The following is a 70,454-nucleotide window of genomic DNA, read 5'->3' on the forward strand; positions in this document are numbered from 1 at the left end:
CTTGAGAACTGAATATGATAACCATGTTTAATTTCCCAATCCTTACTATATATTCAAAGCCATCCTAACCAAATTTCTGACATCATTTTTTTGGCTAAAATTTATATGGAAATGCAGAGCAAGAAGTAACTAAGATAGTTTCTCTTTTTTAAAGAATTTATTTTTTTTTGAGAGGGAGAACATGAGCAGGGGGAGGGGCAGAGGCAGACGGAGAGAGAGAATCTCAAGTAGACTCCACGTTGAGTGCAGAGCCTGACACAGGGCTTCATCTCATGACCCTGACATCATGACCTGAGCCAAAATCAAGAGTTGGGATGCTCAACCACCGGAGCCACCCAGGTGCCCCCAAGATATTCTTAAAGAAGAAAAACAAGGTGGAGGACTAGCTCTACTAGGTATTAAGACTTACACATCTAGGGCCGTTAAGACTGTGACATTGGTGTAAGAATGGACAAATAGGCCCGTGGTGCTTGATTAAAAGGATATCAATATGGAGGTGGAGAAAAGAGACACTTGGGCCCTAGTTCATACATAAAAATAATTTCCTAAGAGATGTATATCCAAATCTGTAAGACAATATAATGAAGTTTCTAAAAGATAATATGTGAGAATATCTTCATGAGCTAATAGCAGGAAAAAATGGTTTTTTTTTTTAAGATTTTATTTATTTGACAGAGAAAGACAGCGAGAGCGGGAACACAAGCAGGGGGAGAGGGAGAGGGAGAAGCAGGCTTCCCACTGAGCAGGGAGCCCGATGCGGGGCTTGATTCCAGGACCCCGGGATCATGACCTGAGCCGAAGGCAGACACTTAATGACTGACCCACCCAGGTGCCCCAGGAAAAAGTGTTCTTAAGTAGGACATAAAACACACTGATCATAAGGGTAAAGATTATTGCTTTTGTAATAAAATTTATACTAAAATTAAAATGTGGGTGATATCAGAGGAAATGGTGGAGTAAGAACCACCATGAAAATCTGCATAGAACCAACAAGAACACTGGCAAAATATTAGAATCAACTTTTTCTGAACTCTGGAAATCAAGGGAAAGCATGCAGCAACCCATGGCATGTTTATTCAAGAAAAATGGCCAAATCAGTAAGAACAGTGACCTCTGTGGCATTTTAACTTGTGCTGTTTCCATTATTCACTCTCCCTGCTCAGCACCACAGTAGCCTTGGAAACCTATAGCTTTCATCATGGTGAAAACTAGCAGCCCTGCAATTACTGGAAGGACATAAAGTGTTGGGGCTTCTACAAAGCACCATTCCCAGACATTATTTATTATTTGACCTGTCTGATGGTTCCCTGGAAGACTCCACTGTCAAAGTTAAACAAGCTTTTATTTGACAGTTGAGTGGCTATCTGTGTTTGCCAATTTCCTTTATCCAAAGGGAAAAGAAACTTCTCATATCTCTGACAAGCAAGTACTTAGAACTTGGAGCCAGGCATCTAGTTAAACTACCACAGAATGGGAGATGAGGGTTTGAAAAGGGAGAGAAGATGGGGGTATTTACATGTCAAAGAGATGGACTCCAGGGGCACCTGCGTGGCTCAGTCTGTTAAGCGGCTGCCTTCAGCTCAGGTCATGATCCCGGGGTCCTGGAATCAAGCCCCGCATCGTCGGGCTCCCTGCTCAGTGGGGAGCCTGCTTCTCCCTCTGCCCTTGCTGCTCCCCCTGCTTGTGCTCTCTCTCAAATAAATAAATAAAATCTTAAGAAAGAGAGAGGGAGAGATGGAGTCCAGAGCATTAAGAAAAAATATTACTGGGTCTTAAAATGGGAGAGTCTTATTTAGCTTTTAAAAATTGTACATAATCTCAAAGGGACAGAGAAAGATTTTATAATTATACAAGTTTTCAAAATGAAATGCTGTAAGATTTTCTTTTTTGTATTGGATTATATTAAATATTTTCTTTTTAGATTCATATTTCCTCTTACAACTAAAAACTACAAAACATTCCTTAAAGAAGTTGAGGAATACCTAAATAAATGGTAACATACCTTGTGTTCATGGATTGGAAGATTTAATATTGTTAAGACGGCAATAGTCTCAAACTGATACAAAAGTTTCAATACAATCTCTTTCAAAATCTCAACTGTTTGGGCACCTGGGTGGCTCAGTCCTTAAGCTAAGTCTGCCTTTGGCTCAGGTCATGATCCCAGGGTCCTGGGATTGAGCCCCACATTGGGCTCCCTGCTAGGCAGGAAGCCTGCTTCTCCCTCTCCCACTTCCCCTGCTTGTGTTCCCTCTCTCGCTGTGTCTCTCTCTGTCAAATAAATAAATAAAAACTTAAAAAAAAAAAAAACCTCAACTGCTTTTTTTTCTGCAAAAGTTAAAAAGCTTATCCTAAAATTTCATACGGAAATGTAAGAGACCCAGAATAACCAAAACAATCTTCTTAAAAAATAAGAAAAAAGTTGGAGTACCCACATTTGATTTCAAAACTTACTGCTAACAAAGATACTTTCCTTGATCAAACTTTAGTTAGGCTCCTAAACCTCCTAGGCCCTTCTGTGCATTTCCTTTAAAAATCTAGTTTTAACAAGAACCCTGCTAAGTCATTTTAACCAGAACCTCCTCACTCTGCATATATGATCATTCTTGACAGCTGATCAAGTTTCTCATCTTCCACCATATATCCCATGTAATGTCTGATCACCTTGACCTCTCTTCAGCATGAATTCTGGTAGGTCATTTTAGCCAGAACCCTCCTCACCCTTGATGATGTTTCCTTTTAGTAATTTTCCATCCACTGACCCCCACCTTACTCCTTGGCTATAATTTCCCACTTGCCTGTTTTGAGAGTTGAGCCCAATCTTTCTCCACCACAGTAAAATCCCATTGTAGTGTTCCCTGTACTTACTGCAGTGGTCCTGAAGAAAGTCTGCCTTACCATCTTGAACAAGGGTCACTGAATATTCTTTTTCTTTAACAATAACCAAGACTAAGAGGTAGTAGCATAAGGACATAAGGATAAACATGTAGATCAGTGGAATAGAAATTAGAGTGTAGAAATTCACCTATGCATTTATAGTAAATTGGTTTTTTTGACAAGGTGTAAAGATAATTCAGTTGGGTAAAATAGTCTTTCAAGAACTGGTGCTAGGACAACTGGATATCTACATACAAAATAATGAAATTAGATCCCTACCTAACAGTATATTAAAAAAATTAACTCAAAATGGATTAAACATCGAAAGATAAGAGCTAAAACTTTAAAACATTTAGAAGAAATCAGGTGTAAATACGACCTTGGGTTAAGGCAATGATTTCTTTAATAACACCAGAAACCCAAGAAACCAATTTAAAATAAAGAAATTGGATTTCATCAAATTAAAAACCTTTGTGCTTCAAAGAACACTATCAACAAAGTGAAAAGACATCCCATGGAATAGGAGAAAGTATCTGCAAGTCGTATATCTTATAGGGGTTTAGTACCTAGAATATATAAAGAACACTTACAACTCGGAAACAAAAAGACTGACAACCCAATTTAAAAATGGCCAAAGGATTTGAATAGACATTTCTCCCCAGAAGATATGCAACTGGACAATAAGTACATGAAAATCATCTATTCTACCTTAGGAAAATGCAGATCAAAACCATGCAATACCCCTTCACACCCACTAAAGTGACTATAATCAAAAAGACAGTAACAGTTGTTAACAAGGATGTGCAGAAATTAGAACCCTCCTACATTGCTGATGAAAGTATAAAATGGTGTAGCCACCTTGGAAAATCCTTTGGAAGTTCCTCAGAAAGTTAAACATAGAGTTACTATAACCCAGCAATTCCACTCCTGGTTATATATCAAAATAATTTGAAAACAGGTGTTCAAATAGAAACTTGTACATAAATGTTCATAGAACTACTCATAGTAGCCAAAATGTAGAAACAATCCAAATTTCTGTCAATGAATAAATGAATAAACAAAATATGACATAATCATACAATGGTATATGATTCAGCCATAAAAAGGAATGATACTCCCCCTGTTTGTGTTCCCTCTCTCACTGTGTCTCTCTGTCAAATAAATAAGTAAAATTCTTTAAAAAAATAAAAAAGAAGAAGAGGAGAATACAACTACATCTTAGTTCTCTTTAAGAAGTCCATAGGGAAACCCAGAAGCAAAAGGTAAGGCAAAAACATGGACACCAGACCAAACTTTAGCTTCTGATACCTACAGCTATAGCAAAAAATAAATACCCAATTTCTACCTACAAAAACATAAAACCCCACACTATTTACCTAAAGGCCTATTTACCTCAGTTCCTTTTATCTATTATGTCTGGTTTTCTTTCTTTCTTTCTTTTTTAAGATTTTATTTATTTATTTGAGAGAGAGCACGAGGGGGGGGGGCAGAGGGAGAGAGAAAAGCAGACTCCCCACCGAGCAGGGAGCCCAAAGCAGGGTTCAATCCCAGGACTCTAGGATCATGACTTGAGCAGAAGTCAGACACTCAACCAAAAGAGCCACTGAGGCGCCCCTTGTCTGGTTTTCAAAAACAACATACAACAACAAAATAAAACAAAACAAGGCATATTAAAAGACAAAAAACAGGGGTGCCTGGATGGCTCAGTCGGTAATGCAAGCAGCTCTTGATCTCAGGGTCATGAGTTTGAACCCCACATTTGGTGTAGATTACTAAAAAAAAATCAAAATAAAAAAAATGTTTAGAGACAGAGCCATAGTCAGAACCAAACTCAGATATAGCAAAGATGTTGGAATTATCAGACCAGGAATTTAAAACAACTGTGGTTAATATGCTAAAGGCTCTAATGGGAAAAGTAAAAAACATGAAAGAACAGATTTGTAATGTAAGCAGAGAGATGGAAACTTTAAGAAATAATGAAAAGGAAATAGCAAAAATAAAAAACACCATAACAAATGAAGAATACTTTGAAGGGCTCACCAATAGACTGTGCAATGCCAAAGAACCAGTGAGCCTGAAGAAATGTCATCAATAGAAACTTAGCAAACTGAAATGCAAGGAGAAAAAAAAGAATGAAAAGGAGAGAAAAGAATATCTAAGAACTGTGAGACAAAAAACAAAGTATAATTGATATGCTAAGGGAGGGGGATGAAATCAGATAAAATGCTCAATTAAAACCAGAGAAGGCAGAAAAAAAGTGGAAGACAAAAGTAGAAACAAACAAGAGCAATGAATAGGAAACAGTAACAAATATTGTAGCTATTACTGAACTATATCAATAATCACCTTATTTTTTTAAGTTTTATTTATTTAAGTAATCTCTACACCCAACATGGGGCTCAAACTCATGACCCTGAGATCAAGAGTTGCATGCTCCTCTGACTGAGCTGTTCAGATGCCCCTCAATAATCACTTTAAACATAAATGGTCTAAATATAACAATTAAAAGACAGAGACTGTTAGAGTGAATTAAAAACAAAGAAAACACCCAACACCCAACTTTAAGTTCTCTACAAGAAACCCTCTTTAAATGTAAAGACACAGATTAAAAGTAAAGGGATGAAGAAAGATATACCATGCTAACACTCATCTAGGATAGAAACTGATAGAACTGCGAAGAGAGAAGATCTAAATGAATGACATATTCCATGTACATGGACAGGATGACTCAATATTGTCATGATGTCAGTTCTTCCTAACTTAAATGATAGATTCAATGTAATCCCAATCAAATCTCAGTTATTTTGTAGACAACAACAAATTGATTCTAAAGTTTATGCCCCTCCATAGGGCACCTGGGTGGCTCAGTTGGTTGAACATCTGCCTTCGGCTCAGGTCATGATCCCAGGGTTGGGGATCGAGCCCCGCATTGGGCTCCCTCTTTGGTGGGCAGCTCCCCCTGCTTGTGCACTCTCACTCTGTGCCAAATCAATAAATAAAATCTTTTAAAAAATGAATAAATAAAGTTTATATGGAGAGGCAACAGACCCAGTATAGCTAACTCAATATTGGAGAAGAACAACAGAGGACTGACACTGCCTGACTTCTAGACTTACTGTAAATCTATAAAAAGCAAGACATGTGGTATTGGCCAAAGAATACATAAATAGATCAGTGGAACAGAATGGAGAGCCCAGAAATAGACACATATATAATCAACTGATTTTTAACAAAGGAAAAAAGCAATCAATGAAGGATGGATAGTCTTTTAAACAAATGGTGCTAAGCAACTGGACAACCACATGCCAAAAAAAAAAAAAAAAGAGAGAGAGAGAAAGAAAAAATCTAGACACATCTTACACATTTCACAAAAAAGAACCCCAATGGTTTGTAGATCTAAATATAAAATGAGACTATTAAACTTCTTTTTTTTAAAGATTTTATTTATTTATTTGACAGAGAGAGATAGCAAGAGAGGCAACACAAGCAGGGGGAGTGGGAGAGGGAGAAGCAGGCTTCCCGCCGAGCAGGAAGCCCGATGCGGGGCTCAATTCCAGGATCCTGGGATCATGACCTGAGCCGAAGGCAGACGCTTAAAGACTGAGCCATCCAGGTGCCCCTAAACTTTTTTTTTTCAAGTTTTATTTAATCTCTGCACCCAACGTCGGGCTCAAACTCATGACCCCAAGATCATGCTCTACTGACTGAGCCAGCCAAGTACCCTGAGACTATTAAACTTCTAAAAGATAATATAGGAGAAAATCTAAGCGACCTTGGATTTGGTGATGACTTTTTGGATAACAACAAGAGTATGATCCATAAAAGAAAATAAAAGTAATTCTACTGCATTACATTAAAAACTTTAAAAAAAAAAGATTTTATTTATTTATTTATTTGATAGAGCAAGAGAGCACAAGCAGGGGGAGCAATAGAAGGAGAGGGAGAGGCAGGCTCCCCACCAAGCAGGGAGCCCAATGTAGGGCTCGATCCCAGGATCCTGGGATCATGACCTGAGCCGAAGGTAGACGCTTAACCATCTGAGCCACCCAGGCACCCCTACATTAAAAACTTCTTTTTTGGTGGGGCACCTGGGTGGCTCAGTCAGTTAAGCCTCCAACTCTTGGTTTCAGCTCAGCAGCCCAGGTCGTGACCTTGGGTCTTGGAATCAAGCCCCATGTGGGGCTCTGCACTCAATGCAGAGTCTGTTTCAGATTCTCCCTCTCTCTCCCACTCTCTCTCTAATATATAAAATCTTTAAAAAATAAAAACTTCTTTTTGTGAAAGACACTGTTAAGAGATAAAAATCACAAACTTGGAGAAAATCTTTGGAAAACACATATCTGATAAAGGACTGGTATCTCCTAAAACTCAACAATAAGAAAACCTCAATTTTAAAATGGGACAAAAATCTAAATAGACACCTCACTGAAGAAGATATACAGATGGCAAATAACCATCTCAATAGATGCTTCACATCATATGTCATTAGGGAAATGCAAATTAAAACAATGAGATACCACTACATACCTATTAGAATAGCTAAATTGCTGAACAGTGACAACATCAATTGCTGGTGAGGATGTGAAACCCTGGGAACTCTTTTGTTTCTGGTGGGAATGCAAAATAGCACAACCACTTTGGAAAACAGTTTGGCAGTTTCTTACAAAACTAAACATTCTCTGACGCTATGATCCAGCAATTGCATTCCTTGGTGTTTACTCAGATGAACTGAAGACTTACGTCCACACAAAACCCTGCGTAAGGATGTTCATAGAAGCTTTATTCATAATTGACAAAACTTAGAAGCAAACAAGATTTCCATCAATAGGTCAATGGATAAACAAGCTGGTATATCCAGACAATAGAATATTATTAATCAATAATAAGATATAAAGTATCATGCCTTGAAAATCCATGGAGGAACACTAAATGCATTTTGCTAAGTGAGAGGGGCCAACCTAAACAGGCTTTAAACTCCATGATTTTAACTATAATTCATTCTGGAAAAGGCAAAACTTGTGGAGACAGTAAAAAGATCAGTGGTTGCTAGAGTTGTGGGGCACCGGCAGTGGGGATGATGAACAGATGTAGCACAGGGCATTTTTAGGGAGGCAAATTTTTAGTGTGATATTCTAATGGTTGGTCCATATATTTTCCAAAACCCACAGAATCTACAAGAGTAAACCTTCATGTATACTGTGGACTTTAGTTAAAAAACGCCGTGTCAGTATTGGCTCAGTAATTGTAACAGAGATACCATACTAACACAAAATATCAACAGCACCCGGAAACTTGGTGGAGGGAGTGGTTAGGAGGTGACTATGGGTAACTGCACTTCTTGATCCTTCTTTTCTGTAAACCTGAAAGTACTCTTAAAAAAATAAAGTTATTAATTTACAAAGAAAAAGCTACTATTCAGCAAAGGCATCATTAATTGGGTAAAGAGGGAAATGGGAGCCGAAGTTTGGTGTTCCCGCAGCAAAGAGCTCACACCCCAAATGCAGAGAGAGCGTCGACCCGTCCCTGCACGAGGGCTGAGCGGGAGGCTAGCATCCGGAGCGCGCGAGACTCAGCACCTGGCGGGTGATGTCCGTGACGTCAGCTGCAGCGGAGCTTCACACGCGCGGCCGGACGGGCGGAGGCCTGAGGCGCAGAAGCGCCCCCGCCCAGCCCGGCGACCATAGAGAGGACGGGCCTCCGGATGCCTAGACGGGCGCCGGAAGTAGCCTGGCGACGGGGCGGAGCGCCCTGAGCCGCGCGCCGCCTGCGCTCGGGGTTAGCTGCCGCGGTGGCCCCCAGGCTTTCCCTTCCCCGCGGCGGCCCCGGCCGCCCTCCGGTTGCTCGCACGCGCGCCGGCTGCAGCACCCCGGCCCTGGGGCGCAGCCGGCGGAGGGAGGGCGGGAGCGCGGGCCGCTGAGGCGGTGTCCCGGCTCCCCCGCACGTGAGCGCGAGGGCGGGTGACGCGCCTCCGTGGCGCTTTGTCCCTCGTTTCGTATTTCGACAGTGAGACACACCGGAGCGGGGTTCTTCCGTGTCACCCCGCGGGGACTGCGCGCACCGACAGGTGCCCAGTGCTCTGCTCCCCGGGCGAACCCTGCAGCCACTTCGGGGGGCTTTCGTGTCTCGCCCCCTGACGAGTGACAGGAGTCTCCTAAAGGTCCCAGAGCTTTTCCGGGGACACTGCGGACACTCCGCGCCCCGCTCCGCCGTGGGCGTACGAGAGTGGGACGACAGCCCTTCCCTCGCGCGGGGCCTGGGGCGGCCCGACACCCGTCCCGTGGGGCCCGGCAGCCCGGGAGCCAACGGGCGCCCTGGCGCGTGGCTCACGTGCTCTGCTCTCCGTTCTACGTTTGCGCCGTGTCTTTCTGAGGCGGTGGCCTTCTTCCCGCACGATAGCACTTCTAACACTGCGGTTTATGTCGCTTTTTGGTTTTTGTGTATCAGCAGTCAGGCCCACGTTCTCAGTGACTCACATCTCCGTGCCGGGCATGTTAGCAGGTGGTTCGTCCACTGCTCGGGAGTGTTCCCACCCTGCTGGCGAGTCGGCCCGAAGTCGTGCAGCTCCTGACTGCCCTGGTTACCTTGCGGTGTTAAGAGCGGGTGCTCCTCCCACAGGACTAGCCCGATCCTGAGTTTCTTCCTGACTCCTGGGATGTAAGACCAGTGACTCCGGTCCTGAGCGATTGTCGTGCAAGATGTCCACCGAGCTGAGAGAGGGCGCAGCCTCGAGTCCTGTGCTCCACGCTGCGGAGGAACAGGAGGGGCTGAGTGCGGTGAAGGTGCACGACGAGGAGGGCCATTCTTGGGAGCAGAAGCCTAGGCGGCTAGGCAAGGTGCACCTTCATCAGGAGCTTTTCCATCAACGCTTCAGACACTTCTGTTACCAGGAGGTCCCAGGACCAGAGAGGCCCCGAGCCGGCTCCGGGAGCTCCGCCGTCAGTGGCTGCGGCCCGAGACGCACAGCAAGGAGCAGATCGTGGAGCTGCTGGTGCTGGAGCAGTTCCTGACCATCCTGCCCGAGGAGCTGCAGGCCCGGGTGCGAGGATGTCGTCCGGGGAGCGGGGAGGAGGCGGTGACTGGGCTGGAGGACCTGGAGGCAGAACTCGGAGGTAAAAGACAACAGGTGGAAAAAGGTTAATCCATTGTTCATTTATTAGCGCACCAAGGGTCTACCAGCAAAGAGTGGGCATGTGTAAGCAAGGGGATTTTTTTTAAAGATTATATTTATTTGTGAGAGAGAGCACAAGACGGGGGAGGGTCAGAGGGAGAAGCCGACTCCCCCTGAGCGAGCAGCCCGATGTGGGGCTCAATCCCAGGACCCTGGGATCATGACCTTAACCGACTGAGCCACCCAGGCACCCTCTTTTTGTTTTTCTTTAAAGCTATGCTACTTATTTATTTTGTGAATCGATTAAGACACTGGTTTCTTTATTCTGTTCCCTGTATCCATAGAAATTTTTTTAAATCAAATTTTGAGGTTTTAGCTATTGCCTGATATCTCTGATCCTTTTATAAACCCAGCTCTACTTGTACATCCTTAGGTTCAAGCCAGTGCACGCTACGGACAAGAAGTGCTATGGAAGGGAGCAGGACTCGTAAGCCTTGCAGAGTGGCTGCTGACTCTCCAGCCAAAGTGCAATCCTTGGGAGTACAGTCCTGTGCAAGAGAATGGTAAGCCTTAAAATGTGAATCTTCTGATTTTTTTTTTTTTTAAAGCACTGCATATATAGCATCTGCTAGGAAGGAGTATTTCTGGTGAGAAAAATGATGTCTGGGGATTGAATAAATTTAACACCAAAAGGTTGTTTAGAAGTGAGCATATCCAGAGCAGATTTAATTTTTTTTTAAGATTCATTTATTTATTTTAGGGGCTCCTGGGTGGCTCAGTTGGTTGAGTGTCTGCCTTGGGCTCAGGTCATGATCCCAGGGTCCTGGGTTCGAACCCCACACCGGGCTCCCTGCTCTGTGGAGAGCCTGCTTTTCCCTCTCCCTCTGCGTGCCACTCCCCCAGCTTGTGTTCTCTCTCTCCCTCTTTCTCTCTGTCAAATAAATAAATAAAATCTTTAAAAAAAAAGGTTTATTTATTTTAGAGCAGGGGAGGGGGAAGGCGCGAAGGGAGAGGGAGAGAGAATCTCAAGCAGACTCTGCACTGAGCACAGAACCCCACTCGGGGCTCCATGTCTCGACCCTGAGGTATAAACCTGAACTGAAACCAAGAGTCAGAGGCTTAACCAACTGAGCCACCCAGGCACCCCAGAGCTGATTTAATTTTGAATTGGGATATGTGGTTGTTTTTTTATTGGTTTTTACTGGTTATGATAGTGGTCTTCAATTCTAACTGTGAATCCAAAATCACCAAGGAGCTGTTTAAAAATATAGATGCCCAGAGTGCCTGGGTGGCTCAGTTGGTTAAGCGACTGCCTTCGGCTCAGGTCATGATCCTGGAGTCTCGGGATCGAGTCCGCATCTGGCTCCCTGCTCTGTGGGGAGTCTGCTTCTCCCTCTGACCCTCTTCCCTCTCGTGCTCTCTATCTCTCATTCTCTCTCTCTCAAATAAATAAATAAAGTCTTTAAAATATAGATATAGATATAGATGCCCAGGGGCACCTGGGTGGCTCAGTCAATTAAGCATCTGACTTTGGCTGAAGTCATGATCCCAGAGTCCTGGGATTGAGCCTCATGTTGGTCTCCCTGCCCAGTGGGGAGCCTGCTTCTCCCTCTCCCTCTGCTACTCCCCCTGCTTGTGATCTGTCAAATAAAAAAATAAAATCTTAAAATATATATATATATATATATATATTCTCATTATTCTCATTCGCTCCTCCTGTGTATTTATATATATATAGATAGATAGATAGATGCCCAGATCTACCACAGATTTACTATAATGGGTCCTAGTATTATATTTTTTAATTAGTTTTTAAAAGTGCTATTATAGAACAATAGTAGTAGTTTATATGTTTAAAATTGTAGTAGGTAGAGAAGGACATAAAATGAAAATAAAAGTTCCATTCCCATGAGTTAACCACTGTTAACATTCTCTAATATATATTCTAAAATCATTCCATGTGTTTTTCAAGCCCCTGTCCCTCTTTTAGGTCAAGTAGTATTATACTGTATTGACTCTTCTTATTTTCTATATTCTTGATGCCCTGGCATTTGGGGCCTTGATCCTGGTGAGACTGCCCCTCCCAGGGCTAGCTGTTTCCTAGAGACAGCAGAGAACCCCTCCTGCAAGCACCCCTTTCATATACAAACCAAACAATCCAGAGCCCACTCCCTAGCCATCTCCTTTATCAAACGCTCACACGCCAAGCCCCTATTTCCCCTGCTGTAAATCACCCCAGGGCCAGGTATTGGACCATTAGAGAACATCCCTACAGCCCAGAGCCGGCCAAAATTATTCAAACTATCCAATCCTAAGCCATCTCAGCATACCTACCCTACCTTGCCTATTCCTTCTTGGGAAAACTCCAGTAAAGGCTCTAGACCATCTCCCCTCCCCATTCTCCCCTTCTGCCTCCTGACCGACCTTTGCGCTTTCCTGCATAGCCTGCATGACATGTCACAGCTGTTGCTAGCGATCTGTGAAACTAAAAAGCTTTCTTCAGGATAGTGTTTTCCATGCCTCCCTGATTAACACAAATGTGGGTACATCTTAACACACATACGCATCACTTTGTATTTTGCTTCTTTTTTATTAACCTAATGCGAGTATTCAGGACGTTATTCATTCATGCATCAGACATTCATTGAGCATTAACTGTGTGTCCAGCAATACGGCAAGCGCTGCCGCCACAGCGGTGCACAAGATGATCCTCTCTGCCGTCCTGCCTTTCCGCTGTAGTTAAATCTGTGGATGCCATGGTCTTAGTTCCTTCACTCAGTTGCAGTAAATGTGTGTGGCCTGGATACAGCCTGAAGAAACAATACTGCTCTTATCCATAGAACTACTTTATTCTTTAATACGTCTTTAGTTTTGTGTTGCATGCATACGTTATAATTAACTTACTAGTCTTCTCCTGATGTACATTTAAGCTGTTTCAAGTATTTTTGTTATTATGAATGATGCTTCAGTGGGTGTCTTTATGTAAAAATCGCTGGCACTTGTCTGAAAATACTGGGAGGAAAAAAGTTCCTATAAATGCAGTCGCAGATTGACAGCCGCTGAATGAAGAGTAGGAGATGCATTACACAGACTGCGAAGCTGCCATGGTTACTGCTGAAGAAAGTGGAAGGGAGGACATAGGGTGGTGGAGAAAGATAAATGAGGATTTGGACTTTTTACTTTCATACCTTTTGTACTGTTGACATTTTTACCAGAAGTATCTATTCCTTTGTAAACAAAGAGCACAGGCTTTGGATTCCCACAGACCTGTGTTCTAGGCCAGACCTGACCGCTTACCTGCCATGTGATCATAGGCCACTTATGTAAGTTTTCAGTTTCAGTTTCTATATCTATTACCTAGCTCATGGTGTTGTCCTATCACCAAAGGCTGGCTGATCAGCTGTTTATTTCCATGTACCAAACCACCCCCAAAACCTAGTGGCTGAAGGGAACATCCCTTATATTCTGTCCTGCAGCTCTGAGGGTGACTACAAGAAGCAGGGTGATGTCTCTGCTGCTTGTGATGCCGGTGGGAGCTGTAGTTAGCCAGGGGCTTCCTGGACCAGGATGCCCAAAATACTTTACTCCCTTGGCTCATACCTGAGCAGGAGACGGCCAGAAAATTGCACTTAGTGAGACTCTGGGGCGGCTAAGCCTCAGGTTCTCATTCGCTCCTCCTGTAGTCTCTCTAGCCGACTGTCCACCCTTCTCACACAGTCGCTCAGGGATCGCAGAGATGCAAATGCACCTGTGTAAAAAGTCTGTCTTTGAGCTGACACAGCTTTTCTTCCACCACATTCTGTTGAATGAAGTAGGTCACAGGCCAGCCTAGATCCTGCATAGGAAGACTACACGGGGGGTGAAAACTGGAAGGTATATAAACATTGCGGGACCTTTTGAAGATTCTTGGGAAATTTTCATTTCCTACCATTTTGAGTTTTTAGATCCCAGTGAGGGCTCAAAAGGCTTTTACTTATTTATTTTTATTCTCTATGACTCATAGGTGCAGTGAGTGTCAAAAACCATTAGGATGATGGTTCTTGATTATTTACCCTAATCTTCCATTAAACCCCTTATATGGGCATGTGGCATTTAAGTAATTGACTTGCTCTTCCAGCAGGAGATGAAACCAGGACTGTGACTGGTGAATTAGCTCCAAAGCAGATTTCTGCAGAAAGGAATTCATTGAGTGTTTTCCAGGATGCAAGGTATGGAGAAACTTTTCAATATGAAGGTAAATCAGAACAGCAAAAGGTCAACCCCACGGGAGTAAAATGACACAAATGTAAGGAGTGTGGAAAGGCCTTTGCTCAGAGCTCAGGGCTTGTTCATCACTGGAGAATCCACACTGGAGAGAAACCTTATCACTGTAATCAATGTGGGAAAGCTGTCAGTTATAAATCAGCCCTTCTTTCACACCAGGAAATTCACAATAAAATAAAATGCTATCAATGTAACGAATGTGGGAAAGCCTTCAGTCTAAACACAGGCCTGGTTCTTCATCAGAGAATTCATACTGGGAAGAGACCCTATGGGTGTAAAGAGTGCGGTAAATCCTTTAGTCAAAGCTCCCACCTTATTGGACATCTGAGGATCCACATTAGAGAGAAACCCTTCACATGTGATGAGTGTGGGAGGGCCTTCAGTCAGAGGTCAGGACTCATGGAACATCAGAGAAGCCACACTGGGGAGAAACCCTACACACGTAAGGAATGTGGGAAAGCTTTCCGAGGGAGCACCAGCCTTACTCAGCGTCTGAGGATCCATAATGGGGAGAAGCCCCATCAGTGTGAGGAGTGTGGACGAGCCTTCATTCAGAGTTCAAGCCTTCGTCATCAGAGAATCCACAGAGGGCAGAAGTCTGTGTGTGTATCCTAATTGTAAGAAAGCCTTTAATCATAAATCAGGACTTACTGAACACTTCAGAAAGCTATGATGAATATAGACCCTATCACTGTGTAGTAAATTCAAGAAATCAGGAATGTGGTATATCCATTTCATTATTATTCTAGGCAGTCAAATTGGAATGGATTGTAATGTCATACATCAGACTGAAAGAAGCTGGTAACATCATGGGACCAGACTGCTCACATACTGCTGGTGTCTGCTCTGAATGTTTCTCTTTCTCTTGGTCTTCCAGTGTCCTTTGCGGTCCGTCTGTACTTCTTCTTGAGGTCACTATCATCACACCCTAAATATCTTGATGATACAGTGGCTTCCATGTTTTGGACAGAGGACCACTGAGACTGTTAGTATGCATGCTTGCAAAGGAGAACTTAGAAGGATGAGTGGGGAATGTGATGTTGTTTTTAAAGTCTTGTAAATGAGGGGTAAGCTAGGGAGTTAGTTGTGGGTTTTTTTAAGTTTTTATTTAAGTAATCTCTACACCGAACGTGGGGCTCAAACTGATGATCCAAAGATCAAGAGTCGCCTTTTCTTCTGACTGAGCCAGCCATGTGCCCCAGGAATTAGGTTTTGAAATGACTATTGGGTGGCTCAGTCAGTTGATCATTCGACTCTTGATTTCAACTCAGGTCATGATCTCGGGATCATAGGATTGAGCCCCACTTGGGCTCTATGCTCACCGCAGAGTCTGCTTGTCCCTCTCCCTCCGCCCCTCCCTCTGTGCATGCTCTCTCTTTCTCTAAAATAAATAAATAAAATCTTTAAAAAGAAATAAAAAATAAAATGACTATAGCTTGCCCTTTTGTCTCTCCTTCCCCCTGTTGGTGAGGGGGTAGTCCACCTCAGTATTCTGAGGATGGCCAAACACAGGACACCTGACGCTGGACAGATGGGCTTGACAGTAGCTTATCAATCACACAGCCCAGGGCCATTTGGGAGCCCAGTGAACAAACAGGGGCTTTGGGATTCAGGCTTTTGTAGAAACAAGAGGATGAGGTGACCCCTGGTTTTCTTGGGAGGATGTCATTGTTTGAATAATTTTCTGTGCAGGCAAGGAGGTGAAACCTCTTAGGTTGAGGATGAGCTGGGGTACAGCTAGTCTAGTTGATGTGGAATAGTCAGGTGGGGAGCACTTCCTGCTGGGTGGGAGGCATATCTAGCGAGAGCAGGAGAACCCATGGTTATGCCTCTGGGTCCCCTCAAGGCTCAAAGATACCAAAGCAGCACATGAAATTTTAGTCCTTGCTGTGCACTTTGTCAGCTTCGGGGAAAGGCACAGTTTTTGGCAAAGAGTTATGATGTATATTTGTATCCTTAACTCTGTACTTTATTCATATGTCCTCTTTTTGTACTTTTAAATCTCAGTGATACACATTTCTTCTCTGGGGGAAAACAATCCCAGAATTTCCTTTGGCCATCCAGTACTCCCGCTGAACTTGACCACATACTGGTAGTGGGATTGAAGAGACATCAGGTACCACAGTCTGTAAGGCTTCTCCTGCATCCTTGTGATTTTCTTATGCTAAAAACCAGTAGATGTTTCAAGCTCAGCTCCCGCACGGTCCACTCTAATTATCTGGATGCTTCTGTCCTCATTATGCATTAGTTTATCTTTTCAACCTTGGAATAAACAGTCTGAGAAGCATTGGTGTTGTCTTCTACCTTGAATGAAATATACTTCTCACTATTAAGACGAGAAATTAAAAAGTTTATAAATTAGAAAATATATAAAAATTGGGTATTTCACTATATTCTTATTTTTATGGGGATGGTATGAATAAATACCAACCAAGAAAACTCTGGAGGTGCTAATTGTTCATACCTACTGCCATCAGAGTACTTCTATTGTTTCGCCCTGTTTCAAGACTTAGGTAGGAAATACTTGGGAGGTTGAAGTTTCCAGGCCAGAAGGAAGTCAATAAATATGACAAAAATAAGACATAAGTGGATACAACGTTAAATCTCCCTGAAGTTAGACACCTTGAAATTTAAAATATAGGCTTTCACAGAAGACCTGTATATTTGAGGAATTTTCAACCAACTGGAGGAATTCTCCCATGAAATGTGCTGATGCACTGAGCTTTTTGGCAGTAGGAATTATGCCAGAGATGAAAACTGGCAGCCAAAGGTTCAGATACATTTGGCAGACACTTGTGTAGCTCATTGGTTGTTTTTAAGAATTGAATTTGTTGCCAACTTAAAAAATTTAGAGATTTTATGTAAAAATTGGGATTTCCATTTTATTTTGACAAATTAAGATCTGGCATTATTGGGCCAGACCTCATTGGCATCACCCTCCAGCTCATTATGTTACTGAGCCGTGGAGATGTGAATTTGCTTCTCTGGAGAATGACTTCAGAAGGCGTTTATGTTTAATAGCAGAGAAAATAGAAACAAGGTGAAGTAAACTTTTACCTTTAAAAAGATTTATTTATTTGAGAGAGCCAGTGTACACGGTGGGGAGGGGCAGAGGGAGAGAATCTTTACGCAGATTCCCCGCTGAGTGTGGATCCCATTGTGGGCTCAGTCTCACCACCATGAGATCATGGACCTGAGCAAAACCAAGACTCAGAGGCTCAACAGACTGAGCCACCTAGGTGCCCCATCTTTGGCCTTTTTGATAGGTTGCTTGCAAAACAATGGGAAACCATAAATTGAGGAAGTTTTAAAAGTAGGATTATTTCTTGATGTAGCTTAAGTGAAAATAATAAGTGCATACTGTAAATGTCAATAATTTGACCTTTGCAGCCAAACATTTTCAAAAAGTAGAGAGAACAGCTCTCTGCCTGGTGATTTGACTAGTACAGATTTCTGGAGATGTTACATGTGCAAAGAATGGTCATTGCAGGGGCGCCTGGGCGGCTCAGTCGATGGGCGTCTGCCTTCGGCTCGGGTCATGGTCCCAGGGTCCCGGGATCGAGCCCCGCATTGGGCTCCCTGCTCAGCCAGGAGCCTGCTTCTCCCTCTCCCGCTCCCCCTGCTTGTGTTCCCTCTCTCGCTGTCTCTCTCTGTCAAATAAATAAAGTCTTAAAAAAGAAAAGAATGGTCATTGCAGGGCGCCTGGGTGGCTCAGTTGGTTAAGCGACTGCCTTTGGCTCAGGTCATGATCCTGGAGTCCCGGGATCGAGTCCCACATCGGGCCCCCTGCTCAGCAGGGAGTCCGCTTCTCCCTCTGACCCTCTTCCCTCTCGTGCTCTCTATCTCTCATTCTCTCTCTCTCAAATAAATAAAATCTTTAAAAAAAAAAAAAAGAATGGTCATTGCATACATATATGTCATGCATTTTAAGGGTATATACAAAAAGTAAAATATGGATTCACACGATGTATTATAATCTAATTGGAAAGATAAATGAGCAAAAATCAAGGAACAATTCTGCCAGGAAGAACTGGTACGGTATATAAAGAAAATGGGTATGGGCATTAGTAGGACTTTAAGGATGAATTTTATCAGTAAAGGTACTCCAGAAAAATAGAATATGATTATTTATTTATTTATTTATTTATTTATTTATTTATTTATTTAGGAATTGGCTCAGGCCATTGCGGGGGTTGCTAAGTCTGAAACCTGCTAAGCAGGTTGGCAGGCTGAGAACTCAGGCAGGATTTCCACGTTATAGTTTTGGGGCAAAAGTCCTTCTTGGGGTTAGATCTGTTTTTTTCTCTTAAGACCTTCAGCTGATTGGGTGAGGCCCACCCACCGGTGAGGCCCACCCAGCAGTGCGCCCAGTTCACCAGTCGCAGCTGTTAGTCCCATCTAACCATGTCCGTTCGCGGCGGCGTCCACCGTTGCCCACGCCCCGGGCGCCACCGCCAAGCCAAGTCGGAGCTTGAAGCCGCCCCGGCGGACGCACAGGTAGAGGCCACGAACGCTGTCTACGCCATGCGCCTGAGCGGCGCTGTCCGCTGGCGTCCCACGAAATGCGTTCCGAGGGCTGTGGCGCGCAGCAGGATCTACCAAAGCGTGTTTCTCCCGGATGTTCGCGTCGAAGTGATGTGGTCCTTGCTTCCGTGCGCGTCGCGGAGAAACGCGGGGGAAGGGGCCGGGCAGAGCCGGGGAGTAATCCACCTGGGTCCGGGGGCCACAGGCCGGGCGCCAGCCTGCCCTCAAGGAGAGACCGGGTGCGCGCGGGGCAGGTGGCGGGGCAGGGCGGGCGGCCGGGCGAGCGGCTCCGAGAACCCGAGGCAGGCGTGGGGACCGCGACGGCGTGGGCCGAGAGCGCAGATCCTAGACAAACCCAAACCTCCAGGTTCTTACACAAAAGGAGCCTCTCGGGGACCCGGTTCCTCGGCGATCGACGGCGTCTAGCTGCGTGCTCGCGTCCGCTCGGCCTGCGGCGCTCAGGCTCTGCTCTCCCCCTCCGGCGAAGACCCAGGGCTCCGCAGTGCATCGCCGACAGAGGACGGGCGCTGGAGTCGGGGCGAGGGATGTGGGGCGGCCCTCTGCTCCGCCTGCCCAGCCCCGGCTGCCGGGAGCGCCTCACCCCGCGGACCAGAGCCCCGAGTTCTTGTAGGCGCGGGAGAGGGGCGCGCTGCGTTTCTCCGGCTCCTGGCGGCCCGCAAAGACTTGATTCCGTAGCCTTGGCAACGATTTGTCCCTAAACTGTGCAGCTTGGTTTATCGCTGCCATCATATAAAGTTAACGGGCTTAGCTAAGTTCTTCGCTGCCCGGATTATTCTGTTTACAGTACGTTCTGATGTCCCAGAGCCTTCACCCCGAATCTACCGTGAGTCAAGTGAGTTTTCTCTTGAGCCTTCGCAGCCTGTAACCCTGGCTCCTGTCGTCCACACTCCCTAGGAACAGGAAGATTTGCACATAGTGAAACTGGAAGAGAAGTACATGCTTGGGAGCAGTCTAGACTGGGAACGTGCATCTTCTTTGAAAACTCTCTCGCTAGCATTTCGGGCGCTTCTGCTACCAGGAGGCCCTTGAACACCACGAATTTCTAAGCGTTGCCATCAGTGGATGAAGCCAGACGTGCATACAAAGGAGCAAATCCTGGAACGGCTGGTGATGGACCATCGTCCCCATGCAGGGCGAGCCAGAGGGCTGTAGAGGGGAAGGCATGGGGAAAGGGAGGGGGCTACGTGGGGAGAAGCAGGTGTCCAGGCGCTTACTCATATGTGGACGTGACCTCGAACAGACTTGCTGGACTCCATGGCTATTTTCGAATGCAGCTAGGCCTTATCTTCTGGGAAGGTCTAGTCCTTCACGCCTCAAGGCCAGTGGTCTGCAAATCCCAAGGGAAGTCGGTTATTTCTGCTACAGACTCAGGTCAGCAAGAAGGAGCGCATAAGCTTGACGCAAGTTAACCCCTAAGACGGGTTGGAGTGTGCTTACACCCTGAAGAGTACATCAGCTGAGGACAAGATCTACTCACTGAACTCGAGCTTTTGTTGTCATTTGTTTTTAGTATATTACAGACCACACAAGGATAACCTGTTTTTATTAGATGGGCTCAACAATCAAATCATTTTCCCTCTTCCATCCAGGATGTTCCTGGAAGGCAAGCATTCTTGTCTCAAATGCTGGATTCTACTTATTTTCTAATATTTCAGACAACGGACGGAAATAGAAGTGTGCGTCAATGAAAATGACTTCCTATTTTCAACGGCATAGTGTGCTCTTCCAACCTGTTCTGTGTGTTCCGGGAGGCGCCGGAAGTGACGTAGGGGGCGTGGCCTCCAGGAGCCGCCGGCCGCTTCCGGGAGTCGGGCTCCGGCCCGGCGCGCTGCGGCGGGCGAGGCGACCGGGAGGCAGGACGTGTCCCTCGCGCTGCGGTGCCGGGTTCGGCCTCGGAGCCCAGCGGCGGGGGCTCCGACGAGCTGGGAGGCGAGGGGGCCCCGGCGTGAAGGCCCCGCGGAGGCCCGGCCTCAGGGCCGCCTACGCAGGACCCCGCCCGGCTGCCGGGCGTCTCCGGGGACCGAGCCCGGGCCGCGGGCGCCGTGGGAGCCGGAGCGCGACTTCGCCCTCCGTTCCGCCAAGTTCGCATGAGAAAAGGGCACGGTTTTTCTGACGGGATTCCTCACTGCTTCTCCCGGCAGTGGCGGCGGAAGTACTCGAGTGCGGAAAACCCGGCGCCCACAGATACGCTTGGAAGTTTTGCTCTGGGCTGGGACCTCTTTGGTGTAATTACTGCCGGATTTGCAGGCTTCTCGCGCGCCGCTGGTTGCCTCGTTGCACCTGCCCCCACCTGCCAAAACGTAGCGCCGTCTGACCTCGCGCATGCTGTTCATACTTGTGTCTGCTGATCGCCCCAAGTGCAGCCGACCTCCAGGACGGCAGGGGGCTTTGCTTTGGGCACGAATGTGTTTCAAGAACGTAGAACACTTTCTGCACAAGGGAGGCCTCTATTAATAAATACTTGTGGATTTAATGAATGAATAAAATTAGTTACTCCGGTTACAGGTCCTCCTTTGTGGGTTCTTCACAGCTTTGCCATTTATCTCCTTAAATTCTGTTCGCTAGAATGCCCTCAGAAGTCTCCAGTTTGCACTCCAGCAGAAGCCAGGCGGGATGGCTGTGGACACAAGAAAGTCTGCTGGCCAGTTGTTCGAAGCCGGACGGGTCGGCAGGGGCCTGAGATGGTGAAGGTGGAGTTGGAGGAGGACCACCCAGGGATCAGGCTCTCAGCTTTCCGGAGGACCAGCCCCCCTGCTTGGGAGATTTTCAGGCAACAGTTCAAACACTTCTGCTACCAGGGTTCCCTTGGACCCCGTCTGGCCCTGAGCCGGCTCCGGGAGCTGTGCCGTCAGTGGCTCAGGCCCGAGACCCACAGCAAGGAGCAGATCGTGGAGCTGCTGGTGCTGGAGCAGTTCCTGACCCTCCTGCCCGAGGAGCTGCAGGCCCGGGTGCGGGAGCAGCACCCCGAGAGCGGGGAGCAGACAGTGACCGTGCTGGAGGATCTGGAAGGAAAGAGAAGTGTACCAGTAGGAAGACACTGGTCTGATATGGTTGTGGAAAGCTTGGAACAAAGCTTTCTCAGTTGTGGAACTCAGAGAACAATGGGAAAACCCAGCATTCAGCAGGGAACTGAGCTTCTCGCTAAGCCAGCCCAGTAAAGAGGGAAAGTGGGGAACAGCAGATTCTGGGATGGTGAGCAAGGATACTGAAGGCATTCTGTATTTCAGATAGAATGAGGAGCATCATGCTCCTTACTTTACAGGTCACTCAGCTCACAGCAACAAAGAAGTAGGTGAAATCATTCCCAATTTGCACACATGGAAAACTAAGTTCAGAGAGGTTGGGTAACTTGGCCAAGACCACACGGCCAACAGTGAAATGACAGAAACAAGACCTGATCAAATTTTGCTTTCTGGCCGCTTCTCAGTGCCCCAGAAGGTAAACAAGGCCCTGGTTTCTCACATTTTTTTCCTAGTCTCTTGGAGAATATTTCTTGTGGACTCCTCCAGAGGTTCAATCTCTGTTAAATTCTTGATATCCTTAAAGCTTAATGATTTGCTTGTCTCTAGGTGTAAGCCCATGCTCTGGAACAGGAAATCCTTTTGTAGACAGTGACCCTTCAGACACTAGATGAAGGATCTTCATACACATGGGTTCAGCCCCCAGTGATCCAGTTCAAGGGCAAAGGACCTGAGCCCCAACCATCAGAGGAAGGAGGTGAGGCATGAATTTCTCTAGGGAATTTGGACTGAAATGACCTCTTGAGTTGAAATTTTTTTGGCGTGTGACACTAATTCCTTTTGACAAGGGTTATTGAAGAACATGACAAAGGTGACATTTAGGGTAATAATGATTAAAAGGTAATAAGTCCTTTCAGAGCAGCCTCAGTAGTATGGTCGGTTTTAAATATCTGTATTTGAAATTTCTACATATGGTCTAGTAGCAAATGTTATCTCAAGTATTTTGATGCTTACATCCTTCAGTAGATAGATAGGATATTAACACTGTAAAACTGTACTGACTTTTCTGAAAGTTACCCTTTATTATTACCAGAGAAGTATATATGCATTGTACAAAGTTAGAAAATACATAAAAGCAACATAAGAAAATAAAGCACGATGTTCTGTCACTCAGATTATAATTGATGGCTTTTTATTCTATATCTGTATCTTTTTATGTGCATAGGTATTTATGTGCATATATGTGTACACATGTGCATACACACTACCTTTTACCAAAAGAAGATCATACTCTGTGCTATTTTATAACCAGATATTTTGTTAATGATCTTTCCTCTGTCAGTACATTTTCATGTTATCTAAATTCAATCCAAATTCAAATAGTCTCATTTTTTCTTAAATGTATTTTTTAAAGATTTTATTTGTTTATTTGAGAGCACCATGGGCGGGGGTGGAGATGGAGAGCACCAGTCGGGAGAGGGGGCAGATGGAGAAGCAGACTCCCTGCTGAGCGTGGAGTGGGTCAAGGATCCCAGGACCCTGAGGTCATGGCCTGAGCCGAAGGTCACTGACTGAGCCACCCAGGCGCCCCTCCAAAACGTATTTAAAGCTGATTTGTCCAACTCAGGTTAGAACCCAGGGGAGCATGATGTATCTGGTCATTATGCCTCTTAATTCTTTTCTACTTTAGAACAGTTCCCCTATCCTTTTTTCCCATAGCCCAGACTTTCAGATGAGCGGAGGCTAGTTTCCCACCCTCTGGAGTTTTCTGATTGCTTCCTCATTGTATCACTTACTGTGCTGCCCACGTACCTTGTATTTCCTATAAACTGGAAATTAGATCTCAAGGCTTAAAGGATTCGAGTTAAACATTTTTGCTAGAATTAATACTAGATAAGAGGAGACGTTAATACCCGGGTGGCCCACTATTAAAGCTCTGGCTTGGCAGGACAGTGTGATCCCTTCATCGTTTTCCCTTGTAGCTAACGATGTGGTGTCACTTTGGCACTATGTGAATGGTTTCCCGTCAACAAATGAGAAATGTTTGATAATCCTTGTATGGGTCAACCACTTTATTAAGGGTTACAGGATGATTTTATAATTCTTTACTCCTTCTATTTTATTAACTGGCATTCTTCATACTGAAGCTTTCCTTCATCACATCTATTTGGTCACTTCCTTCTAAGCGGTCATGCATGATTGATGCTTTGTTTTTCCCCCTTTATTTACCAATGTTCAAATTCAAAAAGTGGGTTATTAGTCATCTTAAATGGCGACTTGAGATTTTAGGACGTTTTCTGTGTTGGTATCATTATGAACTTAGGAATTTATTTTTTTAAAGCTTTAATTTATTTGAGAGAGAGAGCATGGGAGGGGAGGATAGAGGGGAAGCCGACTCCCTGAGGAGCGGGGAGCCTGACATGGGGCTCGATCCAGGGCCCTGGGATCATGACCTGAGCCGAAGGCAGCCGCTTCACCGACTGAGCCACCCGGGCACCTCTGGACGTAGGAATTTTTACTGAGTCGGTGTGTTTCAGCCCCCTCATTAAAAACCCATGCCTTATTCCACACATCTTCGGCTTGTGTGGATGTCTTCAGTCTTGCTCCTATCTCTGTTTTGCCATGGCTCTTTAATTTTGACTGCTTGCTTTTGCTTTTTGAACAAAATAACTTGTTTTAGGCTCACCTTGTACCTTCCCTATACCCAGATCTGGTATCACCCATTTCTGAACGAGCCTTGGTTCTTGTTAATAGAGAATGCTATTGGAGAATAAAGTCTGGGTGTTAGGGGTGTTCTTTATCACATAGGTAACCCTGCTTCTAGGGCATTTCATGGGCAGAGCTAGATAGACATTTTTTCCTAACAAACATGAATTTGTATTGATGTATTCATTCTGCTTTACCATTACGTTCCATCACTGTTCTGTATTGCATTTGGTTTCTTCATTTTTTTAAAATTCCATTCTTGTGTTCTCCTTTGGTTTGTTTATTCACTCAGTCACTTATTTACTTATGGTTTTAACAGTTTGTATAAAGGGGATCCCAGGAAGCACAAAGAGAGCACGGACTGACACACTAAAGGGAGAAAAGCCAATAAAGTGCATAAATGAGCAGGCTCTCTTGGTTTTGTTTTTTTGTGGTATTTTTTGTTTTGTTTTAAGTAGGCTCCACGCCCAGTATGGAGCCCAATGCTGGGCTTGAACTCATGACCCTGAGATCAAAACCTGAGCTGAGATCAAGAGTCAGACACTTAACCAACTGAGTCACCCAGGCGCCCCATTTTCCTAACTTTTGAGCTGGGTTGATTTATGTATTTTCATTCTCCTGTTTACTAATATAAGTATTTGATGCTATCAATATTTCATTGAACACTGGTTTAGATGAATTCCAAATGTTCTGAAATGTGTTTTCATTATTATTTTCCAGAAAATCTGAAAGTTTGCCTTTGAACTAGCAATTGTTGGAGTTTAAAATTTACAGATGAAAGAGCTTGTTTTCTGATTTTGTTTTTAATTTATTGTGATCAGAGAGTGTTTGTGTTATTATTCCTATCTTATAGAATTTATTGTGGTTTTCTTATGACCCAATAGGTAGCTTTCATTAATGTTCACTGCACATCTGAAAAGTCGTTTTATTTTCAGGGTCAGACCTTGACATACATATGTATCTATAAGATTGAATTTATTGATTTCATTTTGTAAATCTTTTTTTATCTATATTTTTCTGGTCCATTTGGTGTTTTTCAGACATAGAAAGGACAGTTAAAGTCTATTCTTTGTTTTGTCTGTTTCTTTTTATATCACCTATAGTTTCTGCTTCAGGAAAGTTGTCACTGTGTTGTTTTCTGCATAATTATTCATATTTGTTACATCTGCATTGCACATTGTGTTCTTTATTTTAGCATTTTTAAGTAGTCTTCTTTGTCTCATTTCATGCTTTTGGCTTGAATCCCCCCTTTCTCTGAAATTGAAATCTTGATGCCTTCTTTCCTTTTATTTGCATTTGCTTAACATAGCCTTATCCATCCTTGATTCATAACTTTTCTCAATCAGTATGTTGTATATATGTCTCCTGTATGTATAATAGAGTGGCGTTTTGGTCTCTGATCAAATCTGATGTTTTTTTAATGAGTTAAGCCATTTGCATTTATTGATATGGCTATTAGGACAAGTACATTTGATGTTAACATAATTTTCTTATGTTTTTTGATGTACGTGTCATCTATACACATATAAATATATAAATACAAGTACAAACATGCATACGTGCATAGCTGCGTATACGTACACACACATATATGATTTTCAATGTATGGTTTGTTTTCCCTCTTTTTTTAAAGATTTTATTTATTTAGAGAGTGGGGGGAGGGACAGAGGGAGAGAGAGAATCTCAAGCAGACTCCCTGCTGAGCGTGGAGCCCGACCGGGGACTGATCCCAAAACCCTGAGCCAAAGTGAAGAGTTGGATGCCTAACTGACTGAGCCACCCGGGCACCATACTTTTTTTCTATTTTTTTTTAAGATTTTAATTTTGGGACAATTGAGTGGCTCTCAGTTAAGCGTCTGCCTTCGGCTCAGGTCATGATCCCAGGGCCCTGGGATCGAGCCCCGCATCGGGCTCCCTGCTCGGCAGAGTCCACGTCTCTCTCTTTCCCTCTGTCCCTATCCCCACTTATGCTCTCTCTCTCTGTCACTTGCTCACTTTCTCAAATAAAATCTTTACAAATAAATAAAGATTTTAATTTTAAGCAATCTCTACATCCAACCTGGGGTTCAAACTCACAACCCTGAGGTCAAGTGTTGCATGTTCTTCCAACTGAGCCAGCCAGGCATCTCTCTCCTTTCTTTTTAAGTGTAGTAGTTCCTATACTAAGGAAGCTTTGTAGTTCATATCACTGGTATATTAGTTCTCAACTGCTGCTTAACAAATTACCACAAAGTTAGTGGCTTCAAACTACACATATGCTTTATCTCACAGTTTCTGTAGGTGGAGAGTCTGGGGTGGCTCAGCCAGGCTCTGTGCTTCTGGGTCTTTTACAAGGTTGCAGTCAAGGTCCCAGGGCTGATGTCTCATCTGAGTTGTGATTAGGGAAGGATCCACTTCCAACCTCACATAGCTGTTGGCAGGACTCACTTCTCCGTCAGACAGAGGGTCTCAGTCCCTTGCTGGCTGCTAGCCAGAGGCCCCCCTTAGTTCCTTGCCCCATGGGCTTCTCCATATGGTGGCTTTCTTCATCGAAGTCGGCAAGCCAGCGAGGACGAGTGTCAATAGAGAGTCCACTAGCAAGTTGGAAGGTACAGTCTTATGTAATCACAGAAGTGACAGCCTGTCAACTTTGCCACACTCTGCTGGTAACTCAGCCATGCTTTTTTCTTTCTCACTTCCACACTGTATTACTACCGTTCCTCCCACCTTGACTAACCTCTTTCTCTGAACCTCTAACACTAAGAGAGGAAACAATATCATCTGTTAACATCAACCTAAAATAAAGATTAACCTTTCCAGCTGTCTGTCTCTTAAATTATTTTTGAGTTATCTTTGCTCCTCAAGTTGTGTGGTCTGCGTTCAGGTGGTGGTGTGAGGACTGACAACATGACATTAGGCATGAAGCGGGAACTTTGTGAAGAAGCAGAACCATGTGGGAAGGGGTCTGATGAACATGACGGAACTCTGTCTCAGCATGCCGAACGCACAGGAGACAGCCTAATGGAAGTTTGGAAACGCAGGATGGGGGTGCCACAGGTAAGAAAATAAATACATGTGAAGAATGTAGGAAAACCTTCACCTGGATAAGAGGCCTTCACATGCATAGGAGGATCCACACTGGGGAGAAACCATACTCGCACGGAATGTGGAAGGGCCTTCATCAGACATGCAGACCTTACCCAGCACCAGGGGCTTCGAAGCATGGAAAGGCTTATCACTGTAAAGAGTGTGGCAAAGGTTTCAGTCAGAAAGCAGGCCTCTTCCAACATCTCAAAATCCACACTAGAGAAAAGCCATATCGGTAGAGTATATGTGGCTGGTGTTCCCGTCAGAGATCAGTTCTTACAAAGCATCAAAGTCTCCACGCTAGAGAGAGACCTTTTGAATGTGCGGACTGTGGTAAAGCCTCCTGCCACAGTTCAGACCTCACTGAACATCAGCGATTCCACAGCAGAGAGAAACCTTACAGATGTAATGAGTGTGGGAAAACCTTCAGGCAATGTTCACACATTATTGAGCATCAGCAAATTCACAGTGAAGAAAAACCCTATAAATGGTAAGTGTGTGGGAAAGCCTTCACTCAGTATGCAGGACTTAACCAACACCAGAGAATCCATACTGGAGAGAAACCTTTTGAATGTCCTGTATGTGGATGAGGCTTTAGCCTCATTATGAGCTCAGAACTCATAATCCATCACAGAATCCACTCGGGGGAAAAACCCTACGAGTGTGCCGAGTGTGGAAAAGCCTTTAGCATGAGCTCAACCCTGATCATACATCAAACAAGTCACACTGGAGAGAAGTCCTATAATTGTGGTGAGTGTGGTGAAGGCTTCAGTCAGTGCTCATAAACAGGTTGAGAGGGAAGCACAGGAACCCCCCCAACCCCTCGAACCAAGAAAATGTAAGTGTGACGAGTGTGGAAAGACCTTTACTCGGTCAACTGGCCTGCAGAACCATAAAAGAGTCCACACTGGGGATAAAACCTACCAGTGTTCTGAGTGTGGGAAGGCCTTCACAAGGGGAGAGCATCTTCTCAAACACCAGGGGATTCACAACAAGGTGAAGCCCTGTCAGTGTAGAGTGAGGCAAAGCCTTCTGTCAGAAGACAGGTCTGAGTCACCATCTCAGAATCCACACAGGAGAGAAACCTTTTGAGTGTTCCACATGTGGGCGGGCCTTCAGTTGGAAGTCAGACCTCAATAGACGTAAGAGAGTCCACTCTGAGGAAAAACTCCATCAGTGTGAAGAGTGTGGGAAGGCCTACAGGCAGAGAGCAATGCTGTTCCAACATCTGAGGGGCCACACTGCTAAGCCCCAACAGCAGAGTGAGCAGAGTGAGCAGAGTGGAGCCTGCGTGGGAACTCGGCCCTGATCAAGGGCCAGAGAGTCCACAGCAACTGGACACCTTGCCCCGGTGTTAGGCAACAACTCCAGCAAGAATCCAGGACTTTTTTTTTTTTAACTGAAATAAAATGTTTCTTGGACTTCATTATTTAAAGAAAATCAGAGATGCCACATCAAAGAGTTCTTATAAAGGTCATAAATGCTAGAAAAGTTGAGAGTTTAGAAAAATGTCAACAAGAAATTTACCTGTGATTACTTTTACTAAATGCAATGAAGTATTAGTTAATATGATGAAAAAATACACAAAGCAGCTATAAAAAATATTTTTCTACTGAATTCATGAGTTTTTATGTTGTTTTTTCAAACCATTTTGATTTTTTTTTTTAAGATTTTGTTTATTTGAGAGATAGAGACAGAGATAGCAACAGAGATAGAAGAGAGCATGAGCGGGGAAGAGAGGGGGAGCCCGACGCGGGGCTCGATCCCAGGACCTGAGATCGTGACCTGAGCCACCCAGGTGTCCAAAACCATTTTGATTTCTAACTAGCATTAGCCATTCCCAGCACTGAAATTACTACTCTGGGGGCCCTGGGTGCATCAGTCAGTGAAGCGTCTGCCTTCGGCTCAGGTCATGATCCCAGGGTCCTGGGATCGAGCCCCACGTCGGGCTCCCTGCTCCGCGGGGAGCCTGCTTCTCCCTCTGCCTCTGCCTGCCTCCCTGCCTACTTGTGCTCTCTCTCTGTCAGATAAATAAAATCTTAAAAAAAAAACCTACTCTGAGTACCAGTCGAGGACACTAGAAAATCCAAGTTTGGGATGTGTGAGGTGAGTTGTGTTTCTCTCCCTACCTAACCAAGCCTTTGACCAGAAGTGAGTGGTCTGCAGACCCTTCCTGATCCCCACCAGAATTAGCATTTCCTGGTGAATAAAGGATGTGTTAAAGTCCTGATACGGACAGCAGAAGGGCATTGGCCTCCAGAAGCTCAAAGTCTCATGGGGCCTTTATGGCGAAAGCCCAGGGCATACTTTTCTCCTTGTGAAAATGCTCCTTGAGCTCACAACTGAGAAGGACAAAAGGGAAGCGGGAAAACCGAACCTTCCAGTCCAGCGTTTTCACCCTCCTACAAATTATATTTACACAACGGAAGCCTCTTTCAGCTTCAGCACTACCCATGTTGTGAGGGATATGATATGAAGCCCAGGATATTTTTCAAACACTGGAAGAGTATTTTCTCATTTTTTTGTGTGCTACCCACAACGTAACACTATAGATGTGACACGTTTTGAAGTGTAATGTGCATAATTAACATTTTCTTCAACACCTTCTGAAATCTAGACAGCCAGCAAAGGAATAATCCCTGCTTCTTTTCTTTGATGTTTGCATGATGTATCTTTTACCACCCTTTTACTTTCAGTTTATTTATATCATTAAATTTGAGGTGAGCTCCTTATAAACAGCATATGCTTGGGTGATGTTTTTAAATTCAAACCCCCAATCTTTGTCTTTTATTTGGAGGATGGAAATGATTTCCATTTAATGTAATTCTTGGTATTTTAAGGCTTAAGTTTGCTATTTTTTTCCCTTATTCCCTGTATTGCATTTCTGTGGTTTCTCTTCCTTGCCTTCCTGTGGGTTACTTGAATATGTTTTCAGAAGTCTGGATTTATTGATAATGTTTTTGGATGTATCTCTCTATATAGCATCATTGTCCTTGGTAAAAGCTGTTACTTTGAACTGGCTTTCAACCCACATATATTCTACACATTTCTCTCCAAGAAATACATCAGCTTTTGTTAAGCTTAATTTGAGAATAACCCTAGACAATAATACAAACATTCTAAACAGATATGGGGGATTAAACAGAATTGTCTTCTTACCAAAGTCTGTGTTAGTTTTTTGTTACCTGTTAAGTCCTATGTCTAATGAGACCCAGCAGGGGAGCCCTCCAGAACATTTTGAGCTAAGAATGGCGGGAAGCCGGACTCTTGTTTTATTCTCAGTATATCTCAGCACTTTAAACGGTACCTGACAAGTATTAGTTGCTCCGTAAATATTGAAGGAAGGGGAGGAGGTTCCTGGGCCCTGTGCAGCTCTGAGTTAATTACCAGTGGCTGAGGCCAGAGATGCACAAGGAGCTGATCCTGCAGCTGCTGGTGTTAAGTGGTTCTTGACCATGGCCTAAGGAGCTATCTGCCTAAATTCAAAAACATAATCCAGGCGAAATGATAGCTTTGCTGTGGAGAAATCTGGCAAACAACACCTTAACCAGGTAATCAAACAACAACTAGAAACAGGATGAACTGATACATGACTTCTGATATGATTGCTTCACTGAGGACACATCATGACTTCTGTGGTATTTCTGGCGAAAATGTGTAACCCGAATCTAATCATAAGGAAACATTTGAGGGCGCCTGAGTGGCTCAGTCGTTAAGCGTCTGCTTTCGGCTCAGGTCATGGTCCCGGGGTCCTGGGATCGAGCCCCGCATCGGGCTCCCTGCTCAGTGGGAAGCCTGCTTCTCCCTCTCCCACTCCCCCTGCTTGTGTTCCCTCTCTCGCTGTGTCTCTCTCTGTCAAATAAATAAATAAAATCTTAAAAAAAAAAGGAAACATTAGACAAACCCAAATTTGGGGTAGAGTGTTGGCCTGTGTTCTTCAAAAGTATCTACATTATAAAAGAGAAGCATTGAGGAATTGTTTTAGATTAAAGGAAATTAAAGAAATATAATAACTAAAGTCAATGTATAAGCTAAGGTTGGATCCTAGATAGGAATAAAATTTATGTAAAGAATATCATTGGGACAGTTGGTTTAAAGTAAACACCGACTATACGTTCAATAACAGCATTGCATCTGTTCAGTTTCCTGAGTCAATCATCGTTTTGTGGTCACAAGACGAAGGTCTCTTCTCTCAGAAGGTACTTGCTGAAGTGTTTAGGGGTGAAGGTTCTTTGTACTGCAGCAAGTTTTTGTTTTTGTTTTGTTTTGTTTTTAGATTGCATTAATTTGAGAGAGAGACAGCAGGAGCTGGGGAGAGAGGGAGAGGGAGAAGCAGACTCCCCACTGAGCAGGGAGCCGATTGAGGGGCTTGGTCCCAGGACCCTGGGATCATGACCTGACCAAAGGCAGACGCTTAACCAACAGCGACCCAGGCGCCCCTGCAACACATTTTCAAGGGGTTTAGTGGATTAGCAGGTAATAGCAGTAAAGTATATATGAAGGAGAAAACAAGTGGCAAGCATTAATAATAGGTGAATCTAGGGAAAAGGAATATAGTGCTCATTCCATTGTTCCTACAATTTTTTCTAAGTAAAGGTCAAAATAAAAACAATACTTACACCAAAACAAACCCAAAGAGTGAATATGAGGTATTGATTTTGATTGGAGAATTGTAGAGGGTAGGTGAGGTATATGCTGTACATATCTCAGTATAGTGAAGGTTGGGGTGTTCTGAGACAGTATCAGTCTTCTTTATATTCTACACTGAATTGATAGCTACACCGTAACACGTAAAATTGTTCACATTTAAGGAATTCTCTCACTGGATCTCTTCCCACCAGAGGTCAATTTGTGCTGAAGTATTTTATTGTAGCATCTCCATTTTCTACTGGATGATTATCAAGCTTCTTTCCAAACTCAGGTCTCCTCTAAGATGAACTCATACGCCACTTACTTCTTAGATACTGAAATTCTTCTAGCGACAGCTCACCTTGCTGGACATAAGCTCTAAAATAATGCAGTTTTAGAACTGGAAGAGATCCAGAACAAAATGCACTCATTCTTTTCTCAAGCCTTTGTTAAGTGCCAACACTGTGCCAACCATATAAAGGAATATGATAAAAAAAAAAAGTTTAGGGGCGCTTGAGTGGCTCAGTCGGTTAAGCGTCTGCCTTCGGCTCTGGTCCTGATCCCGCGGTCCTGGGATCGAGCCCCGCCTGGGGCTCTCTGGCTACCTCTGTCGCTATCTCTTTTTCTCTCAGGTAAATAAAGTTTTTAAAAAACAAAATAATACTGAAAAAGGTTGAAATGAAAAGGTCGAAAAACAAAGTGAGCAAATGTTGAAAAGTGGCGCCAGGAGACTCGCTTGATGCAGGGCTGTCATATGTGCAGGGGAAAAAGGCAAGTGCAGTCAAGTGAAGTATGCCCCGACCAGACATGTGGTGTGTAAATATTTTCTCCCATTCAGCGGGTTGCGGGCCCTGCCTCCCCAGCGCCGAAACCCGCCCCGCAGTCCCGGGTTTTCGTGCCGAGGCGGCGGGACCTGGGCCCGGGGAGACGCTCGCCAGCAGGTGGGAAAGGTTCGGGCTCCGGGCAGCGACGTCCGCAGGCCGGCCGGGGAGGGCCTTCGGAAGCCCCCGGGAGGCCGGGTGGGGCCCTGCGCGCCCCGCGGACCCAGATCCTGGGGTTTGGCAGGTGGGGTCCTACGGTGGCGTCTGCCACTCCGACGCGAATGCATCTTTCGATCCGTTGTCTGAATGTTAGCGTCCCACGCTGGGCGCGGAGGTCAGGAGCTGGGCTGCGGACACCCGGCGCCCCCCCCTGCAGAGGTGACCCTGGGGTCCCCGGGGTCAGGGCGGGAGGGGGACGCCGTGGGGGCTTGCCCCCGTCACCACCCAGCTGTGGGGGCTTCAGAAGACAGGCCCCAGGAATTACGGAAGCCTGCGGAGCGGCCCCCGCCTCCCCCGCCAACGTCTGGGAGCCGGTCAGGCGCAGTGGCCCCGACACCAGCTTGTGCTCCCCGACCTTCTGCGCTTTCCCGGGAATAAGGTGCAAGCTGAGGCTCGCAGCCGGGGGCCCCTTGCTGGTCTCGGGGCGGAGGCGTGGGGCCCGCAGCCGGGTGAGCACCGCCCAGGCACTTGCGCACCTGGGGCGCCCCGCGGGCTTGTCCAATTTACTGGTTTCATCCACACGCCTTTAGGTTGTCCGTAAGGAATTTCGACAAAAAGGGTGTCAAAACCCCTCCCTCCGCTTTTCTTGTCAGCAAAGTTATATATCTCTGTTTATCTACTTATACTTTCCATGACCATTTTATTAATTCCGCTTGTGCTGGGACCATAACATCTGGCATATTTCATGCAATGAAGCAAAGTCAAACATATTATAACTTTTTATTATGGATATTAAAAAATATTTAAGTAAACACTTCCCCCAATGTGGGGCTCGAACCCTTGACCCTGAGATCAAGAGTCCTATGCTCTACTGACTGAGCCAGCCAAACATCTGCTACTTTCATTACAGAAATTTTAAACACACACAAAGAAGGTAAATAACAAAGCCTCATATGTCTGTCTCCCAGCTGCAAGATTTAGCAATGTTTTTCTAACCTCTCCCTCTCTATATATAATATTTTTCCTCCTGTAGAAAAATCCAGGCATCATATCATTTTATCCATAAATATTCCAGTATGTAAGAGAAGAGAGATGGGAATTTTAAATATAAGCACTACTTATTTATTGAGAATGTCTAGTAAGGAAAAAATGGCTTCTTCAGATTTCTTTGCTTTATCTTTTTTTATTTTGATCAGTGTGATAATTTTTCTTAGAATGGTCTTAAAATAAAGGATCAGGTGAACAATTCCATTGCCCAAAGTTAGTAGGGCAGAGATTTGCTTACATGCTCAGCAAGATAAATTTTTTTAAGATTTTATTTATTTAATTTAATTGAGAGAGAGAGAGAGAGAGCAGGAGCAGGGGGAGGGGCAGAGAGTGAGGGAGAAGCAGACTCCCCGCTGAGCAGGGAACCTGATGCAAGGCTCCATCCCAGGGCCCTGGTTGGGATCATGACCTGAGGCTAAGGCAGACGCTTAACCGACTAAGCCACCCAGGTGTCCCTCTTCTGCCTTTAAATACTTTGTTTCAATTTATCTTTAATTTTTAAAATGAAATTACTAAGTCACACGTACTCATGGTAAATTAAAATCTTGAAAAAGATTTCATATAGAAAGTACAAACCTCAGATCCTAGCTGTTAACAATTGATATACATCCTTCAGGATGCTTTTTCTGTTTATATCAGAGACTTTCAGAAGTTGCTAAAGGTTCATGCCCAGTATATAAAAAATAAAGAAATCCCAAATAAAATGTGAAAATATTGGAATATATTAAAAACTCTTCAGCTAACTCATAAAAAAGAAATGCACAATGGTATGCATAATAGTTACATAGACATACATAATACTTCTGTGAAGATAACATGGAATGTCTAAGTTTGGGACCTTGATAAAATTGAGACTATAGCTAGATGACTTCAGTGATAATAAATATCTAAACTCTGGGGTGCCTGGCTGGCTCAGTGGGTGGAGCATGCGACTCTTGATCTCAGGGTTGTAAGTTCAAACCTCCCCCCTTGGAGGTAGATATTACTTTCAAAAAAAATAAAATCTTAAAAAACATGATAATTATCTAAATTATCACCTAAAACTAAAACAACACTAAAATAATACAAAAAATACTATACATACTGTTCTGTAATTTGTCTTTGAAAAAATAAGTGGGAAAATATTTGTCAGTTATTACCTGTAGATATGTATTGTTCTTACTTTTTTAAAAGATTTTATTTATTTGTCAGAGAGAGCACAAGCAGGGGGAGCAGCAGAGGGAGAGCATGAGGGAGAAGCAGACTCCCAGAGGAGCAAGGAGCCCGATGGGGGCCTAGATCCCAGGACTCTGGGACCATGACCTGAACTGAAGGCAGCCGCTCAACCAACTGAGCCACCCAGGCGCCCCTGTAGTGTTTTATTAATGATCACATACTCCTCCAATGTTATGTTTAATCATAAGTTATTTGGGGGCACATGCGTGGCTCAGTCGGTTGAGCATGGGACTCTTGATCTCTGCTCAGGTTTTGATCTCAGGGTCGTGGGTTCAAGCTCTGCGTTGGGCTCTGTTTTGCCTGCTTTAAAAAAAAAGTTATCTAAGTATTCCATTTGGTGGGCATTGGGTAGTTTCTAATATTTAACTATCAGCAGGAGTGCCCCACTGTACTATATGTAACGTATGTGTGTGTGTATATATATATATATTTTATTTTCACCTAGCATTGGTATTTCTCTAGCATAATCTACTACTAGTGGTTTGACTTCTGGGTTAAGGAAGGGTATGAACTCTGTAAATTTTAATAGGTCTTTGCAATTTTCCTTCAGTGTGGTTGAGCCAATTAACACCTGCATGGACAGCATTTCAGAAGTCTAAAGTGGGAGTCCGGGAGGGAGAGTAAGACACTATTGTAAGTGGCTTGTCCTTATGTGTAAGTTAGGTGGAGCATTTCAGTTATGCTCATTAACCATTTGATTTTCTTCTGTGAATTGACCATATGTGGTGGGTTTTGTTTGTTTATTTTTGTTTTATCCTACCGGGTTTTGTTTTCTTGTTGAATATAATTTCATAGAATTAATCATTAGTTTATTTTATTAGTCATAAACCAACTACAGTGTCAAATGACTTCCACAGCAATTATTATTTGCAAGACAATTTTCTAAGCATTTTACTGATATTATCTAATTTAATAATCATCACAGCCTTATGATTTTTTTTTAAACTAGGAGTATTAACCCAAGAGGTTTAATTAATTGAAAATATCCTTTCTAGGTACCTTGTCTCTGAGGCTCTGATTTTGTATTAAATCCAGAACATTTCATCCCTTCATTTAGCAACAGTTACTGTCTGCTTACTCTGGCCTTGGTGTAATATGATGATCAAGACAAATATACTATTCCCTGCCGTCCAGCCGAGGGTGAGCGAACCCAACTTCAGTGAAACTCGTACTTAGTTAATGGCACGCCCCCCGCCCCCGCACCTGCTTCCGCTGGGACCGGTCCTGAAGTTCCTGGGTTCGCTCTGGAGTCTCCGCAGGTGAGTGTGTGTGGTGGTGGACGCGTTCCCCTCAGAGGAACACGCATGATTGTAGCGCGGATGACGTAGCCCAAGTGGTAGTTTCGTGCGGACCGAAGGTATCTTGAAATTCGGTGAACACAGGAGGGAGAGGAGTCCCCGGAACGCAGTTGAGAACAGAGCGAAGGGATTTCACAGGCAGGCAAAAAGCACCAACATTTTGGTGGGAAAGAAAATGTCCCCCTCCAAAATTCTGCAGTCACTATCGAAGAGCACACGCACTCTCACGAGTGGAAGGGGTCGCGGTCACTCGGTGCGGCTCCCAAGGCGGGGGTCGCGGTTACGGACGCTGCGCGGGAAGGAGCCGCGCGGGGACCGTGCGCCCCGAGTCCCGCGCGGGCTTGCACCCCGGCCGCTCGGGACCTGGACGGCGCCCGGGAAGCCCGCGGGGGCAGCGTGCACACGCCGCCCAGCGGGGCGCTCGCTCGTCTGCTTTCCCCCAAAGTCGTTCTCACCTGCCGCCGAGGCACCGTAGGCCACTGCCGAGGCCTGGAGTGCGGATATGCCCCTTAAAAAAGGGAATCGCGGAGCCAGGGCGATCGGAAAACAGGAATGCGCGGCGAGTTCCGCTCGGGAGGCGGGGAATCCGTCCCGGGAGAGCGGGGTGCACGCGTGGGGGTGCGCGCCCGGGGCGGGGAGGAGCAGGTGTCTGCGGGGGAACGCACCCACCACTCCCGTGCGGTCGGTTTTGGGGAGTACTTTCGGACGCCTGACTGACTGTGGTTGTGACGAGTAAGCCGCGGAAAGGGTGAAGGGACGTGTTGCTGCACACCTTGTGGAGGACAGCAGGGAGGGAGGAATCGGGCGGCTGCGGCTGCCGTGCGACGAGGTGGCCGAGTGGTTAAGGCGATGGACTGCTAATCCATTGTGCTTCGCACGCGTGGGTTCGAATCCCACCCTCGTCGGCCGGTTCTTTTGCTCGGTGAGTTACTGCCTCACTCTCCGCCCAGTTGGGTAATTCCCTCGAATCCTCCCTGTTCTCTGCTTCTTCAGTAGCACTTACTGTACTGGAACTTCCTTGGTTGATTGATTTCCTTCGTGTTTCATTCCCACATCAACTTTTCATTCCCACATCAACTTTTCATTCCCTTGTAAGTTTTGCTTTGCACGGATTCCCCACTGAGGAAACAACTGAAAAATTGAGGACCATAGAAAAATATTGCCTAACAAAGAGGAACTGATAAGATTGTCTACAGAGTAATATACACAAAATTGTCTATATTAAACCTCACAGGTTATTTAAGTCATTTTCAGACTAATGTTACCTCTACTGCAGTTTTCGTCTATTATCTTTTTTTAAAAACATTTTATTTATTTATTTGAGAGAGAGAGAGAATGAGAGATAGAAAGCACGAGAGGGAAGAGGGTCAGAGGTAGAAGCAGACTCCCCGCTGAGCAGAGAGCCCGATGTGGGACTCGATCCGGAGACTCCAAGATCATGACCTGAGCCGAAGGCAGTCGCTTAACCAACTGAGCCACCCTCGTCTATTATCTTTTATTCTAACTTTAAAAGCAACCGTTATTTCCTAAGGATTCTTGTCTTTGACAAGGAGAAGAATGTATTCTCAGAGGTATGACAAAACTAAAAGTGACATTGCCAGTTAGGGCTAAAGATTTCTTCCTGAGGAAAACAAAGAAAAATATTAGTATTGTGTAGTTTCTACTTGTAATTTCTATCTTGGCAGACATTTTGGGGGAAAAAATAACATTCATTTTTTCCAAGACACCTGCTTTTTATTTATTTTTATTTTTAAAATTAATTAATTTAAGGAAGCTCTATACCCAGTGCAGGGCTTGAACTCACAACCTCAAGATCAAGAGCTGCATGCTCTACGAACTGAGCCACCTGGGTGCCCCTATTATTTCTATTTTTGATAAGTTCTACAGTCACATGATTCAAAAACTATAAAAAGCTATACAGCAAGTTTTGTTTTGTTTTTTAAAGATTTTATTTATTTACTTGACAGAGAGAGAGGGAACATAAGCAGGGGGAGTGGGAGAGGGAGAAGCAGGCTTCCCGCGAGCAGGGAGCCCGATGCGGGGCTCGATCCCAGGACCCCAAGATCATGACCCGAGCCCAAGGCAGACGCTTAACGACTGAGCCACCCAGGTGCCCCTATATGGCAAGTTTTGTCACCAGTTACCCTCCCCACCAGGAGGACACTATTAGCCCTCAAGTATCCTTCCAGAAACAAAGTATGTGTATATAATATTTAGCTCTCAAGATATATCATTAAATGAAAAAGAACATAGTGCAAGACAATATGTAGATGGTACTTATAAAAAGAAGTAAACATATCTACATTTGAATATATACACCATTTTGCGTGTGTGTGTCTGCATCTGTCATATAAATATCTAGCAGCAGTGTGCTGTGTTCTAGGGTATATTCATTTGTGAGATATTGCCACATTTCCTCCATGGGGGTTGTATTGATTTACAGTCCCCACCAAAGTGGAAAGACCAGACCACACCTGCTTGTGCGACCCTCTAAGGGGGAGTATTATTTGACCTAATGTTGTCACATCATCTAAATGGAGGAACAAGAAGGAAATGATTAGGAATCCCAAATAATGTTATAAGCTTGGTAGTCTTGGTTTATCACAGAGTTTCTGAGTAACCACTGGCAGTTTATAAATTGGACTGATTAAATATTTAAGATTTAATTGATTTCAGGGATTGGTGTGGTTGAACCTGTGTTTGCCCTGAGGGTAAAACTCGTTTGATTGCTTTATTAGAATGAAATCTTGAAATGTCTAAGTTAGAGGTCTGGATGGACCATTGGATTCAAAGCTTTAGATCTTATGCAACACGTGAAGGCACTCTACTTCCCTAGTTCTCAAAAGTGTGTTTTTCCCCGCCAAAATAGCATCATCATCACCAGGAAACTTGCTAGAAATACAAACTGTAGGGCTGGGCGCAACAATACGTGCTTTAACAAGCTCCAGGTAATGCTAATTTATACTACAGTTTGAAACTACTACTTCTGTTTTGTTTCAAAACATGGCTGACCTGGTTTCTCTTCTCTCCAGTACCCGCTTTTACCCACGTGTCTCCCATCTTTCCAACATCCACATGATGAGTGTTTGTCTGGAACCTTCCCGGCTCTGCCTGGCGCAGTGTCTCCAACCCCTACGCCGTCCAGGTCTAGAGCGGGGACCCTCGGGGCAAGCTCAGGTGGGTGTGAAAGACGTCAGCCCACACCGCCAGAAACAAACCCGTAGAATGACAAAGTCCGCGTATGGAATCGATGCAGCGACGGGAGACCCCAGAGTCATGGGGGTGCGGCTCCGCAAGGCGGGGAGACGTGGCCTCGTGGAGTGAGTCCCCGGGGAAGCGCTCCGAGGACACGCGGGACGAGGGGGTCCGGGCGCTGGCTGTTTCCAGGCGGGACCAGGAGAATCGAGGGTTGTCTGGGGACGGGGCGCGGTCAGCACAGGGCGGCGGGGCGGGCCGCAGGGGGGCGGGGGGGGAGCGACCCGGTGTTCACACTCTCCTCCGGCAGCCCTTGCCGGTGGCCCCGCGCGCTGGCGGGCGGCAGGGAGGCCCCCGAGGGTCCCCGGGACTCTGGGCTTCCGCGGGACTCACAGACATGGTCGCTCCCCGAGGCTGAGTGAAGGCGGCCGGACCCAGGGCCCAGACCCGAAGTCCTCAGCGCCCACCCTGCCCAGTGCGACGATCCTCTCCCGTCCGCCCCGGGATGCTTGGGACGGGTGCACCTGCGCTTCTCCTGCGGTGCGCGACTCAGCGGGGCGGCGGCATCAGCTCGGGACCCTCCGGAGAGCTGGGTTTGGGCCAAGGCAGGGGAAACCGGAGCGCAGGTGCCACAGTTTGTTCCTGCTGAAGAAGAGGCAACGGAGCGAGTGACCTGGGGTCCGGCCGTGAAGTCGCTGTCACGCACGTCTGGTGGGAGAAAAGCCTTTGCGGGGGGAGGGGGGAGGGGGCGGCAAACTGGCGCGTTATCGCCCTTTAAAAAATAGGTACCAGACTTCAAAAGTAGAGTCACACATGTATGGTCAACTGATGTTCATCAAAGATGCCAAGGTGATTCAGGGAATTCTCTAGACGGAGAAGGAGAGTCTTTTCAACAAACAGTTATGCAGCATTTGGACAGGCAGCTGGGGGGGAGGGGGAGGCTGAATCTCCATTCTTAACTCACACCGTATACAAAAATTAACTCACGAGGGCGCATAGACATAAAACCTAAAACTGAAATTTCTAAAAGAAAGCATAAGAGAAAATCTTTGTGATGTGAGTTTGGTAAATATTTTTAGAATAAAACACAGAAAACAAACTATAAAAGAAAAATAGATAACTTAGACTTTATCAAAATCAAAAACTTCTGTTCTTTGAAAAGCACTGTTAATACAAATGAAAGGACAAGGCTCAGACTGGGAGAGAATATTTGCAAAGCACATATCTGATATATATATAAAAAAAAGGCTCGTATCCAAAGTAAAGAACTCTTACAATTCACAATAGGAAAAAATCCCATATTCCATTAAAATGGGGGAACAATTTTAATTTAGACTTCAGCAAAGAAAATATATAGATGGCAAATAAGCACCTGAAAAGATCTCAATATCATAGTTATGAAGGAAATTCAATTAAAACCACAATGAAATACCACTACACTCTTACTATAATGGCTAAAAAAATTATTTTTAAAGATTTTATTTATTTGTGAGAGAGAGAGGAGAGGGAGTGGCAGGCAGAGGGAGAAGCAGGCTCCTTGGAGCCCAATGGGGGACTAGATCCAAAGACCCTGGGATCTTGACCTGAGCCAAAGACAGACCCTTAACCAACTGAGCCATCCAGGCACCCCTAAAATTTTTCTTTTAAGTAACAATACTAAATATCAATGAGGATGTGGGGCAAATGGAACTCTCATATCTTGTAGTGGGAATACAAAATGGTACAGTCACTTGGAAAAATCAGTTTGGCAGTTTCTTAGGAAGTTAAACACAAACTTGACAACCCAACAATCTTCCTCCTAGGCATTTACTCAAGAGAAATGAAAACATATATCCATCTGTAAGTGAATGCGTATAGCAGCTTTATTCATAATCACCCAAACCTGGAAACAACCCGAATGTCCATCATCCGGTAGATGGATAAGCAAACTCTGGTACATCCATGCAATGTAATTTTAACTCAGCAATGCAAAGGACAAACCGCTAATACACACTACAACATTAATTAATCTCAAAAGTAGTATGCTAAGTGAAAGAAACTAGAAACCAGACTCAAATGCTTAAGCTGTATGATTCCATCCCAGAAAAGGCAAAAGGTATGAGTGAAAAATCTGATTAATGATTGTCAGAGCTGGGGTTGGGGGAAAGATTGATTATAAAGGAGCAAGGAGTGGGGTGCCTGGGTGGTTCAATTGGTTAAGTGTCTTACTCTTGATCTGGCTCAAGTCTTGATCTCAGGGTGGTGAGTTAGAGCCCCATGCTGAGCGTGGAGCCTACTTAAAAAAGGGAGCAAGGGGGATCCTGGGGTCCTGGAGGTGTGTGTCTTGGTTGTAGCTCGTGGTCTTTACAGGATGATGCATGCTTGTCCAAACTCACCCAACCGTGCACATAAAAAGGTAAATTTTACTGTATGTAAATTATATCTTAATAGATCATCACTCAGAATTCCACTTCTAAAACTCTATCCTATAGAAATACCAACATATGCTCATCAAGGTATTTGTCAAAGAATGCTCAAGATAGTAGTGTTTGAAATAGAGGGTTAGTGGAAGGTTGATTTAACAAATTTGGTGCATCACTTAATCACACTACCACATAACCATCAAAAAGAATGAAGTAAGTAGTAACTGATCTAAAAAGTACCACAGAACACTAATGTATAGCAGTTTCCATTTTTGTAAATATAATTCTATAAGTACACATAAATTATATATTCATTTATAAATAGCTTGGAGGAATACACCCCACAATGTTGGCATGGATTTTCTTTTTAAAGAATTGACTTGGGAGTGCAAGGACTTTTCAATTATTACTGAATTTGCTGTTGCAAAGTTTGAAGGGGGTAGCTGGTGGAGGGCATGTAAGCTTTAACATTTAAAAAAATTCCATCTGTATAAACAATGGTCATTCACATAGGACTCAGGACTCAATTCCTGTTTGTGCTGACCACCCACCACACCGAGCTGAGTGGAAAACTATGAAAGAATTAAAAGGGGTGGGGGGAGCGCCTGGGTGGCTCAGTCGGTTCGGCATCTGCCTCGGCTCAGGTCATGATCTCATGATCCCAGGACCCTGGAATTGGAGCCCTGCATGGGGCTCCCTGTTCAGCGGGGAGCCTGCTTCTCCCTCTCCCTCTGCTGCTCCCCCTGCTTGTGCTCTGCTCTTTCTGTCAAATAAATAAATAAAATCCCCCCCCCCTTTTTTAAAGAAAGAATGAAGAGGTATAATCCCTGACTGCAAAGGACTTATCCTTTTGCCTGGTGGAAGTGCCAAGGGGGCACTAAGTGGCACGGGGGGGGGGGGTAGGTGGTGGATGGGTAGGGCATGTTAGTAGTGACTGGGCAAAGGGATGGGGAGACCCTTCCCACTGCAGACCCAGGGATTTTCAACCGTTTGGGGTCACCCCTTTAAGGATGTGAAGAAAGACTCTCAGAATTCATGATTTCAGGGATTCTCCGGCGACCATTCAAGAACCTCAAGGCAGGACACTAAAGTGGGGGGCTGGGATCTCAGAGCAAAGAGCAACTCGGGTGCTGGCTGCCAGTCTTTGCTGGATGAGTTCCCAGGTCCTTCCACGCTGAAGATGTTCTGAATCAGAAAGGTCAAAATTAGGAATCCGTGGAGTCCAAACCAGGAAGAAGCACAGAGTGGGAAAGAAGATCTGCTTAGTAAATACTCCCCTCCCCACCTGGTAGGCGTTGCGCTCTCTCGAGCCGCAGGGGGCCGGGCCTCGCCTAGCACTCTCTCAGACTCTCGTTTTCGGCCCCAAGTCCAGTTCCTTGGGTTCTTCATCTTCCTGCACCTCCAGCTCCGCTGACCTTTGGCCGCCCAGGCTTTCAGGGTGCGCAAGTGGTGAGCTCGGTGGGAGACGCGTCGCCCTGCACTCAGCCTGGACTCTGGGCTCTGCTACCCTCTCAGGGGTGACTGCCCACCACGCTCGCGGGCGCCGGGCACAGCGGTGGCGGCAGGAATGTTTGCAACTGCAGATATAGGTGAAACTAAGAGGACACTTTATTCAATGCTACGCAAAAATAATTTAAGAACATTGTTGCAATGTATGTCTAGAAAGTATAGCATCCCAATAGAACCTTAGAAGAAATAGAAAGTCCGGGTGCACCTGGCTGGGTCAGTCGGTAGAGCCTGTGGCTCTTGATCTCAGGGTTGTGAGTTCAAGCCTCACGCTGGGCCTTGAGTTTACTTAGAGAACAGAAAATCCAAACAAACCATTTACAATGGAAGGCATAAAAGTTGTCAACTACCCCCCCTTCAAATATCAGACAAAACAGTTTCAAGGGTGAATTTTAACCAACCGTTTACAGAACAAATAATTCCAATGCATTTAAAACTGTTCCAGAACATAGAAAAAGAAGGGAATAGTCGATTCTGGGGGGAAACAATACAAATATTAATCTGGAAGCTCAAAATTGATTACCAATGAGAAAGCCAAAAGCCATCTGATACTCATTTATACTTAATCCTAAATAGGAGTAAACAGAATCCAGAAGCACATTAAAGGAGTAAATAATTAACTATGGCAAAATGATGATGAGCATAAAATTGTTTAATATTAAGAAATCTTTAGGGGTGCCTGGGTGGCTCAGTTGGTTAAGCGTCTGCCTTTGGATCCAGTCATGATCTCAGGGTCCTGGGATCGGGCCCCACATCGAGCCCCACATCAAGCCCCACATCAAGCCCCACATCGAGCCCCACATGGGGCTCCCTGCTCAGTGGGGAGTCTGCTTCTGCTGCTCCCCCTGCTCATGCTCTCTCTCTATCCCAAATAAATAAATAAAATCTTTAAAAAATATATTAAGAAATCTTTAAATATAATTCACCATATTAACATATCTAAGGAAAAACAGCATATAGTCATTTAAATAGATGTGTAAAAGCCATCTTATTAATATACATTTTTGATATTAAAATTTTAATGAAGAAGAATAGATGGTTCCTTAACATGATGAAACATACCTAACTTACATCAACAGTCATTCTCCTTTTCAGATAAATATTAGATGCCTTTCCTTTGAAGTTAAAAATATGTTAGAAAAATGTCCATTCTCACTACCATTATTTTATATTGTTCTGGAGAAACTAGATAATGCATTTTTTTAAAGTAATCTCTCCACCCAATGTGGGGCTCGAAATTACAACCCCAAGATCAAGAGTCACATGCTCTACGGAATGAGCCAGCCAGGTGCCCCTAAACAATGCATTTAACAAGAGAAATAAGTAAATTGGAAGGTAGTTAAAATTATCATCATATTAGATTTATGATGGTATCCCAGGATATGCTTATAAAATTAAATATATTTATAAAAATAAACAAGAAAAGTCAATTGTCTACACACACACAATGGGAGAAAAGACACCCATTTACAGTAGCAGCAAAACATAAAACATTGAGATATAAATTTAAGAGGAAATTTAAGAGGTATTTCATATAATGCTAATAAAAATTAACATAGAATTTTGTTTTCAAACTCAATAAATTTCTTCTCAAGTTTATGTGAAAAGTAAACAAGCATTAGTAGCCAGAAAAATTCAGAAAAGAATAACAAGGAAAACATAGGCCTTTGGTGTCGACCTCAGAGAGTCGGGGACCTGGGGCGGTGAAGGAACTGAGAAAAAGAGACGACAGAATAGTGAGGCACAGGGGACCCCGAGCTAACAGCCCGAGGTGCCGAGGTTTATTTTCCATAATCTAATATACCTTCTACAACGATACAGATCTATAATGATTTACAGCAGGGGCTTAGTAAGGCACATTCTTCCACGCACACAGGGTTAGTCAACTGAAGCAGTGGGAGTGGAGAAGGAATAAAGAAATCTGTAACTGGCTGTGATCAATTAATTGTAAACACCATTGTACTCGGACCTTAACACAGGATAAGAGAACAACGAAGGGAATGCACAGTGTGCTGCTTACAGCTGGCCTCCCATCTACAAAGCATCTTGTACATGCTGTGTGCTTTAGAACAGACCACACACATCCCAAGGGCATTTCACTCTGATCCTTTCGGGTTATTTTTAACCCTGCAGTCTTGAGTTTTCTCAGAGATCTCGGAGTCTGAACGAGCACGCACCAGTGGTCGTTGTGGCGTTCTGTTTCCCACACTTTGGGATTTTAAAACATATTATAAGCTACAATGAATAAAACATTGTAGTATAAACAGGATAGAAAAATCCAGAAGTAGGCCCAAATATTTAAGCATTTGATTAATATGGCATTTCAAATTAGTGAAGAAATGATGGCTCATTCAAGAAATGGTACTATGGGGCGCCTGGGTGGCTCAGTTTGTTAAGCGTCTGCCTTGGGCTCAGGTCATGATCTCAGGGTCCTGGGATTGAGTCCTGGGATCGAGCCCTGCACTGGGGCTCCCTGCTCAGCGGGGACCCCGCTTCTCCCTCTCCTGCTCCCCCTGCCTGTGTTCTCTCTGTCAAATAAATAAATAAAAACTTTAAAAGAAAAGAAAAGAGGGGGTGCCTGGGTGGCTCAGTCGGTTAAGCGACTGCCTTCAGCTTAGCTCACGATCCCAGGGTCCTGGGATCGAGCCCCGCATCGGGCTCCCCGCTCGGTGGGAGGCCTGCTTCTCCCTCTCCCGCTCCCCCTGCTTGTGTTCCTGCTCTCGCTCTTTCTCTCTCTGTCAAATAAATAAAATCTTTAAAAAAATAGAATTAAAAAACTTAAAAAAAAAAAGAAAAGAAAAGAAATGGTCCTGGGACATCTGGGTAAATAACTGGGAAAAAAAAGTGTAATCCACACCTCACATCTTACCACTGTATCAGTTCCAGGTTCAAAATTTTAGGAAAAAAGTAAAACTATAAAAGTACTAGAAGAAATTACATGAGAATTTTCCCTTCCAGTTTTGGCACAAGGGAGGCCTTCTTATCACAGAGAGCATAGAAGATTAGTAAATTTAACTAAAAAATTAAAAATTTCTGTATACCTAACTAAAGCCACCATAAAGTCAAATGAAAAAATTCCAAATTATCACAAAGGGCTAATTTCCCTAATATATGATGATTATGATTATACAAGTAAGAGAAAGACCATCACAAATAGGAAAAAAGGGAAAGGATGTGAACAGAAAGGAATTGTACATAAATATTAATATATCAATCTCTTTTCATATTTAAAGAAACACTAATTAGTACTAATTAATACTAATATTAATGATATACCATTTTTTGCCTATCAGGTTGGCAGAAATAAAAAAATTTGGTGAAGATTTGGGGTGGCATCTCTTTTAAATATTGTTAGAGAGTTGAAAAAAATTTTTAAAGACTTTATTTGAGAGAGAGAGTGCAAGGCGGGGCGGGAGGGGCAGAGGGAGAGAATCTCAAGCAGACTCCCCAATCTTGGGAGCCAGACTCGAGGCTCCACCTCGGGGCTTGATCTCATGACCCTGAGATCATGACCTGAGCTGAAACCAAGAGGTGGGCACTCAACCGACTGAGCCACCCAGGCACCCTAGAGTTGTAGATTTGTACAACTACTTCTTTTTATTTATTAAAATTTAAAATTTTTTAATTCTGGTGTAGTTAACATAGTTATATTAGTTTCAAGTGTATTTTATAACTACTTTGGAGAGCAATTTAGTAGTGTATATCAATTTCATAAATGCATATATTCTTTGGCTCAGCAATTCTACTTTTAGGAATTTATCCTAGAGATTTACTAACATGTGTAAGATGTTGTAGGATACTATTTAGTTCATCATTGTTTATAAATAGAAAATATTTGGAAATAGCTTAATTGCTCATCAGTAGAAGACTAGGTAAATAAATCTGTGTAATGGAATCTTTTGCAACTGTCAAAAATAAAAAGGGAGATCTGTGTGTCCAGCTCTGAGAAAATCTCCAAGATTTATTGTTAAATTAAACAAACAGAATAGGGAACTGTAGGCATCATTTTCTACTATTCGTGACAATAATGGGGAGAAGGTATGTATAAATATATGCTTCTTCATGCGTAAAATATCTCCGAAAATCTACATAAGAAATCGAAGGTTTTGACTGTTTCTACGGAATGAAATTAGGTGGCTTGGGGGTAGGAGTAAGATGAAGATTTTTAATTAAAGTTTTTTGTTTTGAAAATGTTTAAATATATAAAGAGAGAGACAGAGAGAGAGAAAGAGAGAGAAAGACTAGTACATATCCAAGATCCCTTATCCAGGTTCAAAAATCCATAAAATTCTGAAAACTCTTAAAACTGGTAAATCATCTTCATCTGGGGCAAATCTCTGTTATTGTTCTCTTTTTAGAGACTCTAGCTCTGGGAACCGGTGGCCTGCGCGGCGGCCCGGCCCTAACACCCCCACCCCCCCACCCCCCCCCCCCCCGCCGCAAGGCCTGGGCGCAGGTGGCCTATTGACCGGCCCACGGCGGGGACACCCCGCCGCCTCCCGGCCGGCGCGCACCCAAAACCCCAAAATAAGTTAGAGCTGGCGAGATGGTGGGAGCGGGCCTCCATCCTGCGGAGGGTGGGGGCTGTAAGCATGGCAGCGGGGGCCACCCGTAGTGGTCTCTAACCACTAGACACAGAGCAGCGGAGCAGGGCGGGCTCCGGCGTCTGAGAGGCCGCTCTGGATCTGGTCCACCCACTGCTGGGCTCAGAAGTTGTAAACGCGACGCGTTTTCACGTCACAGAGGCCTCCTTGCCCACGGTCTTGGGGAGCCCATGGTGGGGGTGCCAGGTCGGTGGCACCCTTGCACTCCGTATCCACACGGCGGTCACCGCGGCGCAGCTGGTGCTCAGGCTTGGCCAGCACGAAGGCCCCCTTCTCGGACGGGGTGCCCTGTAGGACCTGTCTCTCTCTCGGCTGTCTGGAGCTGGCTCTAGTGCTGGTGCTGCGGCTGGCTGTGCGGCGGGAACCGGACGCGGTCGGGCCGCGATTCTGGGCGCTTCCAGGCTGAGGCTCGGAGTGGAGCCCCGGGGCCTCCTGCAGGTGCGCACCTAGCGAGCGGCGGTGGTGGGCACACTAGACACCAGCAGGGAGCTGGGGGTGCCACGTCCGTCTGGCCGGCCTCGCCGCCCCCTCCCCCATCCCAGGGGTCGGCCCAGCTCGGTCTTCCAGCCGCGGCGGCTCCTCCTGCTGGCGTGGGGTGGCGTCAGGCGGGGCTGGGGCTGTTGTCGTAGCAGGGCCCCCCCACGCGGCCCCTGCTCTGGGGAGTACCCCCCCATCCCCCTCTGGGAGCTCGGGGTGGGGGGAGGCTGGGCCAGCTCCCAGGCATAGGGGAGTCCTCTCGGCCAGCGTCTCGTCGGTGCAGAAATCCCACACCTTTAGGTTGGACCCGTTGCAGGAGGGCCGCCAGACCTCCGTGTCATCGGGTGCGTAGTGGTGGAACACGCGCATCCTCCCGCTCGGCTCGTGCACGCAAACCCACACGGGCCTGCACGCCTGCTGACCCTGCGCTCCCCCCTTCTCCTGGTGCGGCAGCCCCGGCTCCGGGCGCTCCCAGTCCCGGTCCAGCAGGAAGGTCCGGAGGCGGCGGGAGTAGCCAAGGAACTTGAGGTAGAAGGGGTTGAACTCGAACTCCAGGGGGAACTGCAGGTGGACCTGGAGCACGCAGGCCGGGAACTGCAGGACCCCGGGTGTGGAGCCGCTGCTCTGCGGGGCCGGCGTGTGCGCCCCGCGGCGGCTGAAGCCGCTCCTCGTCTACCAGCGGCCGGAAGCCCCCCTGAGTGTGGTGGAAGGGGTCCGAGAACAGCCGCGCCAGGGCCAGCAGCTGGGTGCTGATGTCCCAGCCGTCCACCAGGCTCACCAGGACGGAGGAGCCTGAGATCAGGAGCTCCACCGCCATCCACACCCGCGGCGGCTTGTGGATCTGGATCCACTCAGTCCCGCAGCGAGTGCGGGGAAGGAGGCGGGGCCCGACTCTGCGGCCGGACAGCCTGGAAACAAGCCTTCAGCAACATTTTGAGGCTGGTCTTCACTTGCCGCGCCTCCAACACCTCGATGGGCACCAGCTCCCTGTGCTGCACACCTTTGAGATGGGCTTTGTCCCCAGTGATGTAGAGGGCTGTACGCTGGGGCGCAGAAAGCCCCGGAGTGTGTGTGTGTTGGGGGGGGGGCTCGCGCGCTGGGGGCGTTGGCCAGGGAGAGGGTGAAGGTAGCATTGTCACTGCCCACGTCATTGCGAGCCCACCCCGCGCCCACGGCTCAGACGCTGCCCCATTTACCTCTGGGCGTGGTCCGTCTGGAGGCCAAGACGGCCACAGGCTTGGACAGCGTGGTGACCCTGGCTCTGGGGCTGGGCACGTGGCTGTCCGTATGGGAGGAGGAGAAGCCGTTGGGGTTCTGCGTCCCAACGCACCGGTCATCTGGGGCATATCTTGAAGTGGATTGAAATTCGTTAGTCTTAAGAAAATCTGAATTCAGAAACCCAGTTACTTGCAAAGGTTTATGTGTAATATAGAATGAACACCATGTACTCACCTACATTTATAATTGTTCATTTTGCCATATTTGCTTTGTTTCCCTCTGCTGAAGTATTTCGAGGTAAATTATAGACATTACACATAACACTCTTGAACACTTCAGTATTCATCTAAAAAATAAGGATATTTTCCTATGGAACTACAATATCATTATCAAACTCAACAGAAGAGAAAAATCAGAGGGAGATTTTTCAACGTATGCCCTTTTGAACTTTTTGTAAAACTTTGAATCTGTGGCTATGTAACTTATTCAATAGGTAATAAATTTTCAAATTAAAAATAAACTGAATGGGATCTTTGATACTTAAAATTGACCAGAAAGCTATGGGATCTGCCCAAGATATCACTAAAGGACAGGAAAGAAGGATTATTTCAAGAACCCAGTTGAAAGTACAGATTGGGGTGGGGGGGACATTTCATTTTAATGCCCAACTAAGTTAGGGCTGGTGTGAGTGGGTGGGACTTTCATCCAATCAATACTGATAGCATGGTAGGCACGGAAAGCCAATCGAAGTTCAACACAAGTGTCTATTACTTTGAAGCAATGTTTTGTTCTCTCCATCATAGACAGGGTCCAATGTAATCAACTTGCCACCAGGTGACTGCTATTCCCACTGGGATATTACATCATACTTAGGGTTTAGAATTGGTTGGTGACATGCACAGGGCAGATCACTTGCCCACTTACTGAAACTATCTTGGGTTAGTGAAGATTCATATGGGACATAAATATTTTTAGACTTGGGTCTATCCACATACCAGCTAGTTCCCTCAGGCTCTTTGTTAACAATTCTCTTAATTCTTCTCCCTCCATCCCTTCTCCTTTTGTTTCTGCCTTTCCTTCTCCTCCTCCACCTCCACTTCCTCCCCCTCCTTCTTCACATTTTTTAAGCTCATGACATAACTTGCAGAAGAGTCGCAATCCCAGTATACCTGTTTCCAGATTCAGGTAACACTCAATCTTTATAGTTAGTCTTGTAGTCAGCATTTCTTCTTGTCTGAGCGGAGTGGTGTTTGAAGTATTTTCAGTAGAGATTCCCAATTCTAAGTAAAAAGTAATCCCTTCTGTCCCAAGACAATCATCAAGGTACTGCTATTGCTATAGGGGAATCTCCCTCCACACAGACAGGCGGGAGCCCGTCTTTCTCAGAGCTGTTTAACTACAGGGAAGTCCAGTGCACTATCCACTGGATCCTAGGGTGGAGGCTGCCTGAGTGCTATAGTTGACCTACTTAAGGAGCACACATGATCCAGTTAGAGAGCCTAATCAACTATCAGTGACACGTTTGAGAGTTTCATGCCAATAGAAACGGTTTACTTGTCACAGGTGGGCATCCAAAATGTAAGAGAATAACGTATTTGAATGGTATTCCAGTTAAAGAAAAGCTGAAAATTTACAGTCATTATATAGTTTGTTGGGAAAGTTTGTACTGAGGGCTTTGGGAGTGTGTTGAAGAAAGTGATCAGGATTTTGAGCATATTTTCTTCATGCTGGTAGATTATACACTTATTGGATATTTAGAAGAAATTAAAATAAAGGATGAAACTTGACCTTATTTAATGCCCTCAGATGGCCAGTTTGAGTAAAACAATCACAGAAATTTACAAAGCTATGGTTTTGGAGTTAAAACACTGCATCAAAGAATTTACATTAACATGCAAGATATTTTCCTACTGCTGTGATAAATAATGAGGTTCTGTTAAAAACAAAACAAACATAATTTACGCAATACCATCATTCTGGTTGGCATGATAAAATTGATGGATGACTAACAGTACTAACTATGCTCTTTTGTACCAATAAAGCTAATTTAGTTGATTTTGGATTCCCACCAAAATTCCAAGAGATTTCTGTATAGCAAAAAATGAAGGAAGGAAGGAAAGGGGCAAAAGGAGCAAAGAAGGAAAGCAGAAGGAAGGAGGGAAGTCTACCAAGACCCAGGGCCCGGACAAATACATTGCAGTACACGCGCTTGATGTACTGTTATGCAGCCACCAAAGGAGTTAGACCTACAAGAGCAATAAAGAGGTCTGAGTACGTGAAGTGAAAACGTTAAAATAAGTGGAGAAAAAGCTAAACGTCAAATAGCTTCATGCCTGTCTATCTAGCTGTGACGGAGAGATGGGAATTACACGCGCGAACCCCCAGCTCACCCCGCCCCAGGGGAGTGGGACCAACGAGGGACAGGATGGGATTTCACCTTTCGCTTTATTAATTTTGGCCTTGCCTGAGAATTTTAAAAAATCATAGGTAATGTTTTAAAAATAAGCATTTTCAAGTTAACGGCCGAGGCTGCACGCGTTTCTTCCCTTTAAACGTGTCCCGCGCGCTCCCGGGCGCGAGAGTCCAACCACGTGCCCCGCCGCGGGCGGCGGGAGACGAGACGCGGGATCCTAGAGCGGCCCGGAAGTGCTCCCGCCCCGAGCGCCCCGCGCGGCGGGCGGCCTCCTCGCTGCGGCGCATTGTGCCGGCTGGCGCGCTCCCGCCGACGCCGCGCCGAGAGCCTCCGCCTCCGGGCCTCGTCCCGCTCCCGAGAGTCGGCGCCGGGGCCCCGGGGCGGGCGGGCGTGGCAGGGAGAGGGCGGTGGAAGGTAAGCCTCCGCCCGCGGCGGGCGCGTCGTCCCGGCTTGGGGACATGGCGCGGGCAGGGCCTGGGAGGAGCGCGAGGCTGGAGGGCCGTGCCCGGGGGTAGCGGCCGCAGGTCGGCCTGGGCCGGGAGCGCCTGGAGTGCGACAGCCTCGGGCGCGGGGAAGTTAAGCACAGGGTTCAGTCCCTCAGGTTTGGCTCTGAGAGCGGGTTACGGGGCTGTGAGCGGACTGGCTTTCGGGTGCGGGACCCTGGAGCCCTGGCGTGCGCGCACTCACGGGGAGCCTGCTGGCGGTGCGGGCGCCGGGGCTCCCCGTGCTGTCGCCAGCCCGCGTGCCCGGGCGCCCACTCCCCGCGAGGCCGCCACAGCGCCTGTCCCGCGGGAATTCAGCGGCAGGGCTGCACTTGCTGACACTGTGCAGACGTACAGGTCTCCTGGGTCGCAGGCACTGCCTGCGTTTCTGCCGATTCTAAGGACTGTCCTCCTAAAGAACTTGACCTTAGGCGGCCTACCTGAATTCCCCCGACAGCCGTTTCTTATCTCCTGAAGTAGCGGTTGTCATCAAACCTCAGAGGGTCACGTGAACATTAACTGTGGTCCGGTGTTGAAAGCAGGAGTCCCAGGAAAGTAAGTTCATTCATTAGTCAAGGACAAGCACAGTTTCTGTCTCTTCTCTGTCTAATTTCACTTTTACGTAATGAGTCTGAGCTTTTTAACCATGCTGAGTGAACTGTGTGGCCCCTAATTTCTCCATGAGCGCTGTAAGGTATTTTTATTGCTATTTCTTCACATCGAGAGACTGAGATTGAAAGAAGGTAAGAAGTTGGCTGAAGATCACACAATTAGTAAATGTTAGAGCCAGAATAAGATCCAGTTCTGAGTGACTTGAAGGTGTATGCCTTTTGCACGTTACGACCTTCTATTTCCCATTCTTCCCACATCCTTTGGTCCCCAAGCGACTTGACTTTCAGTGAAGAGCCTGGGACCTGTGACAGTTGCTTATATAATCAGTGCCTATCGTTAGCTATTGCCATTTTTCTATGTAAACGGTGATTTTTACTGCTTAGGAGGGAATCTTCAAAGGTGTTTCTAAAACGTAGCTCCAGCTGGAGGGTGCTTTTTAAACTGTTCAAGGACAAGATGAATGCGGACTCAAAGGAGGTTTTACCCCTGGATGTGCAAGCTCCTGAGGTTTGGGAAGAACTTCTGACAGTGAAAATGGAGATGGAAAGTCGCCTCCAAGTGCAGGAATCCAGGTCGAAATGTAGTAATCCCCTGGCAAGGGAAATTTTCCGAAGGCGCTTTCGACAGCTGTGCTACCAGGAGACCCCTGGACCCAGGGAGGCCCTCACCCGACTCCAGGAGCTTTGCCACCAGTGGTTGAGGCCACATGTGAGCACAAAGGAGCAGATCGTGGAGCTGCTGGTGCTGGAGCAGTTCCTGACCATCCTGCCCGAGGAGCTGCAGGCCTGGGTGCGGGAGCACTGTCCAGAGAGCGGGGAAGAGGCTGTGATTTTGCTGGAGGATCTGGAGAGAGAGCTCGATGAACCTCAACATGAGGTAGGAAGGGAGATTTGCCAGGAAAACGTATATATGTGTGACCCTTGAGTCCTTTGTTTTATACCCCCTTGACTAACTCTAATCCTGCTTTCTGCTTCTTTCTGGGAAGTGTTTCTTTAGACAGTTTCCTCTTCAAAAGTCAAATCTCATCTCTCTGTTTCCAGGTGGTAGCCCACACGCAGGGGCAAGAAGTCCTCCCTGAAGAGACAGTGCCTCTGGGAGCACAGACATCACTGAGCCTCCAGTCCCGGCCTGAGGAATCCCTCACCCGTGACACTGCTCGGCAGCCCCACCCTATTGGAGAGACAGGTGAGGGACAGGATTTTTCTGGTGCTGAACATATGAGCCCCCCTTGTCAAGCAAAAACAAATAAAAAGCCCGGACCTGGGGAGCCAGGGGGTCAGGAGTCCCTTTGCCAGGTGACAGCAATGCTCCGGGTTTCCAAGTGCACAGTGTGCTCACTGTGTCCCTTTGCCCCACACTCAGGCTCCCCCCGAGTCCCAACCTGGAGGCTCTCTGGTCTCCTGGCACGTGGCACCTCAGGGAGACTTCCAGGAAGCACTGTGGGCAGCGGCTTTAGAGAATCGGTGTAATAGGGTCAGATCATGGCTTTGCCTCTGGAAGCTGCTTGTACGTGGGCAGGTCACTTAACCATTTGCTCTCAGTTCCCTCATCTCCAGAATGGGGTTGATCATAGCATTGCCTTAGTCTGCTCGGGTTCTCATGAAAGAACTAGCACATGCTGAGGGGCTTACACAACGGACTGTTCTGGAGGCTGGATGTCCAAGATCAAGGTGCCTGCAGGGTGGGTTGTTGGTGAGACCTGTTTTCCTGGCTTGCTCACGGCCACCTTCTTGCTTTGTTCTCACACGTGCCTTTCTCTGTGCACGTGCTTATTGGGGCGAGGGAGAGAAAGAGGGAGGGAGAAAGAGAAAGCTCTGGTGTCTCCTCGCCTTATAAGGACATCAGTCCTTTTGCATTAGGGCCCACCCTTAATTATCTGAATTCCTTTCCTAAAAGGCCCTGTTTCTAAATACAGTCAGGGCTTCAACATGTGACTGGGCGGAAGAGAGATGACACAATTCATTCGAGCAGGTGTGCACCACAGAAGGCGGTTGTGAGCACTGAACGTGAGCAGCCGACAGAAAGCACTTGGCGGGCTGTCCCTCAGGGTCGCCTTTGCCAGTCTGGCCGACGTTCGCAGGGCAAAGCTGTGAGCGCACTCAGTAGGTGGCAGACTGGCTGGGGAAGTCCGGTGGAACCAGCCTTTGCCCCTCCTGGCAGGTGACGTCGTGTGGGTGCCGTCCTGGGCACGTGGGGCCGAGCCGGCTGCCTTCCTGTCCTGGCTCCCCCGCCACAGCTGGCCCAGCTTCCGTCCGATTTCTCACACCAGACTTCGTCGCCTCTCACTGCTGGTTAGCCGTCTAATAGTCGGCGTGCGGCTGTTGCCGCTCTCACACCAGCCCCATGCGGATCGAAGCCAGACTTCCCTTGCTGCCCTGCCTCCTGCCTGTGTTTATTCTGCCTGCCCTAGCAATCATACGGTTATCCTGGATTTCTGCCACTTGGAACACAGCTCTTGACTTAAATTGAAAAGATGTTTTTGAGTGACTTCTGTTGCTCTACAGACCTCCTTCCTCTGGCTTCTGTGACCTCATCAGATTATAAGTCCTTTGGTTTCTGGGCCCCTGGGTGTCTCAGTCCATTAAGCATCCAATTCTTGATTTCGGCTCAGGTCATGATCTCAGGGCTTCATACTCAGCGGGGAGTCTGCTGGAGATTTTCTGTCTCTCTCCCTCTGCCCCTCCCCACACTTGTGCATTCTCTCTATATAAAATAAATATGTCTTAAAAAAAGTCCTTTGGTTTCATTTTCCTCCTTCATGAACATCTTTGTAATCTGTTCGTTTCTTCCTCGTCTCCCTGTGAACTTGAACTTTTTATATTCCAGCCATCTTTTCCTTTCTTCTGCCTTCCAAACTGCATCTAGAACCCTACTGGGAACCCCTTCTTTCAGGAAGCACATCTGAGCCAGTCCTTCCTCCTGTCTGTCCGTCGCTCCCTCCCTCCATCCAGTCATCCATTAAGCATTTCCTGTGGCCCCAGGAGAGTATCCTGAAAGCGTCTACAAATCAGAGTTCTCTTAGTGGGACTATCACTGCAGGTATGTGTCTTCAGGAAAAGCCAGTTTTGCAAAGCAACATAGTAAGTGTTTGAGGTTACAAGGACCAAATCCAAGTTCCAGCTCTTCAATTTTTTTTTTTAAAGATTTTATTTATTTGACAGAGAGAGACACAGTGAGAGAGGGAACACAAGCAGGGGGAGTGGGAGAGGGAGAAGCAGGCTTCCCTCAGAGCAGGGAGCCCGATGCAGGGCTCGATCCCAGGACCCTGGGACCATGACCTGAGCCGAAGGTAGATGCTTAACTGACTGAGCCACCCGGGTGCTCCTTCAATTTTTCTTTTTTAACTAAGGAACATTTAAGGTTACTTTGTATCACTGAGTTTGAGTTTCTTTCAGAACTGCTGATGGTAAAAAAAAAAATTCCAAATAATATAGACGTTTATGTATTAAAACATGAAAGTTCTCCAAATTTTATTCCCTAGGAGCGACCATTCTTGTCAAATTGCTGTATATTTTCCAGACTTTCTCTACATATGTACAGAGTCTGTCTAGCTATTTGTCTGTCTTTTATTTGCTATTCACTTCTTTCAAGAGGTGGGGTAATAACATCAGGGTGTTTTGTGGTGCATAGTTTGATAACATAGGTGACAGTGCTTCGTTAGTCACGGACGGCTGTATAAATGGTCATTATTAGAAGGTGAGAGATGTCTTTGTTTTTATGGTCTACCCAGTTCTCTTGTACATTGCAAATATAAGTGTGCCGTCCGGGCAGAAGGGCAATACCGATCCCCCTCGTGGCCTGTTTCTTCTCTGAAGACGCATTTCTGTTTTCCAAACCTGTTGTCATCCCCCAGCTAAAAGGAGCGGGAAAACGTGGTCTAACAAGAGAGGAGTCCGCAGAGGCTCCTGTTCAGGTGCGTGAGGGACAATAATCAGATGTGGGGGAAAGAGCTGGGTGTTCTGGTAAAAAGAGGAGGGCTGGAGGCTGATCTCTTTGGGCTCTCTGGTTGCAAGGGGGAAGTCTGTTGGTGTGCAGGCTCCTTGGGAGCTTCCCAGGTGTAATCTGAAACCAGCCCCCTCGTGTGGGGGCCAGGGAGAGACTGAAGACAGCGGGTAGGCGGTGGTTTTAATAAGCAAAGGAGGCTTCCCCGGGAGGCTCTTCCTGGGTAGCAGCAACGTGAGTAGATCTCCACACCCAGCTGTCAAATCATGGAAGTTTATACAGACGCCTTACCTGCTTCGGTTGTGTGTACTGTCCAGATGGTGTTGGCCCCCTGTCATTGTCACTGACCTTGGGGTGGCTCCTGGAATGGGGCAGGCAAGTGGAATTCACATTCCAGGGACAGAGGAGGGGGTGAGGCGCTTCCAGTGGTCAGGGTCCAGCTCACGGGTCACTTGGCAGTCATGTTTTCTTGACGGCTTCCCCGAACAGTCCTATCCGCAGAGCCTGAGACATCCTGAGGATACCACAGGGCTGCTCCCTAGTGTTTAGACAGTTTGGGTCTGTTTGTCTCCATTCTTTCCTTCAACTGCTCCAAGTCTGATGGGGTTGGTTGGACAACTCTCCAGTATGGGCCGGTTCTGTTGGGAGTGTTTGCCTCAGGTGCCTGTCCCTGGGCTGTCATTTGAGGCCATAGTAGTGGATTGGTTTCAATGCTTTCTTTTATTCATTCAACAAATATTTATTGAAAACTGCCTTGTGCCATCTGTGATTCAAGGAATAAAACAGAAAGATCCCGCTGTCATGGAGATTAGATTGTGGCAAGGGGGGGGCGGACAAAGAGGGAGGTGATGCAGGGTGTTAGAAGGTGGTAAGTTGTGGAATGGGACCGAACAGGAGCAGGGGAGGGAGATTGTGAGTGTGGTGGGTGGTGAGATGCTCGCAGTAGTAAGAAGAAGTAAGGAAGTAGGAGCTGAGGGAAAACTTGAAGGAATGAGGGAGGGAGACTTGCTGTCATCTGAGCAGAGCCCATAAAGGTCTGTGCGGGGAACACACCGGGGGTGGTGCTGATTTCACACTTGTCGAGTACTCCTGAGACCCCTGGTTGGCAGGATTGAACACTTGTCCCATAAAGGAATGAATGAGTGCATGGGGTGAATTCCCTTGGTCACTGTGAGGCTCCCCACCTCAAAAGGGGGAGGGACTTTTTTTTTTTTTAAGATTTATTGTTTTTTAGAGAGTGTGTGTGCGAATGGGGCTAGGGGCAGAGGGACAGAGAGACTCTCAAGCAGACTCCATGCTGAGTGCGGGGCCTGATGTGAGGCTCAATCCCAGGACCCTGAGATCGTGACCTAAGCCCCCAGGCGCCCCATGGTGAGGGAGTTCTAAGGGAGACCTAAGAGCAGCCACCCTGATCTCGACCCGCCCCTCCCCGTGAAGAGGTAGAAGCAGTTCTTTCCAGGCTCAGACCACGTAAGGTTGGACTAGGCGCATTTTGCCTAAGAGGCCAGACTTCTTTGTTACCTGGAGGAAGGCGTTAGCATGCCGACACTGCTGTTCCTAAGCTCCTTGCTGCTCTGTGATGTGGGGTCACATCAGGTTAGAAGCATCCTCTCCTTTTGCACACGCAGTGACCCTCCCGTAGACTCAGGGAACAAGTGACATGTGCCTGGTCTTTTCTGTTTCAGATGGAATGACCAAGGCTGAGGACAGAGAGCTGGTGCTGAGGAAAGACTGTCCTAAGATAGTGGAGTCCCATGGGGAGATATTTTATGGACAGACCTGGGGGGATCCCCCCCAGGACCCCCGACATGGAGAGCTCGGGGACCCTGAGGGTTGGGCAGTGGGGCACTGGGGCAGCCCCCGAGGGGAGGGACGGCACAAGTGCGACGCGTGTGAGAAGAGCTTTGCCCGGAGCTCAGGCCTTGTTTGCCATCAGAGAATCCACACCGGGGAGAGACCCTATGAGTGTAGTGAGTGTGGGAAGACCTTTAGTCGGAGCTCTGGCCTTTTCAATCACCGAGGGATCCACAACCTACAGAAACGGTACCGCTGTGCGGAGTGCGGGAAGGCCTTCAGTCAGAGTGCGGGTCTGATCCAGCATCAGAGAACCCACAGGGGAGAGAGGCCCCATCTGTGTGGCCAGTGTGGGAAGAGCTACAGTCGGCGTTCGTTCCTCATCGAGCACCAGAGGAGCCACACGGGTGAGCGGCCACACCAGTGCCCCAAGTGTGGGAAGAGCTTCAACCGCCACTGCAACCTCATCCGCCATCAGAAGACCCACCCGGCGGCCGCACTGGCCTAATCATCGCTGGCTGCAGATTTCCTGGATCACTGGCCAAGTCGCCGGGGGAGGCTAAGGCTAGAAAACGTCTTTCTTCATGTCCCACTAGGTGCGTTTTGGAACAAGTACTGACCTGAGGCCTGGGCACATCTGAAGAGGAAGGTGCAGGTGTTTGAAGCTGCTGCTTTCCCTTTGGTTCCTTTAGCTGTTCCCGGGTTGCCGTGCCCCCATCCCTCGTAGGTACTGGCTTTGGGACGGCTGCACAACTTTCCCCATCACATAATCAGTAGCGCTGCCATGGCCACACGCCTGAAGGTCTGTATCTGTTGAGTTCCTTAAGAGCACATAGAGGACTGCTGATGGTTTACAGTAGATGGGCCTGTGGTGTCCCTGTGACCAGTACCTACGGGGCCGACCCCCTTCCCACTCGCTTCTCCGGTGCCCGACCAGCGCTGTCTGCAGACTGCATCCATTTCTGAAGCACAGCTGGCGGGGAAATGGCGCCATCATTGTCCATCTTAAAGACAAGGAAGCCGTGAGGAGTCAGGGTTTGAAAACCTGGACTTTTGGGGCGCCTGGGTGGCTCAGTCATTAAGCATCTGCCTTCGGCTCGGGTCATGATCCCGGGGTCCTGGGATCGAGCCCCGCATCGGGCTCCCTGCTCCGCGGGAAGCCTGCTTCTCCCTCTTCCACTCCCCCTGCTTGTGTTCCCTCTCTCACTGTGCCTTTTTCTATCAAAAAACATAAAATAAAATAAAAAATAAAAACCTGGGCTTCTGTTTTGGGATAATTTAAGCTAATAGAAATGATAGAGCTTTCATATGCTCTTCATATCCCACCCGTGTTTTTAGTTAAAGCCCCGGCTTTGGGCTTCACTCCCCAGGAGTTTATGGTGCTGTCCTGCTTCAGTGGGGTCGTCAGGCTATGTCTGCGGAGCTCGGTCACCCAACAGTCCCTTTGTGCTCGTCCGTCACATCTGCAGCTTTGCAGGCCATCTGTGTCCCGAGTCCAAGGCCGCCCTGCGGAGTTGGGTCACCAGCCACATAAGGTGCTTATATTTTTATTCATTCATTCATTCATTCATTTATTTATATTTTTTAAAGATTTTATTTATTTACTTGACAGAGAGAGACACAGCGAGAGAGGGAACACAAGTAGGGGGAGTGGGAGAGGGAGAAGCAGGCCTCCCGCGGAGCAGGGAGCCCGATGCGGGGCTCGATCCCAGCACCCTGGGATCACGACCTGAGCCGAAGGCAGACGCTTAATGACTGAGCCACCCAGGCGCCCCTTTATTTATTTATTTTTAAAAATTTTATTTATTTGACCTGAGCTGAAAGTAGCTGCTCAACAGACTGAGCCTCTTTTGATCCAGTCTCCCTCTCCTTTTTCCCATTTCTCTACTGAGTGGGTGGCCCAGGAAGTCTTATGAACAAAGGTCTTACGAACAGTTTCCCGTCACAGAGATAAATTACCGAATGCACAGCATTACCTACAAATTCCACACAACGCCATCTTGAGGCAGGGCATCCATTTCCCTCACTGTGGGGGAAAGTTCTACCTGCTGCGAGAAGCCCAAGATGAATTTCTGCATCCTAGCAGGCTTAAAGATAGGCCCTGGGACCATCTGATAGAAATGTTGGGCATGAAATCCAGGAATGGTCCGAGGATTGGCTGTTGCTGATTACATTAGGGCTCCCTGCCTTGAGTGAGTTGAGATTCAGAAGTTCAACTCTGAAAGTTGCCTGTCCTCATGCCTTGTTGTGTCTCCAAACCGTGTGGTACAGCGGGGCATTAAGGACCAGGAGCCAGGTCGCCGGGGATGGAGTTCCTGCCCAGTGAGGTCTGCAGGGTGGGGCCTTGGAGAAGTCACCTGGAGTGCATTTCCGAGAAGCAGAGCCTGGGCAGGGATTCAGGTCCGGGGCATTTACTGCAGAGGGGCAACTGCAGGGCAGCAGGGGAAGCAGGACATGGAGGAGAGGGCTGAGCAAGACGTGGTCTCAGAGTCTAGCTGTAGCCTAATTTGGGGGAAGGGTGTCTGGAACAAAACTCACCTTGGAGGCCAGGGGCTAGCCTTGTGTGTCCGCACTCACACTCATGAATCGAGGGCGGCCCAGAGAGCCGCGCAGCTGCCCTTGTCCAAGGCCAACTCTGCCGAGAAGCGGTGGCTTTGAGCCTTCAGCAGCTGGCGCTCACGGTGGCCAGGGGAAGGGAGCACTGGCTGGGTGCGGGGCAGGGCACAGGACATGGGCAGCTTTCACCGAGCTCAGCCTCTCAGGCCTGTTCCTGCGCTTGGCTGCCCGCTTCTCACAGTTTTTCTGAGGAGCAGCAGGTAGCAATGAGAGGAAGGGACACTGTGATCTCCAGAATACACATCAAGTGAAGAGAAGGGGACATTATTACTAACCTTGAATATGATCTGTAACGAGGCAAAAGGAGGGCTGGGCAGCAGTGAGGGACCTCCTAAGTTCAAGTGTTTGGGGGACTTTTACCTCAGTTTTTTAAGTATATTACAGACTGCTGTCACGTGGGCTTTAGAAATAAATTAATTTGGATCAGGGGAGCAGAGAGAAGAACGTAAGTTGATATTAAAAAGTGAAGACGTGTCCTGAGTGGAATTCCCTGTTTTCCCTGAACTGGGAGCATTTAGTTCATGCGTAACATAAATGTGCTCTGCAACAGTCTGTCCATTAAATTGGTGTGGGAGTTCACCCCTCCCGGGGGCTTTCCCCTCCTGCTCATCGCCCCGGGCCTGGCAGGCTGGCACGGGGCTCGGGCTCCATCACGGCGCAGGGCAGGCGGGCAGCTCACACAGCAGCCCTGTATCTCCCATAGTTCTGGAGACGGAGAGGCCTGCATCCAGGCACCAGCTCAGGCTTAGGTGACTGCACCTTCCTTTGTGCTCACGTGACCTCTCTTTTGTGTGCCTGGGGGAGGGAGGGAGGGAGACGGAGAGACAAACCAAGAGTCAGAGACAGACAGGGGCAGACAGACAGCAAGCCTCTTAAAAGGGCACTAATCCCACCGTCATGACCTGACCTGACCCTAATTACCTCCCAAAGGCCCCATCTCCAAATACCATCACATTGTGGGGTTAATTTTAACATATGCCTGTAAGGGGGGGACACACAAATAGTCCATCACATGACCCCACTGCTTCCAGTGGCTGCTCTCAACAGGTCTCCATCTGGTTTTTCAGCTCTGCCTGAGAACTAAACATACCTGCATCTTTATATAACCCTGTTACTGTGAATAAGGAGTTTATTTCTTCCTTTGCTCGTTTCTCTTAATTGTGATGCACTAGCCAATCTCTGCAGCACAGTGTGGAGCACAAGTCATACGAATAGTCACCCTCTTATTCCTAATTTTGAATGGATGTATCTGATGATTTGGCAAAAAATCACATTTTCTGTGTGTTTCTGATAATTATCCTCATAATATTAAGAATATTCCCTACTCATTTGCAAAAATTCTTTATCATGAATGATTTCTTTTAGAGAATATTAGTCTAGTACCTCTTTCCCATCCTTTACTTTCTCAAAAATTATTTCCTTTGGATATCCTATGTACAGAATTGGATTAATTACAGTCCTTGGTATGATTCATGACACACTGTCATCATTGGTCCTTGAATGCCATGATTTTGATTATCTGGTTGGTAACTTAGGTAGTTAATTTAGTACCTAGCACTCATTAATGTGTCATTAAACACAAACAAAACAAAAGATGTTGAAAAACACCTGTATGGCCAATCACTTGGCACCCCTCATCTTTGCCACCCGAATTTCCCAGTTAAAGGACATCATCTTGAATCCTGATTTTATAATTTTTTGCTTTCCTATTCCTAAGAACTATAATTTTTAATTGATTTTAATAACTATAAAATTTCCTATGTTCAGTCTTGTCTTTTAACTCATCGATTAATCCAGTCGTGTTTATTATGATTATCAGTTTATCGCTACCACCCAATTTTGTCTTTTCTATTTTCCATGATCTTTCTTTAATTTTTTTCTCAGTTCCTGTTTTATGTTGGTTAGTTTATGTTTTCTTCTCTTTCCCCCATTTACATGTTTGAAAATTACACATTTTTAGTCTTTCTTTTCACTGGTGACACATGAAATTTCAATATGCCCACCTGACTTGTGAGATTATGAAACTAATCTCTGTGTGTGCCCATCTGCATGATATTGCACAAAACTTGAATGCCTCCCAGGAGCCTGCTCCAACTGTTGATTAGGATTTTAGTTACACTTGACCTCAAGTTGAGCTTGTCATTATAATTATTGTTATTAGTGGGTTTTTATAATCAACGACTAATTAGATTTTCACGTATGTGTTTTAACACATTGGTTTTACTCACCTAGGCTTTCTCGAAGATTCGCTCTTGTTGTCACTGGAGCGTGCTTTTCGGTGGTTTGGCATTGGCAAGCTCCGTTAGGCTTTGTGTGAACATGTTTTCGTTCCACTCTCCCCCTTGAATATTGGTTTCCGTGTATTTGCAGTGAGAGAGCTCTCATGAACTCAGTCTGCTTAGAAGGCTGACTATTCTTTTCTTTCACCACTTTGAAGTGTTTCTTCCAACTTGAGATTTAGGTCATCCATCAATTCCTGCAATTCTCACTCAACGTCTCCCTCAAAGCTCTCTTGGCTCTCCTGTTACTTGTATGGATTGGGCTTTCTCGCACTCTCGGCCAGGTCTCTTACTCCCATCGTGTTTTGCTGATCTTCATCTCTCTGTGATATATGTCTTCTGATCAGTCTTACAATTTACTTATTCTCCATGAGCCATATTTAATATGTTGTTTATTTAACATAGATTTTCATCTCAATGCTTATATATTTCATTTCCTAATGTTTTATTTGATTCTTTTCCAAATCAGTCTGCTCTTCTCATTTTATATCATGTTCTTCCATTTATGCCTTCTAGGCGCCTAAAACATATTTAAATGTTCTAAATACAGCTTCCCGTTGCCTTCAGACCATTATATATCTGAAGCTCTTAGGGAGCCAACTCCGCTGCTCATTTCTACAGACTTTTTCCAGGGTAAATGCTTACTCCTGTGGTCCATTATTTTCTGCCATTGCACATTCTCAAGACGGATATTTTTTTATCTGTGGCAGTGCCCTTGTTGTAGGGCATGGAAGCGTCACTATGGGGTTGTTCTTTTTTTAAATATTTTATTTATTTATTTATTTGAGAGAGAGAAAGAGAACGGGGGGGGGGAGGAGGAAGGGGAGGGGCAGAGGGAGTGGGAGTGTGGGAGAAGAAGAACCCCCATGGAGCAGGGAGCCTGATGCGGGGCTCGATCCCAGGACCCCGCGATCATGACCTGAGCCCTGAGCTGAAGGCAGAGGCTTTACCAACTGAGCCACCCAGGTGCCCCTGTTTGTTGTGGTTTTAACATATATCCACAAATTCCCTTACCCTCCTGCCTTCCAAATTCAGAGTCTAATTCCATTCTTCTTGAGTGTGAGCTGAATTTATCCTCTGGTTCAGAGATTCCCTTGTCATCTGTGCCCAGTTTTCTAAAAAGCCCATCAAAGGCACTTTTCATTTTTGTTACAGTGCTTTTCATGTCTAGCGCTTCTTTTTTGGTTCTTTCCTAAGATTTCCATCTGTCTGCTGACATCGCCAATGCACCTGTTCTTGCACACTATCTGCTTTATCTGTTAGAGCCCTTAGCATATTTTTCGTAGTTATTTTAAATTCATGGTCTGATAATTTCAATATTCCTGCCATGTGTTGTTCTGATGCTTGTGCTTTCTTTTCAAATTGTGTTTTTTCCCTTTTGGTGTGTCTTGTCATTTTTTTCTTGAAAACCAGACAAGATGTACTAAGTAGAAGGAAGGGCTTTAAAATGGCCTTTAGCAATGTGGTAGCAAGGTGTGGAAAGCATTCTATTTTTATTTATGTATGTGTGTATGTATGTATATATGTATGTATGTATTTGTCTTAGAGCGTGCATGTATAAGCAGGGTAGGGGAGAGTTGGGGGTGGTGTGCAGAGAGAGAATCCCAAGCAGACTCTACACCCGGCACAGAGCCTGAGTTGGGGCTCGGTCCCACAACCTGAGATCATGACCTGAGCCAAATCGAGAGTTGGGCACTTAACCAACTGAGCCACCCAGGTGCCCCCAAAGGATTCTATTATTAAAAACAGGACAGGGGCGCCTGAGTGGCTCAGTCCGTTAAGCATCTGCCTTCGGCTCAGGTCATGGTCCCAGGGTCCTGGGATCGAGCCCTGTGTTGGTCCCCCTGCTCAGTGGGGAGTCTGCTTCTCCCTCTACCTGCTGCTCCTCCTTGCTTGTGCTTTCTCTCTCAAATAAATAAATAAAATATTAAAAAAAAACAAACTATAAGACAGCAGGCCCCACATGCAATCACTTATGCTAAGCCTCACATCATCAAACTGAGATGTAACTTAAATACCGCTTCAGCTCTCCTGGAACTGGAATCATAAACCAGTCGATCAGGAATCAGCTGGTCAGCACTAGTTAGGGAACGTGCCTGGTAGGTGCCTGTTGCCCCTACAGGAAAGTGGCCTTGCAATGACCAACCTGATTTTTCTGCCCAGAGTATCTTCCTTGTTCCCAGACCCTTCTGCCTTTAAGTCTTTCAGTTTGTACAGCTTCTCTCCATCTGATAGATGGGGTGCTGCCCAATTCACAAATTGCTGAATGAAGCCAATAAGATCTTTAAAATTTACTCAGTTGAATTTTGCTGTCAGTGAGCCTCTGTGTCTGGACTGAACTTTGCAAGTGTTCCCCAGTGCCCCCTTGTCTTCGATGGAACGTGGTGGCTGAAACTGGTGATTCCTTTCTCCCACAAGAAAGGCTAGAGCTGGCTGAATTGGGGATTTCTCTTCCCCCAGGTCAGTGAGGATCTGATAGCACCCTAGCAGATTAGGCTCAGGATAGCTAGTCTCTCCTGGAAGGCAGGCCTTATTAAAAAGAACAGAATGCTCTGACATATCTAAATGGTCCCCTTTCCTCTCCTCCAGCTGGAAGCACAAGGGCATTTTTCTCTACTATTTCCTATGGAAATCTGGTCAAGCTCCTGGAGGTAAAACACACAGTATTGTGGGGGCCTCCCTGTGACCGGAGCTCCCTGGAGTGTTCATCTCTCAGGGTTGCCCGCACTGAGCCTCCAGCCATTCCTCCATTCGTATTTGGGCTTTCCTACCCTCGCCTGGTAGCAGGCAGTTACTACTCTGGAGTTTCTGCTTCCCACACCTTCCCTTCCTGGGTTCGTCTGACTGTCCAGTCACGGGCCTGCGGTTCGTCGCGTCCTCCCCTCTCCCTGCATCCAAAAGAGCTACTGGTTTCTCAGTGTGTTCAGGACAGACTGGCAACTCGCAAGCTCCTCACATGTAGAACCAGGAACCTGACGCTGTGTGTAAGCAGAGGTCAGCCACTCGCTTCTCACAGCTAGACTGGGGCGGGGGGGGGGCTGTGTAACCCCTGAGGCCAGATCACTGAAGAGCGGGGTGTCCAGCTGCCTCGCAGGCCGTTCCCGGGAGGGACGTGAGCCACCATATGCCATCACACTCAGTGAGCTGGGTGGATGGGCCCTGGGAGACCTGAGGCCTCCTGCCGGCCAGCCATGCTAATGAGCCCCGTTGGAAGGAAGTCCTCCAGCCCCAGTTCAGGATGACAGCAGCCTTGGTTGAGCCTTGACTGGAACCGCAAGGAAGACCCTGAGCTAGAATTACCCACTTATCCTGAGTTCCTGAATTACAGAAATTGTAAAAGATAATAAATGTGGTTTCAAGCCAGAGAGTTTTGAAGTAATGAGTTATACAGAAATAGGTAGGGGCGCCTGGATAGCTCTGTCAGTTAAGTGTCTGCCTTCGGCTCAGGTCATGATCCCAGGACCGAGGGATCCGAGGACCGAGTCCCACATCGGGCTCCCTGCTCAGCAGGGAGTCTGCTTCTCCCTCTCTCTCTTCTGCTCCCCACCGCTCATGCTCTCTCTCTCAAATAAATAAGTAAAATCTTAAAAAAAAAAATGAAAGAGCTAGCTCAACACACTGCCTTACTGGTGGCCTATATCAAGTGTAGTATCACTGAAGGTTTCTTTAGCACCATTTCACAACCGTGCCTGGTACCTGCATGTTCCCTCCTCATTTCTGGCACCTGGGAAATTTCCTGTTCTTTCTTTGAAGCTCAGCTATTTAAATTTTCTGTTGTTATACTTTATCATTTACTTGTGCCAGTTGGCCATGCTAACATGATTTTCTGTAAAATTATAAATTACTAAAATTAACTCCAGAAAAGATAGAAAATTTAAAGAGACTACATATTTCTTAGAATCAAGTTTGATTAAATATGATAACATAGTTCAAGTAATGGCTTAAATAAAACTTCATTTATCTTTTTTATAAAAGAAATATAGAGACAGATAGTTTAGGACTGGTATGGCAGCTCCATTATGTCATACATACACACACACATTGTTTCCAGGGATATAGGCTTATACATTTCTGTTAAACCACTGTGGTATCTGCTGACATTTCTCATGATCAACTTAGGATCCAGTGAATCTGCTAGATCTCCAGCAATCACATCTGCAATATAAGAGTAAAGGAGTAAGGAAAGCAGAATGAAAAATAAAAGTCCAGCCCTAGCTGAGTCAACTCCCTGTAGGTCCTTCTCTGAAAGCCCCACAGAGCACTTCCACAGGTGCCCCATTGACTTGAACATAGTCTCGAGGCTACGATCAGCTGCTTGGGAGACTGTAAAAAGTTGTCCCATATTCCAGTGGTGCTGCATTCAGATAGAATCAGGATTATGGCTCTGAGGAGGAAAGGGAAAATGGATGTTGGGTGGACAGTGAGCAATCTCTGCCGCAGACTGAGAAGAAACAGAAAAATTATCAAAGTTCTAGCCCTAAGACAGTGCCAGGTTCAGTGAATTTCACAGTAAAATCTATAAAAACTCTAAGGAACATAAAGCTGTTTTTATTTAAACTTTCCTGGAGCATAGAGAAAAAAAGGAAATTATTCCAAATAGGGTTTTTTTTTCTAGTTTTGTTGAGAAATAATTGACATACATCACTGTATAAGTTTAAGCCAAGTTCTTTTATAAAGTAAATATTACATTGATATTAAGACCTGTCAAAACTAGCATAGAGAAAACTACCAATCAAATTTACTTATAAATATTCAAAACTCTTAAATAAATACTAGCCCAAAAGGTCCAGAGCACATTGAAAGAAGGATGGACTATGACTGATAAAAATTTAATACCCATTATTAAACTAGGAATAAATAATTACAAGTTAAATCTTAAAAATAACTTCCAAATTGGCAGCATGAGGAGCTCCAAGGACCCACTCAGAGTGAAACAGTCATAACTGGTGAACACTACCACTGACAGTCTCTGGAAATTGTCCTAAGAGCACACAGCAAATAAGGAAACATTTGTTCAAGAAAATCTACTAAATTTTGGTAAGAACACGATCTGTAGCACTTGTGCCGTGAACTGCTTCCTGTCCGATCCCCATCCACGGGCTCAGCGTGAGGGAAGCTCCAGTCTGGTGCTTCTGTCTAAGAACATGGGGCTCCCAGTTCCCCAGGCTCAAGCAAAGCCTACGGCACCCCCCTCCCCCAAGAGGGACAAGGTACCAGCATGTTTTTAATCCCTTCAAAGCTCTATTTTTTCAGAGACTAAACTCCAGGCAAATATGACCAGTAAGTCCAGAAGAGCTCTTTCCCCGACCCAGCCCCCGTTCATGGGGCAGAGGGTCTATGAAGAGCTCTTTCCCCCACCCAGCCCCCATTCATGGGCAGAGGGTCTACTTCAGGCATGGCAGGCTGAGAGAACTGGAGCCCCAAAAGCCCTCACAGAAGCTATAGGGCCGAGGTTCCATGCTGGGAAGACTAGAGGCTACACCCTAATCATAATGCAGAAGTGTCACTGAGAGAAGTGGGTCACTGTCCCTGTCCTCAGCTCTGGAGCAGTGACTCTTATTTTGCCCCAGTGAAGGGGCGGGTGTAAGAGCAGAGTGCTTTGAGGCTCTCCCCAATGGAACTGACTGTACTTGGAACAGATTATGGGAAAGGTCAAGCCTAAAGGTACTCTCTGAAACAGTGTAGATTTTGGTATTAGGCAATTTAAAGGAAGCTGATAACTCCATGAAAGCTAAGTAATAAATCTTAGGCTGGCTAGTTTACCAAGGAGAACCAGGAAAAAAGACAAGTAAGAAGAACCCTCTTGGAGTCAGAAAGAAACCTTATACATACTGGCCCTCAAAACTATCCCTACACAGGGGTTTAAATTTAATTGTATCATACTTGAATATTTTATGGCACAAGGTATTGTTGAAAACAATAGAGCAATCAGCCACCAGTTAATGATGCCGAACTGCTGGATGTGATACCAACAAAGACAGGTTCCTAAACAAAGAGGGCCTACAGAGATAGCCCTTCTAAACCACTATCATATCATATCCCATTGTGTATATATACCACAGTTTCTTTACCCACTTATCCATCAGTGAGCACTTAGCTTGTTTCCGTATCTTGGCTATTGTAAATAATGCTGCAGTGAACATGGAAGTGCATATATCTTTTTGAGTAGTGTTTTTTTGGTTTTTGTTTGTTGTTTGTTTTGTTGTTGGTGGTTGTCTTGATA

The 70,454-nt window shown here is 46.0% G+C and overlaps 1 protein-coding gene, 1 non-coding gene and 2 pseudogenes across 4 annotated transcripts; all 4 read left to right on the plus strand.

Annotated features, from left to right (window-relative positions):
• The first annotated feature begins 8,848 nt into the window (after window positions 1-8,848).
• Window positions 8,849-16,579, plus strand: LOC114199755 (zinc finger and SCAN domain-containing protein 23-like; annotated as a pseudogene). The gene is made up of 3 exons (XR_015768419.1): window positions 8,849-9,983; window positions 10,416-10,545; window positions 14,100-16,579. The product of XR_015768419.1 is annotated as a zinc finger and SCAN domain-containing protein 23-like (transcript).
• Window positions 16,580-21,299: 4,720 nt separating this feature from the next.
• Window positions 21,300-28,831, plus strand: LOC114199794 (uncharacterized; annotated as a pseudogene).
• Window positions 28,832-37,514: 8,683 nt separating this feature from the next.
• Window positions 37,515-37,596, plus strand: TRNAS-GCU (transfer RNA serine (anticodon GCU)). Its single transcript has one exon. It is a non-coding gene; the product is annotated as a tRNA-Ser (tRNA).
• Window positions 37,597-53,434: 15,838 nt separating this feature from the next.
• On the plus strand, window positions 53,435-60,415 carry ZSCAN9 (zinc finger and SCAN domain containing 9). 2 transcript variants are annotated; one of them, XM_088024184.1, is made up of 4 exons: window positions 53,435-53,543; window positions 53,984-54,476; window positions 54,641-54,785; window positions 59,228-60,415. In XM_088024184.1, the coding sequence occupies exons 2-4, from the start codon at window positions 54,057-54,059 to the stop codon at window positions 59,842-59,844; spliced, it is 1,182 nt and encodes a 393-aa protein (XP_087880310.1). In that variant the 5' UTR covers window positions 53,435-53,543; window positions 53,984-54,056; the 3' UTR covers window positions 59,845-60,415. The 2 variants fall into 2 exon arrangements, with proteins under 2 accessions (XP_087880310.1, XP_087880309.1); XM_088024183.1 differs by having other exon boundaries at window positions 53,435-54,476.
• Window positions 60,416-70,454: the final 10,039 nt, after the last annotated feature.

This window comes from Eumetopias jubatus, unplaced genomic scaffold (assembly GCF_037043125.1).
Source record: "Eumetopias jubatus isolate StellerSeaLion01/CBP00866 unplaced genomic scaffold, mEumJub1_p1.0 scaffold_6, whole genome shotgun sequence".
Classification (NCBI taxonomy): domain Eukaryota; kingdom Metazoa; phylum Chordata; class Mammalia; order Carnivora; family Otariidae; genus Eumetopias; species Eumetopias jubatus.

What these genes read in the sequence shown, in the direction of transcription:
- ZSCAN9 (XM_088024183.1), top strand. Translation starts at nt 54,057, where the DNA reads ATGAATGCGGACTCAAAGGAGGTTTTACCCCTGGATGTGCAAGCTCCT. An exon ending in TCGATGAACCTCAACATGAG is followed by an intron (nt 54,477 to 54,640) that starts GTAGGAAGGGAG and finishes CTCTGTTTCCAG; the next exon opens with GTGGTAGCCCACACGCAGGG. An exon ending in CCACCCTATTGGAGAGACAG is followed by an intron (nt 54,786 to 59,227) that starts GTGAGGGACAGG and finishes TTTCTGTTTCAG; the next exon opens with ATGGAATGACCAAGGCTGAG.